The 60948-nt window shown below is 34.4% G+C and overlaps 1 protein-coding gene across 3 annotated transcripts; it reads right to left on the reverse strand.

The window, feature by feature from the left end:
- Positions 1 to 13104: 13104 nt before the first annotated feature.
- AEBP2 (AE binding protein 2) lies at positions 13105 to 51871 on the reverse strand. 3 transcript variants are annotated; one of them, XM_074268896.1, is made up of 10 exons: positions 51149 to 51871; positions 38729 to 38936; positions 31789 to 31896; positions 26157 to 26343; positions 22482 to 22606; positions 18287 to 18354; positions 17225 to 17338; positions 16896 to 16962; positions 15168 to 15194; positions 13105 to 14644 (listed from the first exon to the last, which is right to left on the reverse strand). In XM_074268896.1, the coding sequence occupies exons 1-8, from the start codon at positions 51835 to 51837 to the stop codon at positions 16908 to 16910; spliced, it is 1554 nt and encodes a 517-aa protein (XP_074124997.1). In that variant the 5' UTR covers positions 51838 to 51871; the 3' UTR covers positions 13105 to 14644; positions 15168 to 15194; positions 16896 to 16907. The 3 variants fall into 3 exon arrangements, with proteins under 3 accessions (XP_074124997.1, XP_074124994.1, XP_074124996.1); XM_074268893.1 differs by lacking the exon at positions 16896 to 16962; XM_074268895.1 differs by having other exon boundaries at positions 13105 to 15194.
- Positions 51872 to 60948: the final 9077 nt, after the last annotated feature.

The raw sequence follows: 60948 nt of genomic DNA on the forward strand, positions 1-60948 counted from the left end.
ATTGCTGCTATTGGGCTTATATCCCAAAGAAATACTAAAGAGCGGAAAGGGACCTGTATGTGCCAAAATGTTTGTGGCAGCTCTTTTTGTAGTGGCTAGAAACTGGAAGATGAATGGATGTCCATCAATTGGAGAATGGTTGGTTAAATTATGGTATATGAAGGTTATGGAATATTATTGCTCTGTAAGAAATGACCAGCAGGAGGAATACAGAGAAGCTTGGAGAGACTTACATCAACTGATGCTGAGTGAAATGAATAGAACCAGAAGATCGCTGTACACTTCAATGCTGTATGAAGAGGTATTCTGAAGGAAGTGGAAATCTTCAACATAAAGAAGATCCAACTCACTTCCAGATGATCAATGATGGACAGAAATAACTACACCCAGAGAAGGAACACTGGGAAGTGAATGTAAATTGTTAGCACTACTGTCTATCTACCCAGGTTACTTATACCTTTGGAATCTAACTTATACCTTTGGAATCTAATACTTAATGTGCAATAAGAAAATGGTATTTACACACATATATTGTATCTAGGTTATATTGTAACACATGTAAAATGTATGGGATTGCCTGTCATGGGGGGAGGGAGTGGAGGAAGGGGGGGATAATTTGGAAAAAATGAATACAAGGAATAATGTTATAAAAAATTGCTCAGGCATATATACTGTGGAAAAAAATTCTAAATAAAAAAAAAAAAAAAAGAAAATTAGGAGAGCAAAATATGGTTTACCTGTTTCTATAAAAAATAAAAAATTATGACAAAACAAGAAGAGAGAGAGCATTATGAAATGAAAAATGAATAATATTAATTACATTGAATTTTTTTTTTTTTTGAGGCTGGGGTTAAGTGACTTGCCCAGGGTCACACAGCTAGGAAGTGTTAAGTGTCTGAGACCAGATTTGAACTCGGGTCCTCTTGAATTCAAGGCCGGTGCTCTATCCACTGTGCCACCTAGCTGCCCCTAATTACATTGAATTTTAAAAACAATTTTACAAAAAAAAATTTACAAAAAAAATTTTACAAACAAAACTAATTGCAACCAGGGGTATGAAAATTTTTAGAGCCAGTGTTTTTGATAAAGGCTCATTTCTAACATATAAAGAATGTTTTTTAGTGACTCATTGATAAAATTGTTGTACTGTAGTCAGCAAAAAATGTGTATATTTCTGCTTTCCTGAATTTGTGAATTCATTATGTCTTAAGTCATGATCAATATTTGTAATTGTGTCACAAATAACTCAGAAATATGTATGTTCCTACCTATTCCTATTCAATAACTTAGGTCTATCACATCTAATTTTCTAAAATTTTCTTACCTTTTATTTTTTCCCCAAGTTATATTTATCTGGAGGTAAATTAATGCTTCAGCACTAGTCCTTTAGGGCTTTGGATCATCAGACTTTTGTGAATAGCTAGATTAATTCACAGTTCTTCATTAAACAATATTGCTGTTACTGTGTACAATGTTCTCCAGGGTCTGTTCACTATGCATTAATCAGTTCATACAACTGTTTCCAGATTTATATACCACAAGTTGTTTAGCCATTCTCCAATTGTTGGGCATCCATTAATTTCCAATTCTTAGCCACCATATACAATGCCACTATAAATATTTTTGTACAAATTATTTTGGGGATATACAGCTAGCAATGGTTCTGCTGGATCAAAAGATATGTACAGTTTGATTGTCCCTTGGGCATAGTTCCAAAATGTTCTTCAAAAATGATTGGAGCAATTCACAATTCCCCAATAGTGAATTACTGTCCATTTTCCTGCATCCGCATAACATTTAACATCTTCCTTTTGTCATATTAGCCTCTCTGGTAGATGTAAATTAGTACCTCAGAGTTGTTTTAATTTGTCTCTGATAAATAGTGATTTAGAACATTTTTTCATGACTACAGATAACTTCGATTCCTTTGTCTGAAAACGGTCTATTCATATTCTTTCACATTTATCAATTGGGGAATGACTTGTATTTTTATAAATTTGATTCCGTTGTCTATATATATTTGAGAAATGAGACTTTTCACAGAAATATTTATTGAAAATAAATTGATAGCATTGCTTTTGTTTTTTACAAGACAATTTTTAAATTTATATTATCAGGGGAAAAGAAGGAAGGGAAGGAGAATAATTTGGAATACAAGGTTTTGAAAAAGTGAATGATGTTATTAATCAGGGAAATGCAAATTAAGTCATATCTTAGATACCACTACACACCTGTCAGATTGGATAAAATGATAGGGAAAGATAATGCGGAATGTTGGAAGGGATGTGGGAAAACTGGGACACTGATACATTATGGTGGTATTGTGAATACATCCAGCCATTCTGGAGAATGATTTGGAACTATGCTCAAAAAGTTATCAAACTGTGCATATCCTTTGATCCAGCAGTGTTACTACTGGATTTATATCCCAAAGAGATTTTAAAGAAGGGAAAGGGACCTGTATGTGCAAGAATGTTTGTGGCAGGCTTCTTTGTAGTGGCCAGAAACTGGAAATTGAGTGGACGCCCATCAATTGGAGAATGGCTGAATAAATTGTAGTATATGACTATTATGGAATATTTTTGTTCTGTAAGAAATGACCAACAGGATGATTTCAGAAAGGCCTGGAGAGACTTAGATGAACTGATGCTGAATGAAATGAGCAGGACCAGGAGATCATTATATACTTCAACAATACTATATAATGATCAATTCTGATGAATGTGGCCATCTTCAACAATGAGATGAACCAAATCAGTTCCAATAGAGCACTAATGAATTGAACCAGCTATACCCAGAGAAAGAACTCTGGGAGATGAAAGAACTCCCAATCCCTCTATTTTTGTCTGCCTGCATTTTTTATTTCCATCACAGGCTAAATTGTACACTACTTCAAAACCCCAATTTTTTTTGCACAGCAAAATAACAGTATGGACGTGTATACATATATTGTAGTTAATTTATACTTTAACATATTTAACATGTATTGGTCAACCTGCCATCTGGGGGAAGAGGTGGGGGGAAGGAGGGAAAAAGTTGGAGCAAAAAGTTTTGCAATTGTCAATGCCGAAAAATTGCCCATGCAAATATCTTGTAAAATAAAGATACAATGAATAAATAGCTGTAATAAAATAAATAGCTATAAAGAAAATAAATAAATAATTAAAAAATGAATGTTGAAAACTATCTTTGCATGTATTTGGAAAAAATAAAAAATATTATAAAAAAATAATAAAGTCCAATCTCAGACTCACTTTAAATTTTTTTTAATAAATTAACTGAAGCATAATGCATCCTAACAATTTTTCAGCAACTTCTAAATCTTTTTCAATATTCTTTGTTATTCCCTAGCACTTTTTCTCTTTTATCTACAGCTATAGTTATTGTGTGATGAATTTTTGTATTTCAATTCTTTTTTAAAGCTCTAAATTATGGGGCAGCTAAGTGGCACAATGGATAGAGCACAAGCCTTGAAGTCAGAAGAATCTGAGTTAAAATCTGACCCTGGGCAAATTACTTAACCCCAATTGCTTCAGGGAAAAAAAAAACTGCATTAATAAAAATTTAAAATTTATATAATCAAAATTGTCTACATTACAATTTTATAATGTTTATATAACTACTGTCCCAAATTCCCTTGATCCAGAAATCTGACAAACTATTTCCATGCTCTTAATTTGCTTACGGTATCACCCTTTAGGTATAAATCATTTACTCACTTTTATCTTGGTAAAAGGTGTGAGATGTTAGTCTATCCCTAGTTTCTGCCATAACTTTTCCAATTTTCCCAGCAGTTTTTGTCAGTTTGATAAACCCAAGAAGCTCTTTTGAGTTTATCATAGATTAGATTACTATGTTCTTTTATAATGTAATTTATAACATATTCCACTCAATCATCTTTTTATTTCTTAACCAGTAGCAAATTGTTTTGATGATAACCAACTTATAGTTTTAGATCTGGCATGTCATTTTTTTCATGGATTCTTTTGATATCCTTGAGCTTTTATTCCAGATGAATTGCTAATAATATCTACTAGCTCTATAACATAATTTTTTGAAAAGTTTTCTTGATATGGCATTTTACAAATAGATTATTTTAGGTAGAATTTTCATTTGCATCATATTGGCTTGGCCTACCCATTAGCAATTGATAATTTTCCAGTTGTTTAGACCTATTAGTTTGAGATGTTTTACACTTATGCTGATATGGTTCCTGGATTTATCTTAGCAGGTAAACTCCCAAGTATTTTATATTGTCTACAGTAATTTGAAATGGAATTTCTCCTATTTCTAGCTGCAGAACCTAAGTCAAATATGTAGAAATGCTAAAAATTTGTGTGGGTTAATTTTGTAACCTGCAATTTTCCTAAAGTTGTTAAAAATTTCAAATAGTTTTTAAGTTAATTATCTAGGATTTGGTTTTGTTTCCTCATTGTCTATCCGAATTCCTTTCTTTCCCTTCTATTATTATAATTAACATTTCTAGTACAATATTAAGTAAAAGAGATAATAATGTACATCCTGGCTTCAATCCCAATGGTATTCGGAAGGCTTATAAATTATTTCCAACACATATATTTGCTGATCATCAATTTAAATTTTAACTATCACTTCAAAGTAAGATCCATTTATTCCTAGACTCATTAGTGTTTTCAATAGGAATGAATATTTTGTCAAAGCTTGCACCTATTGAGATAATCATAATTTCTTAGTTTTGTTATTGATATAATCAAATATGCTGATAGTTTTCCTGATTTTGAACAACTAGCCCTGCATTTAATTGATATGGTACCAATACCACCTAATCATAACGTATGATCATTGTGAAATTTATTGCTAGTATTTTATTTAAAATTTTGCATCAATATTAGGGAAATTGGTCTACAATTTTGTTTTGGCTCTTTTTGCTTTGGGTATCAATACATTTGTGTCCTAAAAGCAAATTTAACAGAACTTCACATATTTTTCAAATATTCCAAAAATTTAGTATTGGGATTGTTCTTTAAAGATTTGATATAATTCATTTATATCATTATGGTCCTGCAGTTTTTCCTTAGGAAATTCAATGTTTTCTTCAATTTTTTTTTTTCCTTAGATTGGGCTAAGCATTTATTTTCTTTTGTTAATCTGGATAATATATTTTATAGATATTCATCTATTTAATTTAGATGAGTGTCAAATTTATTAGCATATAAATATCTTACTAGCAAAATAATTGTCTTAATTTCTTCATTGGTGGCAAGTTCATTCTTTTTACTTTTGACACTGGTAATTTGGATTTCTTTCCTTTTTTAAAAATCAAATTAACAGTTTATATATTCTCACCCCCCCCCAAAAAAAAAGTCACCTAATTAGGTCAAATCAGTTTTTTTACATTGTTTTATTACTCTCTCCATTGATTTTCAGTATTTCCAATTTGGTGCTTAATTGGAGATTTTTAATTTGTCCTTGTTTTAGTTACATGCCCAGTTCACTAACCTGTTTTTTTCTCTGACATAGAGACGTGAATTTTCTCCTAAAGGCCACTTTTGCTACCCATAAATTTTGATGAAAATAAAAAAAAAAAAAAAATCATTGTTGCCATTTTCTTTAATGCAATTATTGTTGCTATGACCCACTTTGATGCACTTGGGGTTTTTTTAAACATTAAATTGTTTTATTTCCAATTAATTTTTAATCTCTCCATTTTCCATTATTGAATATATTTTTATTGCAATACAACCTGAAAGTATTCTATTTCTGTCGTTTTTTGATAGATGCCATGTATTCCTGATAAAAAAAGGTCTATTCCTTTCTCTCACCACTCAATTTTCTCCAAGTATCTACCATATCTAACTTCTCCAGAATTCTATTTACCTCATTAGCCTCTTTATGTTGGATTTATCTAATTCTATGCTCAAAATGTTACCAACTGTGCATCCCCCTTTGACCTAGTAGTGTTTCTATTGGACTTATATTCCAAAAGAGATCTTAAAGGAGGGAAAGGGACCCATATGTGCAAAAATGTTTGTGGCAGTCCTCTTTGCAGTGGCAAGAAACTGGAAGTGGAAGCTCATCAATTGGAGAATGGCTTAATAAGTTATAGTATATGAATGCTATGGAATATTGTTCTGTAACAGGATGATTTCAGAGGCCTAGAGAGTGTTATGGGAACTGATGCTAAGAGACATGAGCAGAACCAGATAATATGATCAAAATTGATGGATGTGGAACTGATAGATTTTTTTGATCCATCTCTACTTGTGTTACTTCATTTAAGAATTAATTTAAGAATGATTTGAGAAAAATCTGATGAGTTTCAAATGAACTGTATGAAATGACTCGTAATGAGGTAAGTAGAGCCAAGCAAACAATTGATACTTATAATTGAACTAATACAAAGAAGGGGAATATTGGATTTGGAACAGTTAAACTATAAACCTAATCACCTTCCCTTCACCAGGGAGTGGGATAGAAGATAAAACCTAGGCTTTCTACCTGTTAGAGAAGTAAATGTGAATATGTGATACTTTTATAAGTAAATATTTCTGTGAAAAAGCTAAATAAATGGATAAACAGATAAATGAGCAAATGAACTTGAATTTTAATGTATAAATTATAAAGGCATAATTCTCTTCAGGAATATAATTGTCCTCCTACAGGGTAATTACTATGGTATTAAAAACATTAGGTATCAATAATGAAATGAACAATAAAATTGCTCTATTTTAAAACTTAAGGTTTAAGGATTTGCTTTATACTATTATGTGATTGTAACCACAGGCAAACTGATTAGTTATGAAAGGTGATTGAAAAATAAGATTCAAATTTTTACATCAAAACTTTCACATAACATCTTAGGGAATATCATTAACTAAAACTTTTAAAAAAATCTTTCTATACAATTCTGGGCCAAGTGGCACTCCCTTCTGAAATCCTGCTGAATGAAGGTGGGTTGACCAACCATTCCAACTAGGTCCACTACAAATTTAAGTCACATCATTTCAAAAGCTTCTTACTCTTGTAGTTCTCCCTTATTCACTGCCTCATTCATTCTATGGCTGCTCTTCCTCAAAACTCCGCTCTCAATCTGCTCAGCTGAGAACAATGTCTCATATTTTCATCCAGACCCTCCTAATTCTTCTGTTCCTAAAAAATGCTGTATACTTTTAAATTAAGGGTTCACCATGGCTGAAATGTTGACCTTTCCCATGATTCTGGGATCCTTAGGAGACCTTTTCCTGTTCACTCTAAATGATAGTTGATAAAGTTTTGCATATGCGTCATATTTTCTATATAGTGAATTGTGTATGTCTTTTTTTTTTTTTTTTGAGGCTGGGGTTAAATGACTTGCCCAGGGTCACACAGCTAGCTAGCAAGTTAACAATCTAATCGCAGGATAGTCAAGTTTCTACCCAACTCTCCACTTGTTCCAAATCTTACTCAGAACTTCCACAGGTTTGCAAATTTGTAAATTTACTGAAAGCTCCCTCTCATCCCTTATCTAAACATTCAAATCCACTCCTTTTGTACATACCATCCCTTTCAGCAGCATGGACCACTCAGCCATAATTTTAAAAAAATTTCTACTTGCTCCATCTATTGCCAAGTAGCTAATGCCCTCTCATTTTAAAACTTTTTAAGAAAGCTGTCTCCGGAGACTCATCTCTTCAATTTGACTTCCAAACGCATTCAGCTGAAATTGCTTTCTCCAATGTTATCAATGATCTATCATCAACTGCCATTTCTCAATGCTCGATACCAAACCTCTCCCAATATTTACTAATGAATTCCTTCCACTGACATTTACCCTGTGTTTCTGTGATAATGAACTCAATTTCTGATGTAAACTCTTGTCTGGCCATTTCTCAGTATCCAGAGGACCATAATTCTTATCAATTTCAAAGAATTTTAGAGGTGCCTTTAACTACAGAAGTTCAATTCTTATCTTTATATTGATCCACATTTCCAAATCTTCATCTCTAATCCTTCTGCCAGGAGGACTTCCGGCCAAGATGGCGGCGTGGAGGCAGACAGCTGCTTGAGCTCCTCGTTTTCTCTCAGAACTTACTTCATGACAAGCCTCTGACTTAATGCTTGACCCAGAAAGAAATCCACAAATTATCACCAAGAGAAGACATCCTTGAAAGTCGCCAGAAAAGGTCTGTGTTTGTTCAGGGGAGGGTCAATCAGACTGGGCGCAGACTGAGGGCAGACAGCCAGAGCAAGACAGGCAGCTCACACAGCTCAGACCGGAGGGGGAGGGGTGTGATCTCTGCCGTTTCTGTGAAAGGGCTTTTGCCCCAGTGTGGATGCTCCGTCTTGGCAGCAAGCCAGGAGCAGCAGAGAGGGTGTAAACACTGGAGGTGAAGATTAAAACCCCAGAAAGCCAGCGTCTCTCAGAGCCCGGCCACCCCCAACCCCCACCTGGACTGACTCAGTGCGTTCTCAGAGCCTCAGAGCGCAGACTCAGTACAGTCATTGCTGTTCTGTTAGTGGCTCTCTGCTGCCCTACCCCCAGTCTGTAGAGGAAGCCCATTAATAACATCCAGCCCTATCCCCCGCAAAACAGACCAATTGTTTCTCTTGTCAGTTTGTTTTCTTTGATTCCTACTCTGACAAAATGAACAAAAAATTCAAAAGGGCTCTAACCATTGACAGCTTCTGTGTGGAGAGGGAGCAGACTTCAAATGCTGAGGAGACTAGGAACAGAATGTCCCCAGATGTATCCCCTGGGAGGGATATAAGCTGCTCCTCAATACAAAAGAACCTCATAGAGGAAATCAAAAAGGCTCTCACAAGAGAGCTGGAAGAGAAATGGGAAAAGGAAAGGGAAGCTTGGCAAGAGAGCCTGGAGAAGTCATCCCATGCATTCAAAGACAGAATGGATAAAGAAATCAAATCATTGAGAAACAAGATTAGTGAGCTGGAAAAGGTAAACAACTCCAAGGAAAACAGGATTAGTGAGCTGGAAAAGGTAAACAACTCCAAGGAAAACAGGATTAGAGAGCTGGAAAAAGAAATCAGCTCTCAAAAAAATAAAATGGATAAAATGGAAAAAAATTCCATAGAAGATAAAAACTCAATTGGACAATTACAAAGAGATATAAAAAAAGTGAGTGAAGAAAATACATCATTGAAAATTAGACTGGAACAAGTAGAAATGAATGACTCAAGGAGAAACCAAGAGGGAGTCAAGCAAAACCAGAGAAATGAAACAATTGAAAAGACTGTCAAGTACCTTACCAGAAAGACAACAGACCTGGAAAACAGATCCAGGAGAGACAATTTGAGAATAATCGGACTCCCTGAAAAATGGGAGGAAAAAGAGCTTGGACACCATTTTCGAGGAAATTATCAAAGAGAACTGCCCAGACGTTTTGGAAACAGAGGGTAAAATAGACATTGAGAAAATTCATCGATCACCTACTGAAAGGGACCCTAAAATCAAAACGCCAAGAAATATAGTGGCCAAGTTCAAGAACCATCAGACAAAGGAAAAGATATTAGAAGCTGCTAGAAAAAAACAATTCAGATATGGAGGATCCACAATAAGGATAACACAGGATCTAGCAGCATCCACATTAAAAGAACGCAGGGCCTGGAACATGATATTCCGAAAGGCTAAGGAACTTGGTATGCAGCCAAGAATAACTTACCCAGCAAGAATGAGCATCGTTTTCCAGGGAAGAAGATGGACATTTAACGAAATAAATGAATTCCATCTCTTTTTGATGAAAAAACCAGACCTACATAAGAGGTTTGATCTTCAAATACAGAACTCAAGAGACTTCTAAAAAAGGTAAAAAGAAATCTTGAGAACTATACTTCTGTCAAAAAAATATGTAAAGAACATATGTACAATTTGTCTTAGAAACTAGAGGTGGAAAGGAGATTATATCATAAAAAAGTATAAAGTGGTGGTACTACATCTCATGAAGAGGCAAAGGTAACCTATTATATCTGAGAGAAAGAAAGGAGGGAGATGAACATAGCGTGTATCAATAGACATATTCGATTTATGGTGAAACTTCTTCCACTTCATTGAAAAGTGAAAGGGAAGGAGTAAGCTAAGGGGAAGGGAATACAGTAATTTTGAGGAAAAGGGGTAAAATAAGAGGAGGATCTTTAAGGTGGGGGAGGGATCCTAAAAAGGGAGGGCTGTGAAAAGCAAGTGGTGTTTACCAGTTTAATACTGGATAGGAGGGTAAAAGGGAAGGAAAGGGGAAAAGCATAAGCAGGGGTTAATAGGATGGCAAGCAATATAGAATTAGTCCTTCTAACCATAAATGTGAATGGGGCAAACTGCCTCATAAAGAGGAAGCAGTTAGCAGACTGGATTAAAAGTCAGAATCCTACTATATGTTGTTTACAGGAAACACACCTGAAACAGGATGAGACATTCAAACTAAAAGTAAAAGGGTGGAGCAGAATCTATTATGCTTCAGGCAAAACCAAAAAAGCAGGAGTAGCCATCCTCATCTCAGATCAAGCAAAAACAAAAATTGATCTAATTAAAAGAGATAAGGAAGGGCATTATATCCTGCTAAAGGGAAGCATCAATAGTGAAGCAGTATCAATATTAAACATGTATGCACCAAGTGGTGCAGCATCTAAATTCTTAAAAGAGAAATTAAGAGAGCTGCAAGAGGAAATAGATAGCAAAACTATAATAGTGGGAGATCTCAACCTTGCACTCTCAGAATTAGATAAATCAAACCACAAAATAAATAAGAAAGAAGTCAAAGAGGTAAATAGAATACTAGAAAAGTTTGATATGATAGATCTTTGGCGAAAGCTAAATGGAGACAGAAAGGAATATACTTTCTTCTCAGCAGTTCATGGAACCTATACAAAAATTGATCATATACTAGGGCATAAAAACCTCAAAATCAAATGCAGTAAGGCAGAAATAGTAAATGCATCCTTTTCAGACCATAATGCAATCAAAATAACATTTAATAAAAAGCCAGGGGAAAATAGACCAAAAAATAATTGGAAACTAAATAATCTTATACTAAAGAATGATTGGGTGAAACAGCAAATCATAGACATAATTAATAACTTCACCCAAGAAAATGACAATAATGAGACATCATACCAAAATGTGTGGGATACAGCCAAAGCAGTAATTAGGGGAAGTTTTATATCTAATCCTTCTGCCAGTTCACAGATATCAAGCTAAACACAAAAAAATTTTTCCTTCTTTCCCATTTCCATCACAAACCTGAGGGTAACATCTTACCACCTTCCATCTCATCCAGGTTCAAAGTCTTGGAACCAACTCCTCTCACTCTGATCACATATTCAAGCAGTTATATTTCCTTCTGGACATTACTATACATTGCCTTACATCTGTTCACATAACTATTCCAGTTCAGGATCTGCTTGCATTTTTTCTGCCCACTCCCATGCAGCCTCTACAGAGATTCTTAACAATATGGGGCTACAGGTAGCCCATCCTCAATCTTCAATAGATTCCTGTTGCCCACACTGTATTGTTTGGAATTTCTTGGCCTGTCTTTCCAGGAAATGCTCGGCTCTAAGTCTAATCTAAGCTCAGTTTCCTTATCTGTAAAATAATTCCCACAAGTGTACAGGCTATACAAATGCCAGTTAATTCAGAGCAGAGATCATTTGTATCTGTCTTTTTTTTTTTTTTTTTTTTTTTTTTTTTTTTGAGGCTGGGGTTAAATGACTTGCCCAGGGTCACACAGCTAGGAAGTGTTAAGTGTCTGAGACAAGATTTGAACTCTGGTCCTCTGAATTCAAGGCTGGTGCTCTATCCACTGCGCCACCTAGCTGGCCCTGTCATTCTTAATACCAAGTATTTGATTTTTGTGACTAGAGGAATTTTGCCAACATAATAAACCTTCCTTCTGATAAGAAGATCGATGTGAAAATTCCTGTCAGTACATTTTGTTTGTTGCAAGGGGTTATAAAATTCTTCCTGAAGATGACCCAACTCTACAGCTTATTTCGGTGAAGACAAGGTATTATACACATGTCAACCCCAATCACAGTATTTGCTTGCATTTGGTTTTTGTGGAGGGGAGGCACAATTGGTTAAATTACTTGCCCAGGGTCACACAGCCAGGAAGTGTTAAATATCAGTTTGACCTCAGGTCCTCCTGGACTTCAGAGCTTCTACTGTGCCACCTAGCTGCCCCGTGGCCATATATTTTTAAAGAACTCAAGAGACATCAGTATTTTATGACTCAGAATCAATACAAGAAACCATAAAAGACATGTTGGGTACTACAACAACTTGTCAGAGGCCATACAGTCTAGACTTTTCTATTCTGAATACAAATAACTGTCCAGGATTTGTTATGCAAGACACATTATGTCTTTGTATGCAGTTTTTTCCTTCCCTTAGGTCTTCCTTTTTAAATAATCATACCAAAGTCATAATATTCAAAGGCTATCTAAATTTACATACATTTACAAAATTTTACAAAGTTAAATTTGCAAAGTTAAAATACAAGATTTTAAAATAAAATAAAGTTGAATACATTATCTAAATCTTATATTTTAACTTTTAAGAAATTAAAGTTAAAAGCATTAACAAAATGTGCAGAATGCTGGACCATTCTTTTTATTGACCCAAACTTAAAGGCTGAAAATATATGTGCGTGTATGCATGCATATGTAGTGTATGTGTTTATGTATATATTTTACGTATATATTTTGTGATAGGCAGCAGAGGAAAATGGGAATAACAACCAGAAATAATTTGTAAATCTGTTGATGAATACTAAAGTCAAGCATGTTAGGAATATTTGCATTTCATATGCCTATTTAAGTAGTGTTATCTACCACAATGATAAATTGTCACTATACACAGATAAATGAAACAATGATTATAATGTTTGAAATATAATTGTTATGGTCTATTAAGACCTTTTTCATGTTAATAATTTTCTCTGTCTCTGAAAAAATCCTCTTTCAGGTAGGCATAGTATTAATACATAATGTGAATCAACATTAAGCTAATAACAGCAATAGTGAGATAAGTCAAATTAGTCAAATTGAGAATCTGAGCTCCCTCAGCTAAGTTAGATGCACCAAAAAGGATATACAATCTTTTAATACTTCATTGAAAGGCAACAAGTCCAAGCTAGATGAGATTTGCTTTGTTTTTATTAGAAAAAATACTTAGGCAAGGGCTACAATCATCTGTCAATTATGAATGACTTACAAGGACATGAAGCAATAAAATAAAAATACAGATACAAATTATATATCCGATTATTGGCAATTTCATAACAAATTTAAGATAACAATGGAGATTGTAGATTACTTTATAGATACAGAATAAAGCAGTAGATGAAGTGCTCCAGCAAAAGAACAGAAACCAAAAAAAAAAAAAAAAAAAAAAATCCAAAAGAAAAAAGAAATGTCACATTGCTACAGAGCTTATGTATAATATTCTTATTAAACAACCTTTCCAGAATGTCTTACATTAGTAGTGCTGTAATTGCACTTTATTTAATTTCATGACTCATTATTTCTAGAGCTTTTTAACCCACTGGTACCAAGAAGGCCTCTCATGTTTTATTTTTTTTAACTTTTTTTTTTTTTTAAATTAAGTAATTGCAAAATGCATTGTGTATCATGAAAATTCTCATCTTGGAACCAAAGGGTTAATTCTAAATTCCTGTCTCTTCTTTAAAAAATTTAGCGTAAAAACTGCTGGTTTTTATTATTTACTGTAGTAAAGTGAAAACTCCTCAATTGGGAGGATTTTATGCAGTTTGACTGCACATTACCACATACTTTACAATAGATCCTTCCAACAGTAAGGAAATAATTGATTTCACGGTCACTGTCAGAAATGAGTGCCATAATTCTATTATGGTTACTGTTCATCCCTCAAAGACTTCTGGAAGGATGTTCAATGCTATTTCATTTCTTACAACAGATATTAACAGTAGTACATAGTCCCTTAAGTCTCCAAAAGACATTTATTGTTAAGGAAGGTGCTTTTATTAACAATTCTTCTGGCAGCACTAGTGAATTACAATATCCTTCAATATTATTTCTACCATAATATATACATTTTAACTTTCATGCCTCTAGAAAAACATCTACAGTACATTTCATAATATAAAAATATATTACAAATCTGCTGAATTATTTACAAGCAACGTTTCTATTATCTCTATGCAACATTTTTGTCTCCATACAAGACTAACAAGTTACACAATTTTCTATTTTTAAGTTTAAAAAAAATCCATATGGCTTCTTGCTTAAAAAGCAAGAAAGTGATTTTTTTTTTATTTTCTTTCCCCAAACCAACTTTGGTGCATAAAGAATTCAATTTCCAGATATGTCTAAAAAAAATAGTTTTTTGTTACATCAAAAGAAAAATCAATTGCTTTTCTCATGAAAAAAAAAATTGGTCTTAAAATGAAAACACCAAGAGTATTCAAAAATTTTGAAAGAGGTTTTTCAAAAACCGTTAACAGATTCATTATATAAGTAAATATTAACATACTGTATTCCATGAGAAAGCCCTAATCCTGAAAAGGGAGTCATCAGACATACTGCAACACTCTTAACAGTTAAGTTTCAGCCCTAATTCGATAGATGAAATTTTTGGTTGATTGCAAATGACGTTCACTGTTTGCTTAAATACAAATTGAATACTTTTCTTAGAGTTCTGCAAAAGAACACAAATGGCAACCAATCACATCTATTAATCATAATTGAAAATTAAAATTATCTCCTGACAATTTTCATTGTCTTAATAGAGTTTAAAAATCAATAAACACTGTAGAGACATATATTCTTAGAGTGCTTTTGAAATTTGTTAAGGGCACAAATTGTAATAATTTTTTTCAAATACTACTGGAATCACTAAAGAAAAGCAGCTTAAAGCAGCAAGCATGCAAAGCTTTTAAGAAGTTGTTCCACTAAGTTGCCAGAAGAGTGGTTGCTCAGTCTCCCACTGTACCATTCCATGAAAATGTGGATATACAGTAATATATTAATACATTCCACAGAAGCATCTACTTCATTCACAGAATGTTTACACTAAGCATAAATATTATCTAAGTACTGGGGGAGGGAGGAGAAAAAAGGAAGGGTTTGACTCTAATGTGCAACTTTATTCCTAAACCCATTGTCAGTGACTAAGACTGTAGTATCCCCCGTTTGCTTTATTTATGTATTATTATTTTTACCTCTTCAACCTCTTCTGTGGCATTGTTCTGGAAAAGAAAAAATATGTATTTTACTGTAAATGGTTTTTAAAAATTATGGAAAAAAACTATTCATGAATAAAAGGGTTTCATATCAAGTCATTTACATACAAATGGAAAGTAATTCTTGACACTTTCCCGTGGAATTTATTAAAGGGTTGTTTCACTAGATTAATTTATCAACTGCATTATTTCTCTCATAAGAAATTTTGTATAATCTTTTAATACTTTTTTTCTTAGCTTCTTACTGGAACACAGCACCCTAATGGTACAGATATTGAAGCCCAGGTAAACTACAAAATTTTTCCACAATCCAAACTCTAAAGCTGACTGTACTTCCATAGAGCATTAAAGATCCCATATTGGGTTGTCATCTAATTAAATGTGGGGGGCCATGAAATCATCAATGATGCTTGAAAACAAGTCATAAGTAGAAAAAGTGCTCTACACTAGGAAAAGTGAGAAAGAAGGACACAAGATCCATCAAATTTGGAAAGGATCAAAAAGAATTCAAAAGGGAGCAACATGGGGCAGGGAATATGGATATTCCCTCCAAAAATGCAAATTCTAACAAGAGATGCCTATTGTACTGGGATTTTCCTATACAGCTACATTTCTATAAAGGTCTGGCACTCTATATATCATTCAATGTTAAACACCTCTAAAAAGATTGCAAGAGCAGAACCACAACACATTTAGTAAATAAAAAGTTAATATCAACTAAAGTCTTATTTCCAACCACCACTTAAAGATCTTGAGAGACAAATATAGACACAAATATACCTGAGCACAGGTATAAACAGAGGAAGTAAAGATTTTTTTTTTTTTTTTTTTTTTACACAATACAGGAAATTCATTGAAGGAAGGAGACATCCAGGGGAACAAGGAGAATAAATCCAAACATAGGATACATGTCTCTATGCTCATAGCTGGTACTTATACCTTCAGGAATATTTTTTGAACTGAATTAAGCATTTCACCATAAAGGGTGAAAATTCATAGCAATTATATTAGGGTGCAATTGCTCAAATAAAATGAACTAGAAAATTATGTTTCAAAATATCTAAAATGTGCTATTTCTCTTAAGTTTATTAACTTGCTCAAAAAAAAATGTTGAAATTAATGAGAATTAAAATAGAAAATTCCCATTAATTGCAAATCAATTCCAACAAAAATTTACTAAGTGCCTACTGTAAGTGTGCATGTTATTTTAATCCCATTTGTCAAAAATGATTGGCTATATAAATAAATTTCCTTTTCAGTATAAACTTGCAACATGAATTACTGTTTACATATAGTACACCAATGTAAAAGCATGTCAGATTTTTAAAAAAACCTGTTTTAAACATGACCATTGTGAGTTAATTTAATCATGTGTCACTAAAGAAGCATTCTTTCAAAAAGAATCAATTTCAACTACCTAGAACATTTGATATGCACTTCTTCCCTCCCCCAAAGTCTAACCAAAAAGAAAAACTAAAAAAAAAAATAATAATAATAATAATAATAATAATGATAATAATAATAATAATAATTAAATTTTAAAAATAAAAAACAAAAACAAAAAACAAAACAAAACCCAAAAAATAAAAAATAAAACCCAGCAGTACTTACATGGAAAGTACTGGTTTCAAAGCAATACTACATGTATTGTACTGTACAGTAAATACTTAAGATAAATTTGGACTTGAAAAAAATTGGCATACAAACCAGTATGTGATCTTAACAGAAGTGATCTTTCAGGATTCCACTGTATGTACTTCTTTTACTAGCATTTCTGTACACCAAGCACAAAAAAGTAAAATACACTTGGTAAATAAACATAATCCCTCTTTCTCAGTAACTAGATTTCAGTTCATGAAGGTAGATTATTTAAGTATTTCTAAAAACCTCAGAACTTGCTGGGGACTAGCCAAGATTGATATTCCTCTCCTAACAATCTCTTGCATTAACTTATCAACATTTTTTCAACATTTTTTAAAAATTAAGTGTATCTTACTAATTATGCTTTCTAAAGGAAAACTTCAATATGAAATTACCTGTATATGTTTGGGTCCAAAAGCAAGGCAGTGTCTTTGGGTAGCTTTGATAAATGAACTACTTTAGTTTTTAGTTGATGTCGTTCACTTTCATTTACCCACACATCAGGCAAACTATAAAAAATAAAAATAAAATAAAACATTTTTTTTTAAAAAGATGGTATTTACCCCTATGGTAAATAGTAAATGTACAAAACTTAAATGAAATATCTGGCCTTAAAACATTGTTTCTGAAAACTATGAAAGGTGATGTTTCTTAAGGATCATAGCTTTGGCAAGAAATAGGCCATAATTGTTTTATTACTGATGCAAAGCAAATATTTCAATTTTGAACTGAAAGATCTAACTTGTTAATTAAGAGTTATTGAGGGAAACTGTCCCAGCTCAAAAATCTTAATAGAATCCTGCCTTTAGATGTCTGATGTGTTATCTGCTCAAATTTAGTTTTAGGGCTTATGTAGCTTATTTTCTGAAGGGACAGATACTGGTCAACCATTAAAATATAAATTGCATAGTTAAGCTATTAATATTTTAGAACCAGAAGTTATCTTCTATTCCATTCCATTCATTCTACATATGAAACATACAAGTACTAAAAAAGAAAGTCCCTATAGTCAAACTGTTTTAACAGTGGCAGAGTCAAAACTGGAATTTCTCCTGAATTTCAGTCCAATGTTGTTGTTTTTTTGTTTTGTTTTCTTTTTTGCACTATACCATTTTCTACCTTCTGTAAGAACATTTTTTTAATGCCCCAAAAATCCAACCTCCCTTCACCCTCAAAAAAGCAAAAATACTGAATAGTTTAGTACATTTAAAGAGATAAAATTGGGAGTATTGTTAAAAATTGGTTAGAAGAAAATTAAGAAATTATGTTTATTGAAGGGGTGCAGGTAAGGGAGGGAGAAAAAATTAGAATACAAAAATTGGAAAGGTTAAAATATTTAAGATGTATTCCAAGTAAAAACCTATTTTAAAAGAATGTTTGCCAGTAAAAATCTATAAACAAAATTATGACATCTAAAGCATACCCCAACAATAATCTTATAAATTTTTAATACTTACATATCTTCTGGCATCCAATGAAGCAGCAATTTTATCTTTCCAGAATCTTCTTTTCTCTTGGCTATTACCTATGTATTATATTTAAAAAGACAGTGTCACTTTCCACTAGTATAATCATCATTCTTTATGGCAACTAATCACTCAAATCAAAACAAAAATTGGCAACCGTATTTTAAAAAAAAAAATTCAATGTTAAAACCTTTGTAATTATCAAGTACACAAAAATAAAGAATACACCTTAGAAATATCCATTTCAGTGTGAATATAAAGCCCAATCTAGAAGTTGTATTTTTTCTCCAAAATATTATTTGAACAAAGAATTTCTGAACTGACAAATTAAAATGTGTATGTATGTATATATAAATAAAATTTTGGGTTTTCTAATATTTAGCTAAGTAAAATATTTTCTACATCTTTCTCTGAGCATGAGTTAAAGTACATAGTCAATGGTAAATAGCCTATAAATAAATTAAAAATCTGAAAAGTAAGCAAGACACATTTACATAAATCCGTACTTATTTACTATGTTAAAGTACATGAATCTATTTTTTCCACAATTACTGTCCTTTTACATATTACACTTCATAATTCTACATTATAGAGCCTTATTTAGTATGAATGCTTTCCCTTTAAACTTTTTTAAACTTCCAAAGTCAAGTCCATCATTTTTAATTAAGGACAATTAAATCACAGGAGAAGCTTAAGAGTCTTAAAACTATAAATTTAAAAATACTGTTAAGAAGTATCTTAGCCTAGGATACTGAAAATTTAAAAGCTAGTTAAACAGTAACTAAGATTCTGCTGACCTCTTCTGGAGAAGACACAAAAAGGAAGTTCTTTTTATAAAAAAGAATTTTCATTCTTTAAAAAAGATGACTTTAAAATTTTATATGACTAATTATAGTAGAAATGGTATTTTGATGAAAGATCTTAAAAACTGTAATGAATAAAAAAATAAGACTTTTGAGATAATCTATAATAAATTTAGTTCACACTCATAATCGAAAGGTTTTAAGTTCTGTTCTTGACTTTTCATCTCCTATATTCACTTACAAAATTTTTCATCAATAGTCATTAGATGGTAAGTGAAATGAGCAGAACCAGGAGATTATACACAGTAACACCAAGATTATATAGAGGCAGCTAGGTGGCGCAGTGGATAAAGAACCAGCTCTGAAGTCAAGAGTTCTAATCTGATCTCAGAGACACTTCAACATTTCCTAAATGTGTGATCCAAATTGCCTCCAAAAATAAATTAAATAATAATCATATCCATGTCCATCAATTGTGGACACATTTTCTAGATGCAGAACTCAATTTCCACTTCCCTAAAGAAAATATGGGTGAGGATAGAATTAGGCAGTCATTCACAATCCAATGACAAATTCCAAATCCAGTATTTGGAGTCACTTTTGCCTTCATAAAGGGTTTTTGCAAGGGAACACTTTGTTTTCTGGATTATCTTGCCTTCTCATCCTACTCAGAAGTATTTAGCATTATTACATTTTGTCTAAGTGTGGTTAATGGGAAAAGGTCTAACTTCATCAGTGGAGGCAAAATAAAAATTGCATAATTTGGTTCAACTAATAACTAAATACAAAGAATAGAATTCTTATAGCTTATCTTCTAGCCTCTGCTTCAAGTTAGGAAGGAGGTATATCCATAATATTTGGGGGAAGGGAAAAAGTATTGGTATGGGAAGCAGAATTCAGATGGATTTTAGAATAATACAATCCTTAGTTCTTAATTTAAAACAAAACAAAAAAAAAAACAAACAAACAAACAAACAAACAAACAAACTTATGCAATTGAATCCCAAAGGAGGCGAAAATACAATTTTTAAAATCAGGAAAACAACCCTTTTGGAGATGAGACCTGTGTATTATATTTTAAAGGGGCCATCCAGAAAAGGGATGCCCAGTATACTTAAGGGACAAGGTATGCTATGAGATGATCAGCAAAAATAAACTTATAAACCATATGGGATTATCAAAGATTTCTGATCAAAGGAAGATAAAAAGATGCTTTTATAAAGGGAGATTATGAAAAGGTATATTAATAAAAAATTGCAAAATGGATTGGAAAACCTCTAAGATTCCATGTATTTGACATGCCTAGTAGTGTGACCAAGATTTATTTTAGCCTGGTAAAATTAATGAAAAAAGGAAAACAGTTGAGGGCAAGGGGAGAGAAACAGCAGCAAATATGTCAATTTTCTCTGGTTAAGGATTTTGCTCCCCTCTCCCTCTGACTGCAAGTCATTCCCCAACAGATCAATCTTAAAAGAAATTTAAGCAAAGTTATATGTATGTATAATTTAACATGTATTGGACTACCTGCCATCATGGAGGTGGAGGAGGGAGAAGGAGGGGAAAAGTTGGAACAGAGGGTTTGCAAGGGTTGATGATGCAAAAATTACCCATGCATGTTTTGTAAATGAATTAAATAATAAAAATTAAAAATAAAAAAATAAAATGTACATGAAGTTTTTACTCGGAGATTCCATTATTGGGATTGTGCTTCAAGGAAGCTATTGAAAATTATAGTAGCAATTTCTTGTGGTACCAACTAACTGGAAACAAAGTAAATGACCACAGATTGGAAAATGACTAAGACTGTTATGACTGCAACAGAATATTGCTGTGCTGGTAAGATATAAATGATCCATAGCAGAATATTGAAATAAACAGAACCAAAAAAGAGTACACAATGACAATATAAATATAGAAAAACTTTATACTGTAAAATACTTTACAGGTACTGGTTAAGAAGAAATAGAGAAGGAAGGCACAAGTGCTGTAATTTTTGTTTTTCCCCCTGTTTTAATTTTTGTATCTTGAAAAGACAGAAAAATTGACAAGACAGGAATGGGAGAAAAATTTTTTTTAATTTTTTTTAAAAAAAGTTACATTAGACAATATCTAAGAAGGCAATTTTAGCACTGCCAGTATACGATAGGAAAAGTTATAGCTAGACAACAGGTTGGCTAAAAAAATTCTAGCAATGTTAATAAGCTGCAAGTTCACTGAAGCCCTGATGCAATCCTGAATTGCTCCATAAAGTCCTTTAGTCTTTTTCTAATCAGATTATATTAGGAGAATTATATACAATTCTAGGTACAACTGGGAAAATCCTTAACAATTTAAAATTATTGATAAATAACAATGATAAAATGGAGTAGTTCCACAGGCCTTGATTCTATATTATATGGAGATGAAAGTAAAAAACTGTAAGTTGAATAGTTTGGATAAGGAGACTCAAAAAATGTTATTCACTTAAATTGTTTTGACATAATAAGGTAAAGAGTTGCAGAAGAAAAAAAATCTATTTATAATTCATTGTCACAGAGGCATTAAGACATGTCTGCCCTAATTGGAAGCCTTCAATATTTTATATTTATTTATTTTATTTTATATTTAGATAATAATTGAACCAGATCCCTTCAAAAATTGGATCCCAAACATTCTACAATCTTAACTTTGAATCCATCAATGAATATGGCTTATACAAGTGATGATCACCTCAAACAAATGTATTTTCTCTTTTGAAATAAATTGTAATAAATTGTAATTTAGTACCGTTATTTTTAAAAAATCTGTCGCCACCATCGAAGTTTACCTTGACTCTGGTGGTTTGTTTATTAACGTTCAATGTTTTACACTAGATCTTATGACCCTGGGTAAACTTCTCCCTGCTTCAGTTTTCACTACTATAATAAAATGAAAGTATAGCTCCCACTGAGATAATAACATTTGTAAAGCATTTTTGCAGTTAATTATTAACATTCCAAATCTGAAATATTAGCAAACATCACATGATCAAAATTTTTAGAATATTGTACTGTATTGTATTCTTTTCCCCCAATGATTTTTTCCCAATTAAATCTTATTCTGGGTTTTTTTGGACAAAGGACCAATAATTGAAGTCTTTGCCTATTTCTCCTGACTTACTACTACTAGTTTGCCCAGAAATTACCTATTTTTCATATAATGTCTTAAAACTATATATATTTAACATATTTAACATGTTATTAGTCAACCTACCATCTGCGGGAAGGGGTGGGGAGAAGGAGGGGTAAAGTTGGAACAAAAGGTTTTGCAATTGTCAAACATGTACACCTTTTTGTATTTAAATTCTAAAGCATGGGTGTATACATACATATTAGCAAATACAAATAATAACAAAAAATACTTACAGTACTATGAAAAACAACACTATGTCCCTTTCCTAAACTTTCTATATGGGCTGACAGGTTAAAGCATATGGCTCGATGTCGTATTGCATCCAGTGTCTGTGCATCAAAAAAGTCGTGGGGTCGTGCTAAAAGAAAAAAAGGCATTTTGAAAACATTTATCCTATCAGGCAACAAAGGTGCTTCATGCCTTTGTGTCCTTAATCTCTCCCATTCCATCAAAAGAAAATTAGTGCTAGACAAAGAAAATCTGCAACCATGTTTTTAACCTTTAACCTAATAATTATTGCTCTTTTGTAATTTGCAGGAATACCATAGAGCTCCAGTCCCCCACAATACCAATTTTCTATCTGACATTTCACATAAAAAGTTTCAAAAATCAAGATGTCCAAAAATCAGTTTCAAAAAACTCATAAAAATGACATAAGCTGGGGCAGCTAGATGGCGCAGTGAATAGAGCACCAGCCCTCAAGACAGGAGGATGTAAATATAAATGTGATTTCAGACACTTCCTGGCTGTGTGACTCTGGAAAAGTTATTTGATCCCAATTGTCTCAGGGGAAAAAAAGATATTAGCTCCTTTTGCCCTAATCTAAATATCCAAAACTTTTTACCTACTACAAGGTTTTGAATATAAACCCTTTTCTCCTCTCCAGTTATTACCTCACTATGTTCTTCCCCTCAGAGATTAAGGCAACTGGCTGCTTCATTGGCCTCCTATCCAATCTATTATACTGATAACAAAATAATCTTCTATAAGTGGATATCTTCAACATAAAGAAGATCCAACTCACTTCCAGTTGACCAATGATGGACAGAAATAACTACACCCAGAGAAGGAGCATTCTGAAATGAATGTAAATTGTTAGCACTACTGTCTATCTACCCAGGTTACTTATACCTTCAGAATCTAATACTTAACGTGCAACAAGAAAATTGGATTTACATACATATATTGTATCTAGATTATACTGTAACACATGTAAAATTATAGGATTGCCTGTCATCTAGGGGAGGGAGGGGAAATTTTGGGAAAATGAATATAAGGGATAATGTTATTAAAAAGAAATTACTCATACAAAAAAATAAAATAAAATAAAAATAAAAAATAATCTTCCATAAGCACAGATCTTAACATGTGACTCTCTGAATTACTATAGCTTCCTTTTGTCTCTCCTTTTGTCTTATTCTGAATGTTTTTCAAGCCCCACCAACCTACATTCAAGGTCACATTCTTAAATTCATATTACTCATTCTATGATCCAATCAAAAGCTTCTCAGTAATTTACAAACCTGCCAAATTCCCATCTACTAGCCTTTGAACAGCTCATATGCCATATGCCTAAAATGTAATTTCCTCAGATTAGCCTCAGTAAATCCCTAAGATAACTTAGATCATTTTCTACAAGATTTTGCCAACATTCAACACATCCATAAGGTATATGCGCACAATTGTTTGAATTCGTTCTGTATTTTTATAAATGCAGTCTTATCCATTAAGATTAAGCTCCTCAAGGGGCAGCTAGGTGGCTCAGAGGATAGAGCACCAGCCCTGAATTCAGGAGTTCAAATCTAGTCTCATACACTTAACCCTACCTAGCTGTGTGACCCTGGGCAAGTTACTTAACCCCAGCCTCAGGGGAAAAAAAAAAAAAAAAAAAAAGATTAAGCTCCTCAAAAGGGTTCATGTTATATTATGCATATTCTTTGTAACTTTTAATGCCTAAGGATGAAAAAGTTTAAATTTTAACATTTATTTAGAATTTTAATATTTAAATTATTAAATTTTTCTGAGATAGATAAAATTGATTTGTAAATTTTGATTTAAATTATAATAAAGCAAATAAAGTATGTTTAGTTACCACAAAGCTCAAATTACTGTTTGTTTTTTAACCAATCCTGAGTTGCATGATCATAACTGGGGCATGATCATAACTCAATTCATTAGGCTAAATTGAGGTTCCCAGGACTAGCTAGAAAAAAAAAGTTCAGATTAAGCCCTAAAAAGCCTTAAGGGGGGAAAAATGCAAACAAGGGTGGCCTAAATATACCAGACTTAAAACTATATTATATATAGCAGTCGTTTTCAAAACCATTTCAAAATTACTTAAGAAACAGAGTAATGCAATAGTCAATGACTATTAGGAAATTTGATAAGTCCAAAGACTACAGTCTTTGGGATTAAAAATTCAAAATGGGTTCATTTATAACATCCCTTCAACAAAGGGTGATACTATAAGCAAATTAAGAATTCAAGGTACAGTCTGACTCTCAGATCTGTGGGAAAACAAATGATCAAAGCAAATTATTAGAAGGAATTAAAGCCATTTCTAGTCATATGAAAAAATGCTCTAAAATCACTATTGATTAGAGAAATGCAAATTAAGAGGTACCATTCTCAGGTTGACTACGGAAAAAATAAAATTAAGAAAAGATAATGCTAAAAGCTGGACAGGGATACTTATGCCTTGTTGGTGGGATTGCAAAATGATCCAACCATTCTGGAGAGCAATTTGGAATTGTGCCCAAAGAACTATGAAATTCTCCATACCCTTTGATCCAGCAGTCTCTACTGGGTCTGTATCCCCAGTGAGAGTATAGGGAAAATAACCCATGTGCAAGGATGTTTCTGCTAGTCCTGTGAATCGGGTCAAGTAACTAAGCCTTTCCTGGATTCAGTTTTATTATATGTAAATGAGACTTTTAGATTAAGATGACATCCAACCATTTCATGTCATCCCTATCCTGTCATTCACCCAAAATTTTCTTCCATCTCCATTGAGATTTCCCTCTTCTCTTTCTCCCTCACTACCTGCTTTTCCCAACAATTGCTTAGGCATTCTCCTAACAAAATGAAATCTATGCAAAACCAAATTCACCTTTCAAATTTATCCCTTTTCCAAATTTATTTCTGTTTAGAGCACAATTGTTCTCAACCAAATTAACTTCTCTCATTCCTTCACTTCTAAATGCCATTGACGATATATCTCCCAATCATCTCAGATCAATCCAATTTCTCTCAAACACTTCTCTGTAGGATCCCTAGCTTCAATCTCCCCCCCTTTTCTATTTAATCCTTCAATCACAAGCTGCCAAATATTATTTCCTAAAGCATAAAGTAACACACCTTTTAGCTCAATAAAACTTCCCCCTATAAAACATGAATTCCTCATCCACTAAAGCACTCCACAAATTTATCTAACATACCACTCTTGCCTCCCACCTTAACATATATTGCTGCCTTAAATACATGTTATTCTCCAAACAATCTCACTCTCTGCCTCTGTGCATTTATGCAAAATTCCCAGAAGTAAAGAAAGTGAAGATTCCCAAAGTGAAGAAAGGTACTATGGTTGTGGACTTTCTTACTCACCAATTTTGCAACTACTTCTTGGGCCTTTCTATAATTTAAAAATCAACCATTTTTAGCTTTTTCCCTTTGAAAAACATAACTTGGTCTCCCTAGTTTATCTATCATGTTATCTTCCCCTATTCCCTCAACTTAATCCCTACTTTATAAGATTGACAGCTTAAAAGTTTTTCTCCCACTCATTTCAAAGAAACTTGTACATTTTTGTTCATACTATTTTTCCTAGTTGTAAGACTTACAACCTAACCTTCTAAGGACAAATCATAAGGCTCTCCATAATTTAAGAATTTGTAAAGTTAAATACTTACGTAAAGAGCGTCGTCTTTTATTCTTTAACTTCCTCCTCTTGTTCATTCCAGCCTTAGAAGGAGATTCCTCTTTGGCCTTTGGCTGGCTGGCAACTTTTGAAGAATTCTGCTGACTAAAGTGTGTGGGCACATGACGAGCTAGCCCTCCCTGAGATGCAAAGCTGGCATTACAACCACCAACAACACACTAAATTGAAAGAAAAAGGGATGTCATGAAGCTCATAATTCACATGTAAGTATTAAGCACCTATGTTGAAGAGTGCCAACAGAAGGTTTAGATGAGGTATTGCCCTTGTCCCTGAAATTATAGTATATAAAACAGCCAATAGCCATTAAGTATCCAAATGCTACTTAACAGCATTTGGAATAAGTTAGGTTATTATTATATTTTAATATCTAAAGAAGTATCAGAATATTACTGTAAATGAGAGAAAGTATCATCCCTTGGTTATATCCTATAAGCTAGTGGTATAACCACTACAACAATAAGTTTTTTTGTATATAAGTACAGCAAATGTAAAAATTCAAAATATTAATTTACTTAGCCTTTTTACAAAAGGATTACAAAAGAATTTACATAGCTCTTACACAATAAATAGTATTAGGAAATGTGAAATGGACAGGTTACATTAAAAAGCTATTGCACAAATAAAACCAATGCAATCAAAATTAGAAGGCAGAAAACATGGTAAATCTCTGAAAGACCCATTAAAGTTAAACATCTAAAAATTTATTCCCCAATTGATAATTTACAGTCTTTCCTTTGAAGTACTCAATTACTAACAAGACATGGTTTACATTTTTTTTTTTGAAGTAATCTTTATGATCTTATGTCAAACTTCCGATTAAGTTGTGGGTTTGGAGTTTTTTTTTTTTCCTTGCAAGTTTGACAATCAATTCATTGAATGTCCATTTCAGGATTATTATTTTTGACAGAACTCCAAACCAACCTTTTGATCTTAGATATAACTGCATATATATAATTGCTGCTGTATATCTGGGTTTAGAACAAATAAACTTATTTAAAAGATAATAAAATCTGTCTTTAAATTTATAAAAATTGAGGAAGGGAATAGAATAAGGTGAAGTATAGGACTGGGATAAGAGAACATATTTGGTTAGGCAATAAAAAAGCAAAGTAGCAGGAGTCAGAAGGGAAAGGAATAAGGTGAGGGAAAAAATATAGGATTGAGCAAGAATAGGAAAAGGGTGGAAGAAAATAGAAGGAATTCATATTTAAAATGTTCACAACCAACATTAAAAATTGCTTTCAGAAAATGATATAAAAATGAGGTCAAGAGTAGAATTTGTTACTAATGCTAAAAACAAATAGGGATAAATAATTATAATTCCAGAAAGTTAACCAAAAAGGGAATAGGCACTCTATCGGCATTATTAATACTGGTTTAGGCTATTTATGTATGCTAAGAATTAGACATTGAGAGGATATCCATCAATTGGAGTTGTGGTATATGATTTTTATTTCAAAATGCATACAAAGATGGTTTTCAATATTGACCCTTGAAAAGTCTTTTGTTCCATATTTTTCTCCTTTCTCCATCACAGCAACTAATCCAATATATAGGTTAAAATTATGCTACACAAGAAAAACCAAAAAGGGGGGAAAAAATGAGAAAAACACAAGCAAACAGTAACAAAAGGCGAAAATATTATATTGTGATCCACATTCAGTCTCCATAGTCCTCTTTCTGAATACAGATGGCTCATTCCATCAAAAGTCTATTGAAATTGAGGCAGCTAAGTGGCACAATGAATAGAGCCCCGGCCCTAAATTCAGGAAGTTTAAATCTGTTCTCAGACAGTTAAATTCCTAGCTGTATGACCCTGGACAAGTCATTTAACCCCAATTGCCCCCCCCACAAAAAAAAAAAAAAAAAAAAAAAACCACAATTCTATTGGAATTGTCCTGAATCATCTAGTCCTTTAAAAAACAGGGGCAACTAGGTTGCACAGTGGATAAAGCACCAGCCCTGAAGTCAGGAAGAGTTCAAATCTGGTCTCAGACACTTCACAAGTCATACCTATGCAACACTGGGCAAATCACTTAACAAGTCACAAGTCTCTTAGCTCTAATTGCTAAAAAAAAAAAAAAAAAAAAAAAGCTATCATATCTGAAAAGAACTGATTCAATTTGAATCAAAGCATATTTTTCACTGTTTAAGTTTTAGTCATAAGAAATATGAGATGACTGCATTAATTAATTAATTAATTAATTGTGTTTCAAATTGCTTGGCATTTCAAGGAAGGCAAAAGGGATAAACTTTTGAAACTCAATTTTTAAAAGTAAATTTCATTAGACAAGAGACAAGACTTGAAATATTCATTACATTATCCCTTTGATAATCCATTATCCTCACCTTCAATCACCACTTTTGATCAAGTGGTAATCAAATTCTTGCCTAAGTAGGTAGGAAAATATAGTAAAAGACAGATCAGAATCCAAATAAAAGTTCAGTGTACAAAGAAAAGGAGTGTCCAGGGTGAAAAAAAAAAAATCATTATTTTAGCCATCTAATGTAATAATCATTAGAGAAGGAAATCAGTTTTCTTCTTATATGCAATATACATATATCTTCTCATATGGCATATTAAAATAAGCAGCAATCTTGAAAGTAGAATATGAAGAGTAAATATATTGTTTATCTTCATGAACTTATATTCCCACAATTCACAGTTGACATATGGCAAGCACTTTTTTAGTAAACTTTGACAAATTATTCCCCTTACCTGCTATCAATCCTTTCAAATTATTCCTTATCTGTGAAATGGATATTTCATTTTTTTAATTTGGGAGCAATTAATTTCAACTGAGTCTGCAGTTAGTGGAAAAAACACTCATCCCCTCTCACAAATGTATTTTTATCGTCATTTGTTATAGTAGATGACTTCCTACACTTCCATGCATTCTACAGCTTTAAGTACTTGCTGAACTCCTTGCTCTCACTATTCAAAGGTTCTTTACCACATTTTTCCCATTTATTCTATTTTACCAAAGTTCTTATTTCCTACTAAAGTTCTTAGATTTGTCTTCCCTCTGTTTACTATAGCTCCAATTTAGATCCTCATCTCTCACATGTACTATGTAACATCTGCTAATTGGTCTTCATGTTTGCAGTCCCTCCCCTCTCCAATTCATATTGCACACAGCTGTCAAAACAATCTAAAGTTCAAGTTTCATCATGTCATTAAAGTGGTCTGTGGTTTCCACTGACTTTAAGAAATCCTCCTTGTTGCTTTAAGAGCCTCTACATCTTGGCTCCCATATATCACTTCCTGCCTCTGTAAATTAAAGTACTGAATGTACTCCCTGTTCATCTCCACCTCCCAAAGCCTTCCTTTAGGATTCACTGAGGTACCATTCCTCTATTAAGCTATACCTGACACACCTAGTAGACTTTTTTTTAGTAGACTATTTTCCAATGTGCTTACTAGTATATATCTCCCAAGAGAATATCATTTCTCAAAAGATACCAATTCATACGTATCTCTTATAAAGATGGAGCAGAAACCTCAAAATTGTACAAAAATTTAAATTATATTTTACCTGTGAGGAAACAACTCATTACTGATATAAGTCTTATCCAAACATGATACCAATTACTTGTTAACTAATAAAAATGCATGCAAAACTAAGGAAAAGAAACTGGTATGCTACTAAAATAGATCCAACCTAACTGACTTAAACAAGTTCTATTAATAAAATGTCAACTTAAGAGAAAAGGACAATGGAATCTATTGGCACTAGGAATAAGATATGGAGAAGCATGATAGGGAATACAATTAATCTAAGTTATTGCATGGAAACTGAGGGATGAAAGTGGAAGGACAACTAACCACTCCCCCCAAAAAACAGAAAAATTTTAAAAAGATTTTCACATCAAACTTTTAAAATAGATATAAAACCAAGCTGTTTAGAATTTAAATCTATCGTCACAATACAAGTGTGATCTGAAAAAGGAAACTGAACAGAATTTATGTATTTAATTATACAGAAAAGTATACTATATACATTGATGCTAGTAAAAACTGAGAACAAGGGGGCAGCTTAGGTGTCCCAGTGGATTGAGTACCAGCCATGAAGTCAGGAGTTCAAATCTGGTCTTATTGTGTTAAGCTGTGTGACCCTGGGCAAGTCACTTAACGCCAATTGGCTGGGGGAGGGGGGGAGAAACTGATTTAAAGTATCAATTCTCTGAAACAAATATGGGCCTCATTACTAGCAATAAAAGACAATGTGGTCAGTGTATTTGTCAAGGATATATCCTTGCTAAAAGTTCTAGAATGACATTATCAAAGTAGTACATTTTTACTGAGAAAACTTGTTGGCACTCATTGACTATCAGAAGCATGGTTCACTAAAGCAAAACCAAATTCTTCCCTCAATAAGTGTTTCCATGCATTTGTGAAAAATACAAAATTCCTTAGAAAAACAAGGGTAAACCTTGAGCACTGCTATTAATTTTTTGGAGGCAATGGGGTTATGTGACTTACCAAGGGTCACACGGCTAGAAAGTGTTAAAGAGTTGATATCAGGGTCAGCACTATCAGTTAAACCACTTAACTGCTCCACTCTTGATTATTAATATCCATATTTACCAAAGATATTTATCACCACTGTAAAAATCAAAGTACAATTAACTAAATCAGCCAGATGTTTTTGTACACAACACCAAATTGATTTATAAAGTCTAGGAACATTTTAGATATTGTAGATTAAATAAAGCAGTGGTAGTAACAGTGGCAGTAATGAGAACTAGCACTTAAGAGCTTAAGTTTGGCAAAGTTGTTTAAAGGTATGTACTATTATAGATGAAGAAACTGGCAGAAAAGTTAGTGAGAGCTAATAAGAATGTGAGGCATAATTTCAAATGAGGCCTTCTTGACTCTTGGTTCTAAATACTGGCCTAACTATTCACACTGGAAACACTAGTGAATAAATAATTTTCCTATGATTTACAAGTAAAAAGGCAATCAAAAAGTCCAAGATGGGTCTTGAATTAACAAGAGCAGGGTAGACTGCCTTCAAAGAATTATAGCTTGAATTAAGTTAAACTCTATAATTGTTTTTGGATTTGATTGTGAATTAAATTAAATTCTATAAATTCAATAGCAATATTGTTTGGTTAAGAGTTATGGGAAAAGTTTAGCAAAAGAAATTCAAGAATTCTTAAGAGGCACAAGATGGCATGAATGTTGGAACAGCAACACCTTAAGTACAAGGAAGTTGTATAAGAATGCCAAATTTAAATCAAAAGATAGTTGGCCATATGGCAAGAAGAAATGGTATACATTTGTATACTAACCATAAGAATCCAGTACACATCCAATATCCCTTCAAATTTATCACAAGATATAGTACATATGGAATTTTTAACTTCTGTAATATTATTACTCAAATCACAGATCATTCAAGTTAGAAAGGATGGCATAACAAAATGAATTGGGAGACATTCTAATTCTTCCTCCGTCACCTTTGAATTGCTCAGATTTGTCATGGAAGATTATGTTGAGCCCATAAAGAAAACAAAACATCTAGCTCTTTAGTAAACTATTTTTCTGTAACAATATCAATGCATATTAATAATAAAAATAAATTACAAAAACTATTTACCTTGAAAGGCTTGTCTCCACTGTGTGTCAGCATATGTCTTTGTAACCAACTTTGACTGGTTGAAGGAGTATTATATACTTTACAACCTTTCCAAAGGCAAACAAATACCTGTCAAAAACAAAAGCTTCAATTTAAAACCTGAAACTCAAAATTTAAATATTCCTTTTTCATTTTTCAACTAAAAAGCAATTTTCCAAAACTATTTTCTACATCCCTGTATGATACAACTTTTCAGAGACTAAATTTTTACATGTTAAATAATGAGTAGCTTTACTTTTGCTATTTGTAGTAATTAGAATATACTATTTAGAGGGCCTATGTCTGCTTCTTTTCTTGGAAAAAAAAAGTTAATGAGGTTAAACATTTACACATACTTCCACAAAATGCATATAGTTTACAATTAGTAATTATTAAATTGTTTTTGTCTTTCTGTTCTCTCTGGATATAAATTAATTTATTGACTTGTTGCATATAAATTAATGTTCATTTTAAAGAAAATGAGAAAATTTTAACATTTTCCAAGGAGAAATGTTTCAAATGAACAAATAATTCCTACAAATAAAACTTAAAATCTTCAGACAGATAAAAATAAATATTCTTGGCTTCAAAGATATCTGAAAGCACTAGGAAAAGTTGGTAAGTGAATGTGTGGGGTTTTTTCTATAAAAACCATATTCTTACAGGCATAAACAAGGACAATTTTCATTCTTTCACTTCTGTTTACATTCTTGGGTATGAGCAATCTGGGTATGACTGGGTTTTTTAAATGTCCAAACATTTTGTAATATAGCTTGAAGCTGCCCCATCCTTTTTCAGTGGAAGGTCAGTGAAACAAAAAATGTTTCTGAACCTGAAAAATCAAAGAATGCTCTTGAACATCAGCCAACAGAGAATGTGAATCATTATAATTTAATTCTTTTATCTAAAAGAGGAGAGTAATTATATATAGCCACACCTCACAACAAATTTCACTAGTATACAACATGAAAACATTAGCAGATCAAATCCAGGAAACCAAATTTCAGACTAAAAAGCTTTTCAAATAAAGGTCTCAAAAATAATACTTGTAACTTAAACACATTTTACTTTTGAAAGAACCAAAAAATAGCAATCAACTTAAGGGAATCCTGAGTTCTAACAAGACTAGTGGATCATATAAAACATAAAATAATGAATAATAAATTTAATAAATTTTTAAAACTACTAATAGAAGGAACCAATGACTTCTATTGAAATAATTTTATCTACTTCTTGCCACCAAATACTTAATTCATACAATATTCCACAAAATGTGTTCATTCATCTGCATTTCTACGTCAAAGAGCAGTAAGAATGTGTGTATGTGTAATCTCATACACATAACATACATTGTGTGCACTGTGTATGAATGTGACATAATTATGTCTGGCCTAAATAGCATGTGAAATCACATACATTGACACTGCAATAAGAGTGTTTTGCCATTCACCAACAAAAAAGCAGTTAAGTTCTGTTTAGTCCACTAACAAAAAAGGAAATAAATAAAAATAAACATTCATAGAAATAACCCAATTTGAGAAGTAACTCATTACAAGAGCACAAGAATTCACTGACTTAATTGGAACTATTTATTGATCCAAATAAGCAATGGAAACCTTTTAATTCCATCCACTAAACTTAAAATGACATGCTACACTACAGTACAGTTGAAAACATACCAAAGTCAACTTAAGCTACATAGTTGGAAAGTGTACTGTCTACCTTTTCCTTCTACCAAAGCTTAGTTCCTATTTAGAATCCTTCCCAATGAAACACAGTTCTAAATCACTGTTAAAAATAATTCAAAGCCATTTTTTTCTTTATACTAGATGAATTTATATATAGCAAAACAGACATAACCAAGCTACTGGTTTAGAATACATGGTTTTCTCAAAGCCAATGTATATGAATTTAGTTCTTAAAGTTAAATTAAAACAAAAAAACTTTCCTAAAAATTTTGCCAATTATTCTGTATTTGGTATTCAACTATTTTTTAATGAGTTTGAGCTAGGATCTGAAAATTATTCTATCACAACTATTCTATCATAAATATTTCTTTTTGAAAGGGAAATGTCTTAAGCAAATAATTTCATAAATCATGAAACTATTTTAAAATTGTTGAAAAGTTTACAAAGCACTTTTATTATTCATATACATATGATAATAGCTGTTTTGATTAGTAGCTCAGAAAGTATTTTCCATTTTCAGGTGATCCTTCAGTCTCATTCTAAGACACTCACTGGGAGATAATGATTTAGTTTCTTCCTACTTCCCTTTCCCCTCAGAAGAACTAGGCCCTGGTTCAGACAGACTCCAGAGATGATGTTGGCACTCCATGAAATCGTATTTCCTATTGACTATTAAGAGATAATGATTTAAAAAGCCTATCAAAAGGTGAAGGATTATACTTTTTAAATGTATTTACAAGTAACAATATATGCTACTATACCCAAACACATAAGAGCACACAAATCTTTCATCAATCTATGAAAAAGAGGAAAGTGCAATGTTGGCCAGCAAATACTTAAAAGTGCTTACTGTATGCCAGCACTGGATAAACATTGGAAATAAAGCTAAATACAAAAAACAAAAACATTAAATACCCTCTAGGAAGGTACATTCTAAAGAATAACTAGGTACACAAAAGATATATACTGATAGAAAATCATTCAGCGGGAAAGTTATTAGCAGCTAGAAGACTTTAAAAAGAGCTTTTTACAGAAGATAGAATTTTTGTTGTCTTGGAAAAAACCTGGGACAAAGTAATGGACAAAAGACATTTCAGGAATGAGAGAACTAGTGAAAAAGTCCAAAAATAGGAGATGTGGTACAGTATGCAAGGATGAGACTACTATTGCAGCTAGATTATACAAAGTAGCCAGATTGTGAAGGGTTTTAAATGCTAGTAAGTGGAGTTTGGTTGGAGGAGAGGATTTGAAGAAAAAGCTACTACTGCAAGATGATAAACAAAAAGATGGCCTAAATTGGAGATTCTATAAACGAAAACACAACTAACAACAATAAACTTCATGTGGGGGGCAAAGGGGATATGAACACAACCCCATGAGTTATAATGCAATCTATTTTAGGTATGATAGGTTAGACATATGATGTGGCATCCAGTTCAAGGAAGTTTTACTTCAATTCTTTAGTACATACAAGCTTTGTAACCACATGGGTATCCTAACTTCTCATTGCCCCCAAGCAATTCTAAAAGGCTAAATAATCAAGAATATGAAAAGTTAAGACTTGCCCATAATCCTAAAAGTATTCAGTGAGAGTTCATAAACCAGGATTAAGTAGTGGACGTGGTTAATAAAACATTGCATAGTCTAATAACTGAATGAATCAGTGACATAAAAAATAATTGGTATCAGAGTCCCCAGGTTTAAGTAATAGTTTTAATATTTTACTAGCTAAATTTACCTTCAATTCTTTTAGTTTCACATCTTTATTTCTAAAAAGCTATTAATAATCGCACACTCAAGGGCATTGGGAGGAAAGTGCTTTGTAAACTATTATGGGTCACTGTCCACAAGACTTTGGAACAAATTAAAGAAAGATAAAAAAATCAAAGTCTTAGGAATGCTGATGCTATCAATTAAGACTTTCAAAGAGATACAAAATTTCTTTGAAACAATTATTTTGGATGTGAATCTACAAAGCTGCTATCTCAAAATGCTAAGGCTAAGATTAGCATTCTTGAGAATTCCAGAAAAATCTTTTTTTCTTTAAGCATAGATTTGTTCCTTAGTAGTTAGTACCTTACCTTCAAAGGTCTTCTCCAGAATGCCCAAGATGAAGAAGGCTGGTACAAAACTGGGAACCAAGGGTAGTCTTATTCTCCTTCATTTTTGGTCAATTTCCTTGAACAAATGTACCAGTGTATTTATTTGAAAGTGTGCATGATTTATATGGGCCTGTGTGACAGCACAAAAAAGATGCATCCCCGTTTTTTTTTTTGTTTTTTGTTTTTTTTTACTAAAACTGCACACTGAATGTATGTGATATTTGTATGTAGGATTTTTAACTTTTAACCAGTTCAAAAAAATAAAACCCGAACAGAGGGACTCTAATGGCACATAAGAAAGTTGAATTAAAAGTAACATGTATCTATACTAGCAAATTAAATGGAATATAGCGCCCCCCATAAAAAATTGCAGAAATTCTTACAATTAGATATCCATCCATTATGTTGTATTTTTAATGGCAGAATTATACAAAAAATGTATTGGAAATGTAAAATTCCACCCAAAGTAATGAAAATAATGGCCTTTTCCTATGCAACGAAAGTAAAAAATTTTCAAATTTGCTTAATAATAATCCCACCACTATTACATGGAATATATTGTGAACAATGAGACAATTTCTTCTTAATCCATTTACAAATTTGTTGTATTCTGATCACACAAAATTATTTTTGATGTCTTACAAGAGATGTTCAAATTAAAGGGAGTAAAATCTTGAAAGCTACTTCAAGATGTTAACATATACCCACAATGACTATTTCTCAAAGATTTAAGAGGCAGAATTCCTATCAACAAAGGGTGGTTGGCCTGCATCAAATCTTCACACACCATCCTACAAAAAAGAAAAATAAGAAACCAACCAAGGAAGGGAGTCTATAAAAGAATAAGTGAGACAAACAAAATATCAAAAGGAACTACATAGATGAATTTTAATAAAGTACCAAAAGACTGACATTTCTCAAATAGAGTGACCAGCTTGGACAGCAGACAACTCAGAAATACATAATTGGACCGACAGTGGTTTAAAAGTGTAGAAACCCAGTCATGCACAGAAGCAGGGACCCAAGAATTTAGTTCTGTTATACTTGTATTTAGCTGTGGGTAATAGGTTTCCTATTATATATGCACTAAACATTGCTGGTACAATACTATTAAAACTAAAATTCATTTCTACTTTAAAAACTAGAAAATTGTTAAATTGTTCTAATAGATCTCTCAATGAAATAATCTTGTACATACATACAAGTTTTGGTACATGAGAGAACAACCATGAATTAAAAGTAAAAGGCATGACCTGAAGAAATTTATGTTCTGGAACAACACTGAAGGAAAACTATGAAAATAATATACACATCTCACTATAAATGGAAATTCCTTGTGTGCTATATTTGGCCTCTGAGAAGAGTTTTTAAAAATACAATTACATTCCTATTTGTAGGGGCAGGGTGATTATGGCGATCAGGTTTTCTTGATCAGGTTTCAGTGAACCTGTTCCCTTTAAAGGAAGGCAGACTTTATCATCATCTTTCAACACAATACTAAATTCATGCCTCAAAATTTGCTTGTTTCCTGATCAACAGGCAGAATTTGCTTCTGATACTTTGCTATCACAAACTGCTATGAATATGATGTACATAAAGAGAGTTTCTTATCAATGACCTACTTGGAGTATAAAAAGCTTTTGTACAATAGTGAACTCTGGGTCAAAGCAGAAAACCACAAAAAGGGAAAAACATAGAATGCAAAATTACAAGTAACTCCTTTGAAGGTAGGTATTGTGTATCTGCACATTCCCAATATTTTTCAAGTATAATTTTTTTCTTAAAATATTAAATTTCTTACAGGGAGGTGAAAAAGAATGGTGAGAAAAACTCACCATTCATGAGAAAATTTTATAAAATATGTGGCAGAGTAAAAGAACACTAGGCAACTATAGGGGATCCCTGAGCAGGTCACTTACTCCAAAATGCCCAAAGTGTAAATGCACAAAGGGTACGGTAATTTGTTCTTCCTAATACTTTTAGTAAATAGACAAGTCAACAATTAGAACTAGGGATCTTTTTGACATTTTAAGATATTCTTTTGCTTTATCATGAGCAGGAGTGTGTAAGGGTAGACTAGGAAAAAGTAGCTACTATATACAACAAATTTAGTTTTTGTTTTGTTGTTTTTTAAATTTTTATCTGTGCCAGTCTTCTAAATTTCAAGTTTGTTATACCTCCCACACAGACCCAAAGGAAAAACAATTTTAAAATGATTTTGACCTATATCCTGTACTACAAGTAGTACTGTGCAAGTTGGCAAAAAAAGAGTTGATGTCAGAAGGACTCCAAATAAGCCACACACTATTATTGCACTGTTGGCTGAACTATGAAAACAACCATGCTGGATATTAGTGTAGAATTACTCAAGAAAAGTAATTTAATTATTCATGTCCCTGGTAGTAGCAATACTACTCCCAGGCATAGAAAACATGAAAGTCAAAGACAAAGGCCCAATAAATATCAAAATAATCACTGCATTTCTTGCATTAGCTTATTAGATGTTCACTTGCAGAATGACTGAAAAACTTTTAAGATGATTATTTCTATGCATTAAAGATTTATAGGAAATGAGAGCAAAATAAGTAGAATTAAAAGATCAATATACATAAATGACTGCAACAATATGAAGAGATATTAAAAAAAAAAAAAAAAAAAAAAAAAAAAAACTATCTGAAAAACCAAAGGAGGATTCCAAGAATGATACCATAGGAGGAAACTACCAGAAGGGAATGTTTTATATAAGAATAGCTGTGATGATTTTGTTTTTTTTTTCAAAAACAGAAAAATCAATAAAATACTTAAATATAAATAAGCCTGAAAAACAAAAGAGCAAAATTTAGTGGTAAAATCTTTTACTTGAAAAAAAACAAGACCCAGCACACAATAGCAACCAAAAATGTGTACTATAGAATTTTTCCCCTCTTTTAAAAAATAGTATCACAACTAAGTAAGCTGATGTTCATATAATACAAATGCATTCCACAAAAGAAATGATATGTAAAAAAGAAATAGAAATTTTAAATTATATAACCAAAGTAAGAAAAAAGAAAAGCCAGGTTGTAATTTCAAATTATAAAATAATTTAAATAGGATGGAGAGGACATGAGTAGAAAAAGGAATAAAACCAACCCCTCCTCGCTGACCATCTACATGTATGGAACGAATGTGATCTGCCAGATCTGGACTAGAGTTGAAGCAAGTCTGGCACTGGTCCCAACAACAGTTATAGGCAATGTTTTTGCTTGAAGAAGTAGTGCTTCCTTGTCCGTTCATCATTGCAGGAGTTGAACGCCCACTGGAAATTGTGCTGTCTACATCCATTATAGTACTGCTTATGCTGTAAAAGAAAAAACATTTTTAGAAATACAAAAATACTGCAGGTATTCTATGATTTAGTAACTAAAATGCTACAGCTCCTATGTCGTAATGATAGGAATCATGACAAATCAATAAGCACCTGTATATATATATATATATATATATATATATATATATATATATATAAAAGAACTAAGCAATGGGGATAAAGGCAAGCAAAAAGATATATGTAAATGAAAATTAATGAGAAAGATACTAAAATTGCTGGAAACTCTTTTTGTAGAGTTTTAAATTGTGGCTCAGGGAAGGCAGAAGATATGGAAGAATATTCCAAGGCATAGTAGACACCCAGAATATACACTTCAGAAAAAACTGAAGACAGGATGGGGCCATGTTATAAAGAACTCAGAATGCCAAAAAGATTGTTATTTGATCATGAAAGCAACAGGGAGCTTACTGAGGGGGGGAGGAGAGGAAGGAGTAGGAAGAGGGGAAGGTCAAAGGAAAATCAGCTGAATAGAAGATGGAAAGACTTAAGGCAGGCATAATCAACAGCAGAATCAATAGGTATATGAAGAGATGTTCCAAAGGTGAAATTGCCAAACCTTAAGCAAAAAACCTTGGATAAAAGGTGAGGGTTTAGTTTTCAAGCCTGAGGGCCTGGGGAGATGGCGCTGTTTTGTAAAATAAGCTGGGCAGAGAAGGTTTAGGACAAAGAGTTCCATCCTGGGCACTGATTTTAAAATAGTTCAAAGTGTTTGAAAAACAATTGGGAGATGCAAGAATGGAGGCATAAAATTGAGGGATAAGTTAAATTAACTTCAAATCATTAGCATAGAAATAGTTAACTGAATCTATGAGAACTAATGAAATCAAATGAAACCAAGAAAGAGAGCAAAAGACAGAACCCTGAGAGATACCTAAATTACAGGGGGCATTTGGAAGAGAAACCAAAAAAGGAAAGTATACCTAGAGTAGTACCCTTAAAACCCAAAAGAAAATAAAAGAGAAGGTCAAGATGAATGAGAATTGACAACTAAGATTAGTAATTTTGGAAAGTAGTTTCTGTGGGAAAAAGGTAAGAAGTCAGATTATGATAGATTAAGAGAATGAGAGAAAAGAAAGTAGGGGCACCTATTACAGAGAGCCTTCTTAGTATGACAGCAGGTATGGAAAGGATTAAATGAGGATGCTTGTCTGTAGGCAATAAAAGTAAGGATCACAAGAAAGGGCAGATGATGGAATCACTTGAACATGCCTTGGTGAAGAGAAATTATATTCATGGGGTAGAGGAGAAAGTGGCAGAAAACCAACTGCGCAACAGATGAAGAACGAAAAAACTTTAGAGAAGAGTTTCAATCTTTTTTTCTATAAAGTTTTTCTCATTTGAAAGGGTATTTAGCAGCATCACAGAAACTTTTAAGAAGGAATTTAAAGATTTGGAAGACCCTATGGAGAGTGATTTGTTGAGGCAGGTGGAGGACTGCCTTTAAGTGAGGGTGCCATTTAGGATATTAGCAGATTAGTAAGGGACCCAAGATAAATGATTTCTCACTTCTTTGAGCACCAGGTGCACAGAAGCGAAAATGGCAAGTGGCAGGAGTGATTCAAGGCTGAGACTTGGCACAGCATTACTGATAAAGTGATAAGAAAGCACAAGGTTGAGTTGAACAAGGAGTCAAGGAACCATAAAGGTCCCACAGGGAACTTAAGAGTAAGGTTTTGTATGGGAGAAGAGATGAAAGGCAAAAGACAGATAAGATAATCTTGCAACTCCTGAATGTGGAGCTGGTGCATCTGAGTGATGGCAAGATCAAGGGTATGACTCATCTTTGTGATTTAGGCAAGATGGATGGAAAAGTGAAAAGCTGTTTAAGTATGCTGATATGCTAAAGTCTTCTAGTTATGACAGCAGGAACTAAGAATAAAAAAACTTGCGAGTCAAGTAGTAAACTCATTTGAGGAAAAGGAATGATCTCTAGATCTATAATCTACAGCTAGTAAGACTTTTATATGGCTGTTAGAGATGATTCATATCAAGTTCAGAAGTGACTGGGTGAAGGGAAAAAACCTAAAAATCTGACAACTGAGAGCAAAGGAGTATTATAATTGCCCTGCCTAAAACTAAGTGAGGTGAAGGGAATACATGAAGGGTGGCCAGGAGCACTATTTCACTAACAGCTAGATGGAAAAAAAAAAATGAGATTTAGGACAAAGATGGAATTATGTTACCTATGTAATAGGCATTCCAGAGGATACAGTGGGAGGGTTGAGTGGTATTTGATTTGGGGAATGAGGAATTAGGTAGAAGAGGAATGGATCTTCAGTAGTTTGGAGTCAGTGGACATGCAGGGAACGACCACGTGTGAAACATATTTCTATACCTATATAGAGCACCTTCTCTTCCACTAAGGTTGGAGAATGGGCTGAAGGCAAGAACAGTATGGGAATCATATGAAAGCACCACTTTCCCATAAAAGGCCCCACTTCACAACTCCTTATCTTTCTAAAAGTATAAGGAAGGAAAAAGTTGTAGCTGGTAGACACTGAAATTTAGATGATGACCTAAAGAGACTGCAAATATAAGAATGTTCACATTTGAGGAAGGTGTTCCCCCCTCTTTCCCAATAGACTGGAGGTTTGAATGTCCCCAATGCTATGGGCAAGAGAGGAGGGAACCAGGCAGGAAAGAACAGTTCCCACCAACTACGTCTTCCTCCTACGGACACAAACAGTACATGGAAGGCCTGAGGTCAAAGGAAAGGCAGTTATAACTTATTTGTCTTTGCACCTTTTAGTTCACCCAACATTTTGACTGGGACAAATGACCATGAAGCAAAAGACAACTTATGTTACCTTATGATGACACAGAAAGATATTATTGGCATAAATGGTAAAGACACTCCAATCCAAAACCTGATCGTCTTCCCTCAGGAGACATGGGATATACTATTATCTGGATGTCTTCTACTAGACTTTACTTTCAGGTGTAATGCAAAAATTTTGGTATATGTAGCTTATTCAAACCACCCCTCTACCCAAATGCTGTACTATTCCACAGTTATTAATGTTCAGTTACATGAGCAAATTGTAATTGAAAAATTCAGGTCTATGACCTGAAGATTTGAGCTGTTTTTCCTCTCATTTTCTACTTTCCTCTTACAAACTAATGTCTTTAAAATTCAAACCCATGAAAAGTTGTGATGTAATTAAGGAGGAGATAACTTCAAAAAATTTTCTATTCCCTCTACAAATTCCATGGAATGAAGTTGTAATTAGTTATGCTTCTAGATTTTTAAGTTAATGCTTCCATATTATCTATAAATTTTTGACCACTTTGAGCAATGAGCAATTTTTAGATGATCTTTTCATCTTCCTCATAGTACTCTTTTTTTTTTTTCCCTGAGGCTGGGGTTAAATGACTTGCCCAGGGTCACACAGCTAGGAAGTGTAAGTGTCTGAGATCACATTTGAACTCTGGTCTTCCAGAATTCAGGGCTGGTGCTCTATCCACTGCGCCACCTAGCTGCCCCTCCTCATAGTACCCTTTAATTACAAAAGGAACTGTTTGGATTGATGTATAAAAAAAGTTGAAATGAAAAATCAGGCTGGAGTTTTAAGTGCAAATATACCCCATGTTACTTATTTAACCTCCTGAGCCTTAATTTTTTCATCTATGAAGAGGGTACAGAACTAGATCAAAATGACATGATATGAACCTATGTCTCCCCTTCATTTACTAAAGCAAATACCCAATAGTATCTTAAGAACTGTGTAAGATAAACTACCCTAAGGTAAAAGCTTACACAGGCAATTAAAATACAAAATATATAGAAACAGAAAGACAAAAGCAGAGGGAGTGGGGAAAAATCAAAACAGCTTGAATAAAGGGCACTGTGATACAATGTTGTGTAATGGGGAACAAGAAGTAGGCTTGTTTAGGTTGTAGAAGAGAAAGAAGGAATGTGTATTCTTCCAGGAAAAACAGACTGGGAAGTCAGACAGGGCTAGAAAGGATAAAATAGCCTGTATTTAGAGTCAAAAGGAAGTCACCTAAATTTTTTGCCAGAAAAATGACAGGTTAGAATATCAGGAATAAAGATTTTGGCAGAAGTGAAGGAGTAAAGAGGGGAAAGGGGCTGGAGCCAGGGAGAATTATTAGAAGGATATTAAAATAACCCAAAAATGAGGTGAGTAGCTGTAATGTGACTGAGATGAATGTGACTAGAGGAAGTGATACAAAATGAAGACATATGAAAAACATGTTTAATTTGAAATATCAAGGACATACACAAGTGACAATGTTCAGCAGCAGTTGGAAACCCAGCAGAGCAAAATAATCTGCATAATGTAGCTAGTATGGATGTTTTGCATGATTTCACAAAATATCACTTGCCTTAATAGGTAGGAAGGGCTAAATAAATTTGGAACTGAAATTTTTTTCCCCCTGAGGCTGAGGTTAAGTGACTTGCCCAAGGTCACACAGCTAGGAAGTGTTAAGTGTCTGAGACCAGATTTGAACTCCTGAATTCAGTTCTGGTACAGCCACCTAGCTGCCCTAATTTTTTTTAAAAGAAGGCTAAAAATAAGTGGTAAATTAATTTTCAAAACCATCTATAAAAAGGTAGTTGAATCAAAGCCGGATGACAGAGGGAAAACAAACAATACAAAAATACAGTCCTAGAGGGAGAAAGCCATTTGTGATAGCAAGAAATGGAAAGACAGATGAACATTGAATGATTGAACCATAGTGCATGAATGCAATTATGTGAATACAATAAAGCATGGAAACATCACCAATAGTGAAATAAGCAGAAGGAAATATGCATACACAAAATATCAACATAACTTGAATGAGGAGAGAATCACCACCTTTTTGTGGGAGTTAAAAGTACTCTTTTCAACATGTGCATCTTTTGATATGGGGCATGACTCAAGAGGGGATGAGAAAAAAAAAACCAAAAAACTTGTGGTATACTGAAAATACTATACTAGATATTATACATCTAAAATTAAGGAACTGCATTTAGAACTCAAAACTAAACCATCTATAATATTCCTTTTTAAAAGTTTTATCAAGGGATAAGCCAGAATGGAACTCAATGAGTAAAACAATGTTTTAACAAACCAGTAAACAAAGAATTCCTTCTTTGATTTAAAAAAATGCTGGGAAAAGCAATCTGACAGAAATCAACACAACCACATAAAAAGGATTTTTCAGATCAATTTTTTAAAAAGCTTTGAAGGGTAAACCTCAAATCTTATAAACTGGCAAAGGCAGATGCAGGCACAAATGTGAAGGGAGATGGGAATGCTGGTGCATATTGGTGGAGCTGCGAAATAGTACAGCCATTTTAGACAGCAATTTGCAAATAAATTAAAATGCCCATATCCTTGGGGGCAGTTAGGTGGCCTAGTGGATAGAGCACCAGCCTTGAATTCAGGAGTTCAAATCTGATCTCAGACACTTCCTAGCTGTGTGACCCTGGGCAAGTCACTTAACCCCAGCCTCAGAAAAAAAAAATGCCCATATCCTTTGATCTACCAGACATATTCTAAGGTCATTGATAAAGCTACATATACACTTTATAACCACACTTCTTATGATGGCAAAAAATTGTAAGCAAAGTAGATGCCCACCAACTGGGGAATAACTCAAAAACAATGAAGTACACGAAATTACTATGCTCCAAGGATAGAAATGATGAATATAAAGAAGCTTGTAAAACCTATATTTAGTGAAGCAGAATGAAGCAGGCAAAGCCAAAACATACCATAACAATGATAAATGGAAAAACATTTAAAAAAATGTTATTATAAAATAATGTATTACATTATTTTCAGAATTTCAGCATTACTGAAAAAAGAAAAATTTTCACAAGTGGACAATTTTCTGGGAGTGCTAAAGGTACTGGGAGAAATTATATGACAATTGATAAAAAATTTTTTAAATGATGTGATTTTAGTCCTTGCTCTATCTAGTTCCAGCAGACAGAACCAAGTCCAGGTGAGCCACTGAAACATAGCTTAAACTGGAAATACAAGGCAGCAAAGAGTCCCTAGCCTGAGCTCATCATGCACACACTGTGCACAAAAATATAGAAAATATTTTTATTCCAGGCCTATTTTATATCAAGCACTTTACAACAGCTCTTGATCCTTTTACAGGCCTACCAAGCAGGTACTCTGAACTAACAGGTGTAAGGACTTGCTGGAAGTCCTTTTCAGGACTATTCATCCACCTCTAAATTTTTGAACAAAGTCTGACTTTAGGCCTAGACATCACCACCTAGCTAACACATACAGGGTATAATCTCAGACACTGTTAATTAGAAGTAATGGTGTCTGAAGGACTCCTTGTACAAGATAGATGAAACTTGGAAGCCAGGAAACAAAATATCCCAGTTGTTAATTAATATGCAAGTAATAAAATGTCTTATTCTAGAATTTGCAAAACCAATGTCACTGAAACAGTGTATTGGGGATTCAAGTATAAGAAAAATTGCAAGAAGCTAAAGTTAGATCTTTATATTTGATCACAGAGGTAATAAGGAGCTAATGCAATTTACTAGGCGAAGAATGATCAGACCTGCATTTTAAGATCAATTTGACAGATGTGTTAAAAGTGGGAAAGAGCACAGAGTAAACAAATGGCTACTTCAACAATCTATAACTGAGATGAAGGGCTTACACTCTATGTGACAGCAGAGTCAAGAGAAACAAGCATAAGATGGAGGAGAAATGTGGAAACTGAATAGATATGGGTAGTGAGGGAAGGAACACCTACATGAACATAAGAATGGTAGTACCCTCTGTAATCACAAGTTAGAAAGAGAAGACAATGGGGAAAGTTTCTTGTAGAAAGTGGGACATGAATTAAGATTTGGAACCTAAGCTAAGATTTGAAAGAAAACAGGAAGATGGGATAGTTAGCAGAGAGAACATTGAAAGCTAAAAAGGGAACAAGATTTTAGAATTAAAAGACCAATTATAACTAGAAGAAAACATTTTATATCAAGTGCTGAGAAGAAAAGGAAGTTTTTCCAAACACAAGGGCTTTATTTTCAAGTTCTAATAGCAGTCAAGAAGTTAGCAAAAATTAACATGAGACACCCTATTCCCCCAAAGTTATATTCTATTCAATATTAACTTGTTTGTAATTTTTATTCAAATTCCACTTCAGAGGCCATGTATAAGAACAAATCACCTTTTATGACATGGTCAATAGTATATTATTCCCTTCTTTGTTACAAATGCCTACATTAAACTGGAAACATTCATTGTAGCACAATTATATTACCAAGACAAAATTAAGAAAACTTTTCAGGTCATGTCATGGTCATAAGCAATTCAGCTTTAGTGTCATACATTCTAGCCTTCCTTTTCTGAACTTTTGACCCCTTCAAAGAGGGTACTTTATTATCTCCAAAGAAAGATCTGAGATAAATGAATTGCTGAAACAAGTCTGAAAAGGGACATTTCCCCCTTTCCTCCCTAGGAAAAGCTAAGAAACTTATCTTTGTTAGTACTAGACTCCTACTCCCAACTATGATATGATCTAACAATAAAGTTACTGTTTATTTGTCCTTTCCTTAAAGGACCATGATAGCAGGAAGATGATGCCATGGCATACAAATAAATTAGATTTAAAGGGAGGGAAGGATATGCAATATCACCTGCCTCACTATGCCCTCCAGAAGTATCTGGATCCAGTGGCTGGTTATAAAGCAGGCTGATTAAAGCCTCCCCTTCTTAAAAATATATATTTCATTAGCATCCCTGATTTGACAGGGCTAATGTGGTGTTGTCTCTGAATTATCAAAAAAAAAAAAAATTTATTTACACTTAAATATAAGAAAAAATGAGCTGGAGAAACTGAGTAGCTATTTGCCCAATCAAGTCCAAGAAACCTAAAATAATTATTAAAAAGTTTCACAAGAGATGGCAACACTTAGTTCAATTCAATTCCACTTGAGCCTTGGATTCTCATTGTGATCTTTTTACCAAATTCTCTGAGACTTTGTGCCCCAGACTTTTAAAAACGCTGCCATTTTAACATTATTCTGGCTCAAGAAATGTAGGTTGCAGTCTTGGCTTAGACAGTAACAAAGTTTGTCTATCAACTTATTTCAAATACTTACACATCTACCTGACTTCAGCCTCAGATACTATTTACCTTGAAAATACTATTTTCTCATCTGCAAAATGAGCTGGAGAAGGAAATAGCAAACAAACCTCTCCAGTATTGTGGTCAAGAAATCCCAATACTCATATTGAAAAATGACTACCTTCCCTACTCTCCTCTGCATCTATGCAAAATTAGTTAAGGCAGAGATATAACATTTTTCTTCAGGTGTTTTTTGATCTTTTTGTTACACATTGCTCATCTCTGGGTAGTTAGCCAAAAGGGAAACGTAGCATACTAAATAGAATACTAGGAGTCAAGAAAGTTGGGATATGGGTTCAAGTTTAGTTCCTGACAGATACTAGCTATGGAATAAGACAATCCATTAATTACATCCTATCACTGTGTAAAACTATGAATTTCCACACCAGGAGTTGCTCAGATGTGATAAAATGATAAGTTGGACCAAAGAAAATTAGTTTCACAATTATGTTAGAAAACGAAGTAGCTGTATGGCTGGACTAGTTTCCCTATGTAATATGAAACAAGAGCTTTATACTTTCTTAAAAGCACCTCATGACAGATAAGGTACAAAATCGTTTTGCATCCATTAAAGAAAATGATGAAAATATTTCATTCTGTAACAAATACAAATATAGTTTCAGGCTTTGCTTCAAGTTCTTCACTTTACAACTAGATTTTTACTATTCCTAACAGCAATAAAACTATCCTACTTCCTGTTTCACAATGTTTTACCACCATCAGATGCAGTAAGCTCCCTCCTGGCATTACCCTTAATTCTCTTACCTTTTATGAAGTGAGAAGCTAAAACTAGAGAAAAATCTTGAAATACAAAAAGGATTTCTTCAGTGTGTTCATAAAATTATTTTGATATTTTGTCATTAAGGTAATCCCAGGCTATATAGAACACAAATTAATGAAGAATATGGCATGGTGTTTTTCACATGGACAACAGAAAATCTCAAAGGAAATCTTAGAGAAATTACAAGTGAGATGAATAGACTGATACATCTAGATTCAAAATCTATTAGATACTGTGCCAAGTAAAAACATAAAATTAACTTACATAGGCAGATCCAATTTTTTAAATCCTGGATATGGTCCAGGCATCTCCCAGAAAGCCAGTCCTATTTAGATAGGAATCTTCTTTGCAAATTTTAGTTTTAACAAGTTGCCTAAGCACTTCTTCCTCCCTAAAGCTAGATCTCTCTCCACTAAATCACACTGCCTCTACCACTTACTCATAAAACTTATAATTTCATTACTGGGTAAGGATACACATGTCTAAAGTTAAAATGCAAGAAGTTAAATTTATTGCAAACATTTGATTCCCAAAAGTGGAGGAACCTCATTTTGTAGGTTTCCAAAAATTATCCTGGATCTCTTATTAAACTTTAACACTTATACTAAAAGGCTTTTATTCCTTTAGCTAATTTAAGTTTGTCATATTCTATTTGCAGACATATTAATAAATTTAAAATTGCAAGTAAATAAAGGTGGAGAGGGAAAAGAAGGCTAGAAAGTAGAAAATTTCTATAGCTTCAGGTTAATTCAAATTGTAAAACTGCCTAAGGGGAAAGAAAATGAGGCTATGATTATATAACCTTTGTCAGGTGAGTAAAATTTAATTGGCTCATCCTTCAATTATCCTTTTTAAAAATGTATAGGAAAATGTATACAAAAAATCCTGCATATTCCCCCTTAAAATTCATCATTTTCTTATCAAAAGGGAAAAGAAATTTTATTCTAACACAACTGACAAGTTCAGGCAAAGGACCCTAAGCACAATGTGTGAAAAGGAAACAAAAAACCACCAGTATTAAGTGTACTATTACACCCTGCTAGAGTTTTATAAAAAAAAAAAAAAAAATCAATGTTCAAACTTAACTTCTCTATCTAGAGCCTTTCAAGCCTATTCATACAAGTCCATCCACAGTTCTAACTGGCATGTTGTTTGCTTCTCTTGCCAATCAATTTTCTCTATAGAACATCCATTTAAGTCCCAATTCAAGTCCTCATCCACAAAAGTATCCTCTGATCATTGCCAGTTAATTCCTTATGAAAAGATTTTCTGCAAAGGCCAAACCTTCATAAAATTGTTCCTGGTTCCCCACTTTTCCCCCCCCTCCAAATATTGCTACCATGAAGTCAAACTACAAAACACATCTTTGTTCTCCAGATTACCAGCATATAGTAACGTACAAACTTTTTTCCAAGTCAAAAATAACCTAATTTTCCCAAAAGGTAGTGTTTAAAAAAAAAAAAAAAAAAAATCAATGAATTACATTGAAAAGTATAAAAAATTGTGGCTTCAATTCATTTCTTTGCTACAGACCATGAATTTTAAAAGTACACCAAATTCCATCTTTTAAAATCATTTACATGCCAGAGAATCCATAGTTTAAGGGTGACTTCCAAAAAGTTACCATTGTTGTCTTTTAAGCTAGACAGAAAGTTGTTCCAAAAGGTTTACCCCAAGAAAACACAGGTGGGTACATGAAATAATTTTGATTTCTGAAAACGACACCTGCTTTTCCGACCAACATTAAACTATGAACACTTTATGGTTTCTGAAGTACTCCTTTGATCTTCATGAGGATGCAAGATATTATTCCCATTTTACTGACAAGATATTACAAGATATTGTGAAGGGGGTAAAGGGTCACCCAAATATCAAACATTCAATCTGGAAGATTCCAAGGAAAGCATTCACACCACTATACCATGATGCTCTTAGGAAGTGAATAAACAAAATATTCTGTTTACTCTAACCAGAGAGCATGGGCAGAACATGTTTTTATAACTCTCTAGTAATGAATTATTGCTGAAGCCAGCCATACATCGTGTGCAATATAGGGATTATAAAATATGCATTACATCCATGCATTACAAACACAAATGTTACTACATAACATTCTAATGTCAAACAGCTTCATCAAAAGTTAAGAACTATTTACTAGATAAACTTTACTAAATAAAAATTAAGAAAATAATGATCACTAAAACATTTGCAATTCCTCCCCAGAAAGTTTTGCACTACTTAATTTTAGTAAATATTACTGCTACCAATCTTAGTTAACCCACTTAATTCATGCTTTGGCTGTATCCAACTATCAATATTATTTAACTTCTACAAATTAAAATCCAGTTAAAACTTGTCAGTGTTCAAATATTACTAATTGAGAAAATTCAAACATAAGGCCTCTCCCACCACATGGTAACAAACCTTGTTTTGTGTCAATTGAAATCAGGATGCCGTTTTAAAAGTTTCTAAGGAAAGATTTAATTAGTGGACTGCAGATAACTGGTACAAGTCATAACAATCAGCTAAATTTATTCTACATCACTGTGCCTTCCAAGTGCAATTAGGAACAAAATTGCAAAGCAACCATCCCCCCTCCCGCTTTTCCCTCCTAAAAGTATCAGAAGGAACATTACAGAATAAGAATCACATTTAACTTATTTCCCGGTCACTCAACCACGAAATCTTAAATTATGTTTCTCTCACACCCTAGCAAAATATATGTAAATAAAGAGGGATGGGGGAGGAGAGGTTAGAGCCTAGCCTGGTAACAAACTGAATTAAGAAACTTTGTTCACTCGCCTAGAGAAAACTCCAAAGCCTTCCCAAGCTTTAAAAGAAAAAGGAATAGAGAGCCGAGGCTCGTCCCCGGGCGAGTAAGTTGTGCAGCTAAGCAGCAGGGCTAGACCAGCCATGTTGGAAACACTTGTCAATTATACTTCTGACAACTGTTCGTGAACATGGTTGAAGCTAACCTTGGGCGTGCTCGGACGGGCGGCCTCCCAGCACACCGCCTCGGGCAGCCTCCCGGCGGCGGCTTTCCCAGTTGGGTCGGACTTAGGGGTCTTGATCACTCCCTCTGTGACTGTGTGGGGGGAACCCAGAAGAAAAAAATGGGGCGGGGATAGGAAAGGGAGGAAAGAAAATGGTTTGAGAGTTGGCCGCTGTTCGGCGGCGGCGGCGGCCAGAGGGGCGGGGTACTGCGGTCACGGACTCATCTAGACTTTTCTGGGAGGCTGGACAAGTCCCCCGGCCTCCGCGAGGGACGCGGGATGGCACTGACCTGTCCTCCGAGTCCATGCGGCTCAGGGGCTCCCCGTCCGAGGACACCTCCAGGCTGCCTCTCCTACCCGCCGAGGTAGCGCTGCTTCCGCCTCCCCCCGTTCCGTAGCCCTCGTCTCCGGCACTGGAGACAACGCTGCTACTGCTGCTGCCGCCTCCGCCGCCGCCGCTGCCTCCGCCGCCGCCGCAGCTGCCCTGGCCGCCCCGCGGTCCCTTGGGCACTTCCAGGCCCTCCTTGCCGTCTCCATCGCCACTGCTACTGCTGGCGGCGCCGGGGCTGAGGGAGCGGGTCTCGTCGCTGCTGCTACCGCTGCCCACCAAGCTCTCGGCACTGCTCTCCTCTTCGCCTCCCCCGCTGCTGCTGCTCTCGTCCTCCTCCTCCTCTTCCTCCTCGTCCTCGTCTTCCCCGGCCTGACTGGCGCTCTCCGGGCTCGGCTCAGACATCGTCTCCGCCTCGCCCCCGCCGCCGCCGCCGCCGCCCCCACCCCCGCCGTCGCCGTTCAGCAGCAGCTCCGCCACCGTCTGCGCCTCTGTCTCTTCTTCCTCCTCCTCCTCGTCTTCCTCTTCTTCTTCCTCTCCTCCGGAGGGCTCGGCCCGGTTCCGCGTCGCGGGATCGGGACTGCCAGGGGGCAGAGGACTGAGGCGGGAGAGCTCCTCCAAGTCGGCCATGTCGGTGATAGCGGCGGCCATGGCGCCTCCTCCCTCCCTCTTGCCCTCCCTTCCAATCGCCCAAGCCTGAGCAGACGCTGACACCGCCCCCGACGCCGCCGCCGCAGAGCAGGAGGAGGGACCGCGAGGGGCGTCACTGGGCGCGCGCGCACATAAACGCGTTCGAATATTTGTAGCATGAAGGAGCGCTTGCGCGAAAGGTGGCTAAGGAATGGGGACAGAGACGGGGGCGGGGAGGAGGGACCGGGGCCGGGGCCCTATCGGTAAGAGTTTTGTGTTTTTCACTCCCAAGTCAGTTTCTCATTTTCAAATTCAGTCTATTTCTTTGCTGATTCCTTCCCCACCTCAGTTGTTCCTCTCTCTCAGCCCCGTTACCTTGGACTCACACATACAAAATAGGGAATTGGTCTGCGAGCACTTAGGGCACCGGTGAGCAAAAGCAAGAAAATAAAACTGTCAGGTGGGAAACGGAATTTGGGAGTGACAAGTTTACTTATATAAGTAAGTGAGGCCTGCATTGCCTGACTAAGAAATGTGAATATTCATTTTGTGGGCAGGATGGAGCTTTGAAACACTAAAGACGAGCGGAATGACGCTTAGAGCCTCTAATTCTTAGAAAGAAAACTACTCCAGCAGGGGTATGTAGGGTTCGCTGTAATAGGAAGAGTGGGGGAAGGGAAGTGACATTTACTGCTTCAAATTGCCTGAAACAAAAAAGATATGGACAAGTTCAGAGTAGACTGTAATAAACAGATGAAAAGAAAATGTTTGCTGATGGGACCAGAGATTCAAGAGCTTAAGTACCCTACTCAAGGTCCAGTGCTGTTATATCTAGAATGGAAAGGGACTACCCCCTTACCTCCCATAAGAAACAAGTTTGCCGGACAAGTGCAGAGAAAGTCACTGGGCAGTTAGTTCAGTGTTTGAGGAAAGGCTCCACATACAAGAGGCTTTATCTTACTCCTTAAATAAAGGGTGCGTGAGGAGGGAGTGCAATCCAGGCATGAGATTTCGGTGTGCACTGAAGACCAGGAAAACGAATAGCGACTGCTAGGGCGAATCTCTTAGTGAGAATAACGAACTTAGAAAAATCTTTATCCTAAAGGCAATAGGAAGTTTCCAAAGAGGAAGAGTAGGGAAGTGTCACGGCCAAGGATGGACTAAAGTGGGGAGAAATTTAAAGCAGTTACAAAAATCTAAACTAAGCAGGATTTAGAGAGGATAATACTAGTGAGAATAGCCTCAAGCAAAACAAAAATTCAGATCCTGAATAGGGAGATTAGACCCGAGTAAATAAAGCCATTTATTAAACTGCAGGCATAGTGTTTGATTCAAGACAAAAGGAAAGCACTAGAATCCAAGAGGATGCCAGGAGTAATGATTTCTTACATAATGAAGACATTGCACGACCACTGTGTGGACTCGGTTCAATAGGCTTGTTACCACCAGTGGCCTTTTTCCCCCTTGGTCTTTTTAATGGGAGGGTAAGAATCTGAGATGAGAGGCTTTTTTAATACATAGAAAGGAACAAAAAATTCAAAATAGGGGCAGCTAGATGGCTCAGTGGATAGAGCATCAGCCCTGAATTCAGGAGGACCTGAGTTCAAATTTGGTTTCAGACACTTAACACTTCCTAGCTGTGTCACCCTGGGCAAGTCACCTAACCCCAGCCTCAGGGAAAAAACAAAACAAAAAGTTCAGAATAGGGGCAGCTAGATGGCTCAGTGGATAGAGCATCAGCCCTGAATTCAGGAGGACCTGAGTTCAAATCTGTTCTCAGATACTTAACACTTTCTAGCTGTGTGACTGGGCAAGTCACTTAACCCCAGCCTCAGGGGAAAAAAAGTTCGGAATAAAAGAACAATTTTAAGAATAACATGGAAGATTCAGTTTCACATATGTTGTATACATGGAAACATTTTTTCATTATTAAAAAATGACTGATTCAAGAATACTCTAGAGAAAGCACTTAGGGAACTTGAAATACCTGTTTAGATGTTATGGCAAACACCATTATGTAATGTAAAGAATTCATTGCAAGAAAGTCTTATTAAAATTGTTCATAGTTTTATGCTTCAGTTGTCACCTCTAGTTCTCATCTAATATACCTTGCCTTTCCCCACCCAATTCCCCACTCTTTGATCTAGTGAACTGGCCTCCTAGATGTTCCTACAAGACACTACTCTGAAACTATGGGCTATCTACTGACTTTACTGACTGTCCCCCTTGGACATGCCTGCAATTCTGTCCCTCCTCATCTCTGCCTCCCAGGCAAACTCCCACTTTTTTTTCCAGGAAGCCTTTCCAAATTCCTCCCTCCTAATTCTAGGCTTCCTTTTGGATTATTTTCCATTTATTTCACACAAAAAATATTTCTATAACCATTTCTATATCATTTTCCTGACTGGGTTGTGAGATCTGTGAGTATTGTCTTTTACCTTTTTTTGTATCTCAAATATTTAGTACATAGTAGGCTTTTAAGATGAGTTAAAACTCCCTTTTAGATTTACTTGTTTTACAATATTGAAGAAATCACTTAACCTCTCTGCCCTAATTTCCTCATTTGTAAAATGAATAAATTGAAAATAATTCTTATAGTACTTGTTTCAAAAAGGTATATTATGGTCAAATTGGACAATGTGCATCATGAACCAATATATTAAAACCAGTCAATATCATGCATGGATCAATATCATGGCAGGGAAGGTTATAGCAGTTACAGTAATCATTTTTTAAACTTTGCCACCTTGCTTCGCCTGCTTTCTACAGCTTCAGCTCTCTTGTCCCATTGATAAATTTCTCCCAGAATCTTCATTTAAGACTGGCCAAGACCAGCCATGCTTCCAATTACAGAATCTCTCCTCAGTTATCACTTCCTTCAGCTTGCTTTTATGGAATGTCTTCCCACATTATATAGTAAGCTCTAGAGTCAGATGTCTTTTTGGATACCAGCAATTGTTTCCTTGGAACTTAGCAGTTTGCCTAGCACATAGCAAATATTTAATAAATGCATATTTTATATTAAAAGCTGGACTATCTGACATAATTAACTAGCACTGTGGGTAAAAAATTCTTACCCCAAAGAGGTAGAAATGGCAAGATCTGGCAACCAATTAAGAGTACAAGGAAAATAATAATAAAATAAAAAGCCCTGAGTTCAGGGCTACAAATCAAAAAAATAAAATGTTAAAGAGTTACTCAGAGGACTCATATCTGACTTACTCCATTGACATTCCATCTCTCTTCCCATCTAGCAATTCTATATTTGTCCTCAAGTGTCCTTCCTACCACCTCTCCTTTACTTCTTTCCCAAACCATCACTTATCCTCTAACAATTTACATGTTTCTTCAACTTGGCCCCTGGATAAACCAATTCAATTTTACATTTATTTTTCCTTATCCTACCCAGATTTTGTCCTTTCAAGACAACCTTCTACCATCAACTTGCTTTGCTCCCCCCAGCTACTGGAAAAACTTGGAAAGTCACAAAACCCAGTTATTGACTGGAACCACTACAAATCTATTATATTACATTTCAACAGGGAACTCTCTGCAACACAAGACCATACTTTTAAAATTCACTATTCCACTTATTACACTTATCTTTTCTAAACTTTTTTATCCCTCGTCAAACCTCTCAGCTATCTGTCCCACTTGCCTCTTGAGCATTCTAGAACTTAAATTCTTCCATTTCATCATTCCAAAGTCTTCTACTACACTCTCCTCGTTCACCTCTTCTAATATCCCCACTTTCTCACTGACGTTCAATTTTTTCCACTGTCCTGCTTTCCTGGTACCTGTCTTTTTCCCATTCTTAAAAAATACCCATGGTTCACTGTTTATCCCTTCTGGCTAAAGTTACCAGGAATTCCCTACAGCCTGACTTCCTTCATTATAACCCTCGTCTTAATACTTTTTTCCTCTACGTTTTTGTAACTTTGATCTCTCCTAGTTATCCTCCTATGTGACCATTCCTTAGTTCCCTTTGCTGAATCTTCATCTGGATCATGGCCAAGTGGTTCCCCAGGAGCTTCTTCCCCAGCACTCTTCAAGACCACGGATTAAACTACTTTACATATATATATATGTATATGTACATATACATGCACAATTCTCAGATCTAAACCTAATCTTTCCTGATCTGTAGTTCCATGTCCTTTAACTGTCTTTTGAGCATCTTGAACTAAACATTTTAAATACAACATGTTCACTATCTATCCAATTTCTCCTATTGGTTAATTTTTAAAGAAATAAGTTCCTCAGACTCACAGCTTTGTCTTATTGTCATTCTCACCTCAATTGCCAAGTCCAGTCAATTTTACTTTCTTAAATCTCTTCTTTATGTTCCTTTCTCATTCTCACTCTCCCTTCTCCCTTTCCTCCCCTCTAGAAGATCCTATCACCACTCCTCCCCTCTTGAACTATGGCAAAAACCTGCTGATTAGTCTTCTAGACCCAACTCTTTCCCTATTCCAGACATTTCCCATTCAGCTTTCAAACTGATTTTCCTAAGGCTTTCTCTGGATTCTCCTACCTGTCTGTGGGTTGTTCAGTCTTCTTAGATGAAGCATCATCCGGTTTTCTATCAAACATTTCACCTGGAAAAGCCATTACAGGTCGCAAGGATTCAATCCCACTCTATGCAGCTGAATCTCAGCTCTATTTATGCAGTCCCATACCTCTCTGGATCTCCATAAATTTCCAAATGCCTGTAGGACAATTTAAACTGGATGTTCTCCAAAACCAATCAGTAGCCAGCTTTTGTTAAATCTACCTTCTTAACAGTCTTGCATATGTCCACCCCTTTTTCTCCTCAGGCAATTGCACACAATCTTGGTGCATGCCCTCCCGACCCTAAGCCTGAACTATTTCACTAGTTTACAGATTGAACTCCCTCAAATCCTTCTCTACTCCAGCCCAAAAGCCAACTTTTTTAAAGTTCAGCTTTGACCTTGTAATCCCATCACCCATACCTCTCCTCTCCCTATACATACACACTCAAACTTCAGTTTGAGTTACTTCCAAGATCCAGTATTTAGCTCATTAAATCCTTTGTAATCTAGCCATTTCCTATCATTTCAGTCTTTTTACACTTTATTCCCTTTTCAGTCTCTGGAACTAGTGACACTGGACCTTCTTGTACCTCAAACACTTCATCTTCCAACATATCTCAAATATATGTGTGTATGTATATATATATATATATATATATATATATATATATATATATATATGTAACTAGGAAAGAAATTTAAGAAATACTCAAACTTAAGGAACAGGATTTTTTTTTTTTTAATTGCATGTCCCCATGTAGAATCCTCCCATCTTTACTTTCTGGCTACCTGGTTTCCTTCATATCTCAGCTAAAACCCTAGTGTTTGTCTGAAGGCTATCCCTCCCCATGCTAATTCCTTCCCTCCTGAGAATATTTCCAATTTATTCTGTATTATACCTCTTATTTGTACATAGTTGTTGACATGTCTCTCCATTAGAGTATGTGCTCCTTAAGAGAAGGGACTTGTTTTAGCTCTTTTTTTCTATCCTCTATGCTTAGTACAATGCTGGGCACAAAGTAGGTACTTAATAAATGCTTGTTGACTTTTTCACTTATCTACCATTGTTAGGTCATTTGGAAGTGTAAACTGAAATAGTTTAAGTAGCTTGGCATGCAAGGAGCAAAAGCTAACAATTTACATCATTGAAGGGAGCAGTTTCAAAGTATTTGAAAAGCATCCAAAGAGATGGGAAAATATGTAAGAGAATATGTGGCAGTAATTATTAGGCTCAGTAACAATGATTTTAATAGATTTTATCAACACAATTTAATGTTCTTTATTTATATTCTCAAGACATTCCTTTGAAATATTTGAAAAAACTGAGACTAAGATATTAAGCATCTTTCAGCTAAGTATCTGGAGGATTTGAATTTTTGTCTTCCTATTATTCATTTATATTTTCGGAAAAAAAAAAAAAAAAAAACAAAAAAAAAAAACAACCGTGCTTTGACAGAGAGTGCCATTAGAGATCTCAAGCTAATCTCCAGATTATAGAAGTAGAAGAAGTTATAATTAGATTTCGAAAGACAAATTCTTCATATCTAGTTAAGATCTTGGCCCTTTCCCTTTTCCTAAATGGATTACCATATTGATTCAGGGAAGAAGTCTATTTCCTGGAATAGCTTTTTTTTTTTTTCCTTTTTCTTTTTTGGATATGGGGGAGGAGGAGGAAGGAGAAAGTAAGAACACTTGGAGTAAGTTATTTTAGAAGGAGTAAGTGGTTTTAGGGAAATGATTCTACAAAATTAAGTGATTATTCATCTGGATTGATGAAAACATTTTTTACCTCATCCTCAGGTGTGTAATTTATCATTTCAAAATTTTCCTATGCTCAAGTATTTTCTGGAGAAGACATGAACCCTACACAGGAGACTTCTCAGTTTGAACCTCTCTCAAGCAGAACAATGCTTAAGTTTAGAATAATAGCAAATTAATAGAAATCATTTGTAGCAGACTTGTGCTACAATGCAAAGTACTAACTTTTTTCTCTTTATATAAATGAGGAAGTGAAAGCTCAGCAACAGGTATGATTTATGTGATTTTATTCAATAAGCTTTTATTAAGTGTCTACTGTGTGGAAACCTTCTACAGAATTGTTTTCACTTCAGTAACTTTTCAGTTGTTGTTGTTTTTTTTTTAATGCCCATAATCTTCCCCTACTTCCTCTGTAAAGTAATACAAATAGTTTGTGAATCCCCAGAAAGTTACTGTAGATTTAATGTGCTCTATGGATCTCTTTACTTTCAAAAGCATGGCTTCCAAATCCCCAGTAATAGATGTTTTTTACAGACCACATTATTTAAAACCACAACACATTTAATCAAAGAACATAGCAACTGTGACAAATATTATGAAGGTATAATAGTTGGCAATCTAATCAATATGCATAAGAGAAGTCAAAAACTTTTCAGAGAAAGAAGCATGGTGGGAAAAAACAGGCTTGGGAGGAAAACTGATTAATTCAGTTTTGGATAGAATGAGTTTTTGGAGATATTGGGAAACCCAAGCGGGGATGTCCATGTACTGAAATTTAAAGGAGCCATTAGGATTGTATTTATAGTTTAGTTCTCAGTATATAAGTAATAAATGAGCCCCTGAGAGTGAATAGGATCACAAAGGGAAAAAATACATATAAATATATAAGTAACTAGGAAAGAAATTTTAGAGATACTCAAACTTAAGGGAAAGAAATTTTTTTTTAATGAATTAGCAGAGAAAATGTAGCAGTCAGACAGAAAAGAAAAAAAAAATGTGAGAGAGACAGAATAATGTAATTCCAGGAGAAAGATTATTAAAAGAGAAGAGTGATCAGTGATATCACATATTGCAAAAATGTACCAATAACAATGTAAGTTGAGAATATAGTCATTAGAAAGTTATTAGTGTTTTAACTGCTTTTTAAAAAATTTGTTGGCTTTTTACTTTTCTTTTAGTTATATACCTAAATCTGTTCTTTGATATGTCAATGAAAGTATTTAGAAGTAAGTATTTTCACCAAAAGATAGGCTGCTTTTGCCATGTCCCGAAAATTTTTATATTTTTCAGGGTTGTAGTGAAGATACAATAAAATAATATTTGTAAGAAAACCCAAGAATACTCTGTACAAGCTAGCTATTATTGTTATTGGGGGAAGCTAGGTGGTTCAGTACACAAGAGTGCTGGGCCTAGAGTTAGCTAGGCTCATCAGCCGGAATTCAAATCTGGCCTCTGGCCTCTGGCCTCAAACACTTATCAGTTATTTAACCTTAGGCAAGTCACTTAACTCTGTTTGTTTTGGTTCTTCATCTACAAATTAATCTGGAAAAGGAAATGGCAGACCCCTCCAGCACCTTTGCTGAAAATCCCAAATGGGATCACAGGTTTGGACAAGACTGAAAATGACTTAACAATGTTATTGTTTATTATTATTAAAAGGACCAATTTTATCTTTTGTAATTGACTCTAACCTTTGTATGGTAAAGAATAGGCCCCTATCATATAGCTGTGAGAGCTATAGAATACACTTCTCTCTTTTTTTTTTTTCCCCCCTGAGGCTGGGGTTAAATGACTTGCCCAGGGTCACACAGCTAGGAAGTGTTAAGTGTTTGACATCAGATTTGCACTCCAGAATTCAAGGCTGGTGCTCAATCCACTGTGCCACCTAGCTGCCCCTACACTTCTCTTCTAAATCACAACATAGCATTTTCACTCTTTTTGTCCTTTGCTTGCATTTTATTTTCTTTCGCATTTCCCCCCTTTTTGATCTGATTTTTCTTGTGCAGCATGATAATTGTATAAATATGTATACATGTATTGAATTTAACATTTTTTTTTGGCGTTTAACATATATTGGATGAAAGAAAGAAAGGAAGGGAGGAAGGAAGGAAGGAAGGAAGGAAGGAAGGAAGGAAGGAAGGAAGGAAGGAAGGAAGGAAGGAAGGAAGGAAGGAAGGAAGGAAGGAAAAGAAAGAAAGGAAGGAAGGAAGGAAGGAAGGAAAGAAAGAAAGAAAAAGAAAAAGAAAGAAAAAGAAAGAAAGAAAGAAAGAAAGAAAGAAAGAAAGAAAGAAAGAAAGAAAGAAAGAAAGAAAGAAAGAAAGAAAGAAAGAAAGAAAGAAAGAAAGAAAGAAAATATTACTTGCCATCTAGGGAAAGGGGTGGGAGGAAGAAATGGAAAAATTTAGAACACAAGGTTTTGCAAGGATCAATGTTGAAAAATCATCCATATGCTTTGAAAATAAAATATATATATATATATGTATATATATATATAAAATAAAAAATAAAATTTTAAAAATAATTTCTCAAAAAATATATTGTGTAGTATGAATTCTTTTTTTAAAATTTATGAATAGTATTGTATGTTTCCAATTACATATAAAGATAGCTTTCTCCTACTATAAGTGGTTTACAGGAAACACACCTGAAACAGGGTGAGACATTCAAACTAAAGTAAAAGGGTGGAGCAGAATCTATTATGCTTCAGGCAAAACCAAAAAAGCAGGAGTAGCCATCCTCATCTCAGATCAAGCAAAAACAAAAATTGATCTAATTAAAAGAGATAAGGAAGGGCATTATATCCTGCTAAAGGGCAGCATCA

This window comes from Sminthopsis crassicaudata, chromosome 5, assembly GCF_048593235.1.
Source record: "Sminthopsis crassicaudata isolate SCR6 chromosome 5, ASM4859323v1, whole genome shotgun sequence".
NCBI lineage: Eukaryota > Metazoa > Chordata > Mammalia > Dasyuromorphia > Dasyuridae > Sminthopsis > Sminthopsis crassicaudata.

Excerpts from the sequence above, each read along its gene's own strand:
- AEBP2 (XM_074268893.1), bottom strand. The coding sequence starts at position 51,837 with ATGGCCGCCGCTATCACCGACATGGCCGACTTGGAGGAGCTCTCCCGC. Across the intron at positions 22,607-26,156 it reads TAAAAGACGACGCTCTTTAC|CACGACCCCACGACTTTTTT; the intron begins GTAAGTATTTAA and ends TTTTTCTTTTAG. Across the intron at positions 17,339-18,286 it reads CATTGGATGCCAGAAGATAT|TTTGCCTGATGTGTGGGTAA; the intron begins GTAAGTATTAAA and ends TATTTTTTATAG.